This window comes from Magnolia sinica, chromosome 1, assembly GCF_029962835.1.
Source record: "Magnolia sinica isolate HGM2019 chromosome 1, MsV1, whole genome shotgun sequence".
Classification (NCBI taxonomy): Eukaryota; Viridiplantae; Streptophyta; class Magnoliopsida; order Magnoliales; family Magnoliaceae; genus Magnolia; species Magnolia sinica.
In genome coordinates, this window is record NC_080573.1 from 111,784,432 (window position 1) to 111,856,520 (window position 72,089).

Sequence of the window (72,089 nt, forward strand, 5' to 3'; positions counted from 1 at the left end):
ACCTAAGTTGCAGCCCTAACCTTAGACTTTCATATCAAAATGATTTTTGAGAACCAACAATCAGACAATTGTAAAATTCATGGGATGGTAGTTCACCAAACCATGGGTCTCACTTATAGAACATGACATTGAAGCTATGTCCTACTCCATTCTCAAAACAACTCAACCAATTGCATTGCAAATGATCATACCATTATTTTTCGAAAATCCCAACAATCATTTGATTGCAAGTTTACAATCTCATTGACAACCATTCCTCGAAAGCATGCATCATACAACATGAAAATTTTTAACTCGAAGAAGAATGCCAGTGGAAGACACTGATAAAAATTATGAAAATGTTATCGGTGTCTTCCAAAACGTTAGAATGATGAAAAAAAACAAACACAAACACCCGGAGAGAGTGGGAATACAATACATACAATTGCTACCAAAACAAAAGCCATTATCAAACAGGGAATTGATATTTATGCGAATTGTCATTGACATGCATACACTCACTTTCAATTCCAAAAAGAGAAAATTGGTGTAAGTAAATCGAGTAAGGTAGTCGCAACTTGCAGGTACTGTCTCGAACGCATTTTCTTCCATATGATTTTCTTTTTCTTTATTACTTGAGAGAGGGGGAATGAAATTAGAGCCAAGGCGAATTGTGTAGTGGAGTGACGACGGCCTTAGTTTGCAGATACTGCTCAAGGGCTTGCAATCCAGAGTCCCTACCAAACCCACTCATTTTGTACCCTCCATAAGGGCAGTCCCTATCGAATGCAATGTAGCAGTTGATCCAAATCATACCAGCACGGATTGATCTTGACAATGTATTGGCCAAGTTTAGGTCCTTGGTCACGATCCCTGCGGCCAGCCCATACCTTGTATTGTTGGCCTTCTCGATCGCCTCTTCTACAGTCCTGTACATAACAACAGTACAAGAACAGTAAACATATGCACATATACAACATATATGGAATCATTAGGTGTATAAGCTATATATCAATGTAAGGATATAAGAAAATGTACTATCATCATCTCAAGGTGAGGAGAGAGAGAGAGAGAGAGAGAGAGAGAGAGAGAGAGAGAGAGAGAGAGAGAGAGAGAGAGAGATTGGATAAGGCCAGAAAGTTAGACCGGGAGATTTCATGAGGTGACTCATCTAGTGGACCACCCAGATTTTGTGCCCACATTGCTCGTCAAAAAGTTCTTACCAAGTTCCCATGAGAACATATTCCTAGGAGAGCATCTCTCTCTATGTGTGTGTATCTATGTATATGTATACATCTATATATATGTGTGTGTACACACACTGTATGATGCACTTGTAGGAAAAACACAAATCTTACTTGAATTTCATGAGAGACATCACGGGTCCGAAAATTTCATCCTGTACTATCTTCATATCCTCCTGATAGAAAAACAGTTCACAAACTGATCTAAATTAGCTTTTGAAGTCCCCTTTGTTCTACATTCATGAATATTGGTTCATGTACATTTATACAGTGATATATGGATGCATACATGTGATGAACTATGTAAAATCATGGTGCCAAAACACGAAAACCTGACTCACTCAGTCTACAACTAGGTCGAGTCAACTCGAAAACTTGACGAGTCTTCACTTGATTCAGCTTAATATTAAATAATTAAATATCTATTGGAGAATGCTCCATTGCTCTCAAAGCACAGTCTGTTTTGTTGATTTGAGATTCAAGCCATGTTGACTAGTGAGTTTCCTAGCGACTCCTGTTTGATCTTGTCGAGTCGAGTTAACTCAGCCAAATATCGAGTTGAGTCACTGAGTTTTAGAATTACGTGTAAAATCATGGGTTCCATGCAGTATCTGTTTGCAGACATGAATGCATATCTGATCATGCATGAATAGATTGACACATGCATGCGATGAATAATTACCTTAACGTCTGTAAAAATCGTGGGCTCAATGAAGTAACCTTTCTCGCCGCAGGGTTTACCGCCAGTTAAGAGAGTAGCTCCTTCACTCTTGCCATATTCAATATACTTGAGGATTTTTTCGAACTGCTTCTTATCCACCTGCCTCACAAGATAGGAAAATTACCGTCAGGACTGAAAATTAGACAAGGAAAACAATGTCTTGGGTATATATACCCAATCAGGAATTAAAGAAATGGAAATCCCTTGAAAAGAAAGAGGATGGTGCGGTATGAATTGTATACACCATAATTTTGGTGTATGCTCTATTTACAGTGGTGAGGGATGCCTAGATCCCACCTCCTGCTTGATTTATGGGCCAGCTTAGGAGGGCCCTGCACCTTCATCGCAAAGAATAGGTGGTGGGCTTCATTCTCTAAGTAAATTGCACAATTGATCACATGCCAATGTGGCACGTGTGAGATCTGGTGACGCAAGGTTGGACGTGATGAGGTCGATCACCGTCTTCCTCAAGGGAATAACTACTTTGAATCCATGGAGCTTCTCTGGACTCCTCAGAGAGATACCTCGAATCCACGAGGGAAAATGAGAAAATAGTAAAAAATTATAGAAATTCAAAAATTGATTGATAGATGATAAAAAACGAATTTACAACCCTTTAAATAGTGATACCAAACCCTGGAAGAAGTTACAGATTCAAATTCCAACTCTCCCTAAAATTCTTGACTTACTATAAATAGTAAACTTACTATTTATAGACGGTCATGATTCCTACTAGACTTCATGGTTTTTGGCCAAAAATCGTAAGTGTGAAGAGTTATAATCAAACTAAAACTTACTATAAATAGTGAAAATGAAATTACAAAGGATTTTCGACAGTCGATCTGATGGAATCTCGCAAATTCGGTATGGGCAACCAGCAATAGCAGGGTTGGGTGGCTAAAGTAACTTCTCCTATCCAAAATCATATATGGTATGTTGAATCACTGATTCTGGTTCGTGAGATATGCCTGTTTTAAGGTTCTGACAGTCCGGATCACTTCCACCTCCGATCGGGCCTTCTCTGGCCCATCTTGGACATGAAAGTGTCTGTGACCCGCTCTACATCATCTGGGTTGTTCATCTGGTGGGGCGACATATGTTGGGTGGCCTAGAAAGCAGGTTGGTGCAGTCATTAGGTGGCCACACATGTATGGAAGAAATGTACTGCTAGAAAGTATTGGCCAATGGCCCCACCTGATGATCAGATGAGCCAGACTTCTGTGAGCCACTGCACTTACCAAGTGGGATCTGATGAATACCCAGATCATGGTTGGGCAGAACATGATTTGCATGGTTAATGTTATTAAAATGGGCTTGGGCTGCATACATGTGATGAAATGTTTTGACGGCTTATCTGTATATTTATTTCGACAAGCTTCGAATTCACATATAAGATTGAAATTACCTGAGGCCCTTGTTGAACATGGGGATCGAACGGATCTCCGACGACCCAGCTCTTCGCCTTTTCTGCTGCCTTCTTCACAAATTCGTCGTAAATCCCTTCTTGAACAAAAACACGAGACCCCGCTACACAAATTTCTCCCTGAAAATTCAATCAATTGCTGACGTTTTATTCACTTGGATCCAAGAAAGTTCAATAGAATGTGTATAACTTGAAAAAAAAAATACCAATCTTACCTTGTTAAAGAAAATGGCGAAGAGGGCAAGATCAACCGCCGTGTCCACATCGGCATCGTTGAAGATCAAGAGAGGTGATTTCCCGCCCAATTCTAGCGAAACAGGCTTCAAATTGCTTGATGCTGATGCCTGCATTACTAGCCGGCCCACTTCCGTCGATCCCGTGAAACTAACCTGAATTAATGGACACTGGTTAGTGGTCAACGCATTGCATATATATGTGGAATGGGTATTTGTAGACAATGGCTACTAGTCAATCCATGGTGGGCAGGAAACTCCATTGAAATTCAAATGGTACTGCGTGGGAATCGAACTTTGACAGAGATTCTGACCCACCAGGAATGGACAGTTGGGATCCATGTTATTGTCTCATCTACCACTGGCGGGAAACCCACACAGCTTCAAAATGGGATATTTTGTGATTTTATGGAAAAAACAGAAATCTGGGTATGCTTGAGCATGAAAGATGTTATAGAGAACAGAAATGTTCCCATCTAAAAATGGTGCTACTGGTGCATACTGGGAAGTGAACCTGCTTTATCCCGTTTGCTGTTTAATAAGCCTTAAAGAAAGTGGGGCACACTTCACATCACCATTCGACCTGGATCGTTTAGTAATAAGGCCCACCCATCACAAACCTTCACATGGTTGCAATGGGTGCTGATTTATGACTGGACCTGAATGCTCCCATTGGAGGCAATGCAATCCATCCATGTATTGTATGGTCTTCAACTAAATGCAGGTAGTCAGGCTGATATTCCGATCATTGGGAAGACGTGGAGTCACGAAAATTACGTGGGCCATTTTTCAACAGAACACATTTCCAAAGAGTTAATTACCATTTGTCCTTCCTCGATATCTAACATACGCTCATGGAGTGAATCTTAATTGGAGCCATGCATGTTGGGTCCCGTCATTGCTAGGCCACTATGCCAAAGTTGCATTGCTTGGACCATCCAAACCATTAGCCGGGCGGATTATGGGTTAAAACAAATTAGTCCTGTTTCATACCACCCATCCATTTGTACACCACAGGTCGGGACAGTCGTAACCAACCAATCAAAGCAACTCTGCACCATGGCCATCCACATTGGCGCACTTCGGCCATAACCGTACATTGGGGCCAGCTGATTAGTCTTAGATGGGCCCACACAAGTAACACAATGTGCCAGTTTAGCTAGTGATACAATTGTACAATTAAAAAAAAAAACACAGGGGGGGAGAGAGGACTTACTTTGTCTATGTCCATATGAGAGCTAATGGCAGCACCTGCAGTGTGACCGAATCCAGTAATGACATTGAGCACTCCATCCGGGATACCGGCCTAACGACAACCCAATACAAAACCCGTTACAAAATTACATTAAACAATCAAACTCAAAATTAATCTCTAGTCAATAAGAGAATACTTTGTTATTTCTTTCACATGAGGGACAATATGATGCAAGCACTTAAATCCTCGACCACTGAAAACCAATAAGGTATGTGGTCCACAACCCGGTGAGTAGCGATCCTCACAAACGTGACCATCAGACCAACCAATCAGACGGTTATTCAAATTGCTTTCTTCGAACATCTGGCCTAAATTTTTATGTGTGTCCGCCTATCAGTTTTTTTTTTTTTGGTTATAAAACTTGGTGGGTCGACTCGAAATTTGGCCGAGTGAACTCAACTCAGCCAGATTTCAGTTCTTGGAAACTTGCCCACTAGCGTAAGGTCAGGTCTCGACAAGACTCATCAAGTCAGCTCGATACTTGGCCGACTCAGTGCCATTCAACTGAGTCACTTGCTGGTCAGGGTGTTGGTTTAATAAGAAAATTGCTAAAGTGAAGTGGTTTAATGATAGTTGTGTATCTATTTGCTTTGCACATTTTAAAATATTAAATATTATCTTGAATATCACTTAATTAATTTATTAATTATTGAGTCGAGTCAGTCAAACAAAGACTCGGTTGGGTCTTCAGATTACCCAACTCAGCTGGATATCGAGTCAAGTCGAGTTTTTGAGTTTCAAAACTATGGTTTTCGAATACTTTATACGATATTGTAGAAACCTGAGCATTGTCTATGATTACCATCAGAGCATGAGAGATTACACAAGGTGGAGTGTATGCCACTGTGGTTGCCAATGGGCTCAGCTGACTGGCCTATAATTCAGGTGGATCCATCTTGGACTGGGACGCAATAGAGACGCCTGTTTAACCGTCGGGCATTCCAGCCCATGTCCACTGCCAAGATGGGCCAAGCCCAGTTATCCACTTAGAAAAACATCTATATTAAGGTTTTACAACTCAGTGACTCAGATACTTCATCCTTTCCTGAGCCAAGTCACGACTTGGCCTAGTCGGGAGTGACTCAGCTAAGTCGAGTGAGTCAGGCTGAATCGTCATCAATGCATGGTTTGTTTTTATAAACTGTTCGTGATCATGGTCCCAAGCTTCGCGGGTTTAAATGTTTTACAGGCGGTATTATACAGGGAGATTGAACTTACCAGCTTAGCAAGATGCGCATAGTAGAGAGCAGACAATGGCGTTTGTTCGGCAGGCTTAATGATGATGGTGCAACCAGCTGCCAAGGCTGGGCTAACCTTAAGGAAGAACATTGTGGTGGGGAAGTTCCATGGGATGATGACTCCAACGACTCCAATGGGCTCGCGCAATGTATACCCATGTAGTGCCCGTGACATCTTCAACGTCTCGCCATGGATCTTATCGGCCGCGCCGGCATAGTAACGGAGGGTGTTCGCGCCTTCTGGGATCTCTCCATGCTTAGAGAAAGTGAATAGTTTTCCACCATTCATGCAATCTAGTGCAGCCAATTCCTCTGCATTTTGGTCTATCAAGTCTGCAAATTTTATCATGATCCTTCCCCTCTCCTGATCACCATTCATTTAAATGAAGTTGGTTAGCCAAGATGATCAAGTAAGGAGTCCTACCACGAATCAATGGTGATGTTGAGTGGGGCCCACCTCGTGTTTTGTGTTTGGGGGCCCATTTATTTGATAAACTTGAAGTTGGACAAGAAGCCCATGTCATGACATGCATAGACGGGCTTCGACCAAGCTGGTCTATTTTATTTTGTGGTCCTGATAATCAGGGCCCAAGCACAGATACAGCAGCCCAATGGGCCAGTGACGATGTGGGCCCATCTTAGAAGGTATCATCATAAGCAGGTGGTGGGCCCCACTCCATCTTATCACTAGAAAAGTATTATCCGTGTGTGCAGTGATGACAATTTCCTGAGCCGTTCATCATGTGGTTCCCAATGTTTCTAAAAATCAGACCGGCTGAGTTCTAGGTGGGCCACGTATGTATGCTAAAACGGGGCTGTTGGTCAACTCTATACCTCCGTAACCAATTTTTGGCTACTGAATTAGTGGGGGTCCACTAGATGAACAGGCAGGATCTTGCCGCAAGTTGCAGGGGCAGTAGGATTGGATGGCTAAGCATTTCTTAGGATTCAATAATGGTACTTGGACCGACGGAATGATGGTTTGCACAGATCAGAGCTACAGTGAAAATCAGGGTAGATCACTGATGTGGCACACGTGCACGAGATCTGGGGACTGTGGGTTTAGTTTTGGCTGGTCAAAATTTTAGACCAAGACCCTTTTACTAAATAGGCCAGTTTGAGTTGAGTCCGAATCAACCTCATTAGACCCATTTAATCTACTAGAGGGAGATCCATCTGAACCCATTTATAAATGGTTGGGTCAAACCAGACCTTGACGCAGACCCACTTATAACTAGGTCTAACGGGTTTGATCGGGTCTAATGGGTTTGGGTCACCTTGATTTTATATCAAAATTAATAAATGCCAATTAATAATAAAAATGCCAATAGATGGAGGAGGCGGCTTTCTCACAAACATCGCGGTTGGCCCCATTTAACATCTCAATCCAACCATGGATTCTGAGGCCTTTCTTTAACTAGTAGCAACTCCAAAACAATGCTCAGTTGAACCATTCTATCAATATTGTGAAATGTAGTGTATAACTTAAAACTATACCGAGTTATTGCAAACCAAGTGCACACCCCTCAAGGCTCGGTGTCCAGGGATACAAGCATATTGCACGAGGAATTAAAAATGATATAAATATAATTATTAACTTCTCTTCTCAACTTTTTCATGAGATTCGGGTAGGAAGGTTTTAACTATGTGTTCTACTGGATCTGCATAATTTGAGTCTTCATATGCTAATGACCGTATCAATCAAGCACCTAAAATCATTGACCTCTCTTCTCAACTGCTCTCCGAAGTTCAGGTATGGAGGTTTTAGTTATGGATTTCATTGTGTGTGTGTGTGTGTGTGTGTGTGTGTGTGTGTGTGTGTGTTGTAGGACTCATGTATGATGCAACCTGAACATCTAGTGGGCAGCCTGAGGAAAAATTCCTCTGGGCGTTCAAAAATTCCGAAAATGAGTTAAATACAAATTTCAGGTTCAGGTGGACCACATCATAGAAAACAGTGATTATTGATCATTAAAAACCTTTTGCAGGTGCAGAACTTTGGATCAAGCTGATATTTATTTTCTCCTTTCATCCCGGCCTATGTGACCTTATCAAGAGGTTGGATGGTCAATAAAAATCACGGTAAATTTTTAATGGTGGCCAGTCAACGAACAGTGTTTCCTATGGTATAGTACACCTCAAATTTTGTATCTTCTTCATTTTTGAGAGCATGCCTCAAAATAAGCTGGCGAAAAAGATGGGTTGGCCTACTGTCAGGGTCCCACCCACACATGGCTGGTTCAGGTCGCAGCTAAGTCACCCTCATAATCAGATCCACCACAAAGCTTTCGTAGGTTAAGCTTACGTTACAACCACACATATGGCAACCGTGATGCATACATGGTGTCCAATCCATCCATTGTATGCGCCCTTCGTGTTGTCTTCGGCGATGAAAAACTTAGGTGGGCCATGCCATGTAAAACCATGTAGCCTCACGTAACTGAATTTTAGATTGGTGGGAGTTTTCGCTTTGTGGGGCACATGAATCCTCTGAATAGATTGGATGGCATATATAAAACATGGTGGACCCCACACATGACATGCGTGAATCATCCCGGTGAGTCATGCATTTTCTGAATGAATTGGACAGCATATATAAAACACAATCCACCCCTGACATGAACTTGAAGGTGTTTAATGCTGGCCATTCCCCGATGTGGTGTGGCCCACTTGAATTTTGGATTGGCATGATTTTTTGGTACCAATGAATCTGAGGGGATTCTCATAATGGATTGATTGGATATCATGCAAACATCAAGGTATTGCCATTGTAAGTCAAGCTTACAAATATCAAGGTAGGCCCCACACATCGCCATTGGAAGTTAAGCTTAACCTACAAAGATTTGCAGGTGACCCAGATATGTAAAATGAAGGTTGATGCATGGTGGGCAGCTTGGCATATAGCATTTGTCAATTCACTGTTTAAAATCTAAAATGCGCCAGTGTATCAGACAAGTGCAGTACCGAAGCTTTTGCCAGGTGCATCTCACCGAAGGGTCACAATCGCCCTACTAAGGATTGTCAGGCGCTAGGACCGCAAACCTTAGCCCTAGTCTAGTCTAGCTAAGTACCTAATAGGCAAAGAGGCCCAAGTTAGGCAAAGACAACGAACCTTGTAAGTTAAATATAAGTTACATGTATTTATAATATACAATTGCTAAGTATACATTTATGGGCCGTTATGCTCTTTTAATGAATCTTCTTTCTTTCTTTCTTTCTTCTTCTTCTTCCTCTCTTTTTTTTTTTTTTTTTTTTTTTTTTTTTTGTTTTTTTGTGGTATTGTAACGACCTTGGAATTTTCTGTGCTAATCTTTCCTTAAGTAGTTGTTTTGGGGTAATTAGCGCTTTGCTCGATTGCTTGTGAAATCCGCATCAATCACTTTAAATTGTATCTGCATGGCTCTAAACGTGTAGATTAGTGAGCGCTACGTTACTCTGAAATCTGGGATCCATCACTAAATCCAGTTGTTCTGGGGAATTTTTGGAAGATCTGGATCGGACCTGGACCGCGCGTCGAAAGTCCGATGGCGATGATCTTAGGCTGTTGCGGTCACTGAGTTGGGCTTGACTATCACCTCGAAAATCAAGTCCATGTGATGTTCTGGGTCGATTTGTTTAAGCTCGGAGTAAAGAGTGTGAGAACGGTTGGAATTTATTAAGCTTTTTATGAAATCTGAGTCGTGTCGCTTGTGCGACGATTTTAAGCATTCTGACCGTTGGATTCTGACCCAATTTCACCCTCTGATCAGGATAGTTGGCCCAGGCATATCCTAGTGCTTGTGGACCTGATCGAGATTCCGTGACCGTTGAATTGAGTGTGGTCCGCCACGGCTGATCTGAAGAGCCGGTCGGTACGAAAACTCAGCCTGACCTAGATCCATGGTCAGTGAGCTTAAGTCTGACCTTTCGTGGTTATAGGCCCACCAGAAGTGCTTCGTTGGATCGAGAAAGGCTTACTTTGGTTATAACCTAAGTATACCTTGACCCTGGGGTTATTTTCATCAAGAATAGGCCTATTTATAGTCCTTAAACCCTAGCTCTCTTTTCCATACGATTTTCTCTAACCCTAGCTTGGAAAGAGAGTGGAAAAGAGAGAGAGTGAGAGAGATAAGCTGGTGAATCATCTTGGATTCTTCCTTGTTCTTCTTCATCGTTGAACCTTCACTTTGGATCGTTATTCTGACGGTTCTGAGTTCTTTTGGGGTAAGTTAACCTAACCCTAACCTGTGTTAGAGCTTAGATTAGTTTTGGAGTTGTGTCTCATTTCTATCCTTGTTTTAGGGTATTCTAGCGCCGTTGAAGAAGACAACTCGTCTAAATCAGTTCGGTGTTCCTTTCTTTGCTTAAGGTGCGGACTTTAAGTGTATAGGTTATGGTTTTCAAGGCTTTCAACGCCAGCTAGTGATTTATTCTTGTTATGGATGAGATTTCACATGCCAAATGTTGTGTTTACGTTGCTTTCCTGATATGCATGTGCTATATTGAGATTTGTGTATTCTATGTGTATTTATAAAGTACCGTATACGTATAAAATACGCACTTGTGTTTGCCATGATTAATTGTCATGTATGTATGCTAGATGCATGTATGACGACTCCTTGGTAAAAGGAATTGTCTAAATGCATGTATTTCAACATACGTCATGTATGTTGTTCCATGTATGCTAAGTGTTTGTAGAAATGCATGAATAATCTAAAGTGTAACTTATTACACTAATTGTGGGCGTTGAGAGGTGATTCTCAATACTCCTATTGCTGTGCATGATTTCCTTTATGCAGTTACATTCCAAGTTATTTAAAATCAAGCATCTCCTATGCTTACATTTATGTTAAGTTGATATTCTTCAGATGCATATGTACCATGATTTGAGTTATTGTTCCATTACTGTTTTACATTCCATATGAATATCTGTTGAAGTGTAAGATGTTTGGGACTATGCCTTAGTCCAGGAAATCGGTAATTGACCCTATATTCGTGGTTGAGATTGCTTTCGCCACGTAGGACGTATTAGACGAACCCGAGCCGTATTAGAGTTGGCGGCAGTGGTTTGGCCACGCGGAGTGTTTGCGCACTCTATGTCGTTCAATTCAACGTGCGCTCGTGCTAGTCGAGTTCGTCAAGTAACCCGATTGTCCGATGTATGTTCACCATGTATGGACGCTACTGCTTGAATCTAGGGTACCGAACTTACCAGTGAAATCCTAATTAACTATGGTACTTGATCCGCTAAGACTCATGAGCCGGACATGGTGGTATGGGACACCGTGGTCGAGCTGTCGGCCTACGCTGGGGTGACGAGCCTCCCCGTAGTGACCAATGAGCAACTAAACTCGTGAGCCGATTATGGTGGTATGGGACACTATATTCGTGTTGTCGGCCTACATTGATTGGTGACGAGCCCTTTGTAGTGACCTCGAGCATACCTGGATACCGCAAGGAGGTGACGAGCCAAATTGTGGTAGTAAAGGCATGAAAGGCGTGCATTGATTGGTGACGAGCCCTTTGCTACGACCTTAAACATATGATCGTATGAGCTGTCTAGGATTGACGACCCTAGCATGGATCACTGTTTGGATGGTAACATGAGGAAGGTATCTTAGCTTCCCAATCCTGCTGTGTGAAATGGACTAATAACAACTTGGTAATCATATCCATGCACCGCATTTGCATGTGCTTTGTAGATGTGGCGCACTTTGAGGCGATGTCATGCGTAACGTAAGATGAAGACGCTGAGGGTGTACGCGTGAGGGCACGCATCATATTGCATTCATCCTTGCATTAACAAGAGTACTTAGGATTTATTTAATTGTCCTGCTTTATCATTACTGTTTGATTGAACTGATAACATGTTAACCAGTGCCTTATTGTTCCACTGAGTTGATCACTCACTCCCACCGTTTGGCGGTGTTAAACACCCACCGACTCTGTAGGCCCCGATGTTGCAGATGTGGATGTGACGTCGAGGCGAGCGAGGCTGGATGGCACGAGTGCCTTCTCCTTATGCGCGGACGGGTTCTAGTGAGCCTCGGTCTGATGCGCGGGATCTTTGAGATTATTTTTGGGAACTGAAATGATGTAATTTGATACTTATAATTTTGATAATTAACACTTTCATACGATCTGGCTTGTATATGTAATTCAGGGATTTACACTTGTACACATTTTACTATAAGTCTTCCGCTTGCTTTATTCACTTATCCCTGAATCATATCTGTGTTTTGGCTTAATCTATTCCATGTTTTATGCACTAATACAGTCAACATACATCCATCATTAAAAATGTTGCATAAGTGATGTTTTGGAACTCGGGAGCTGAGTTATGCTCGACCCCCGAATTTCAGGGCGTTACAGGTATGCTCCTCTTGAATAAGATCATTCATTCACCACACATATGCCTAACTTAATTATCCATTATATGTATAGACTTAAACAAGTACATTATTTATTATCTAAAGTGAATGGTTTACAAATGTTTATGTATCATCCATCACACGTTACTAGAATATCAAAGTTCTTTATATTACTATAAATACTAAGTATAGGAACTCTACAGTTTATATTACTAATATCCATATATTATGTATTATACACTAGGGAAATAGGCTAGCTTAGGCCAGGACATTAGCCCTAGTCTAATTCAACCCGGGTTGTAGGTCTAGGTGTCAAGCCCAAGCTCTAGCTTTTTAGGTCCGAGTCACCTGGGCTAGGCCAAGCAACCCCACCATGCTTATCTTCTTGCCCAAAATTAAAGTTAGTATACTCACCCGATTAGTCAAAATGCTAAAAATACATGTTATACTTTTTAATTATACATTTATGGGTATTTTTAGGTTCATCACCTGCCTTTATGTTGATAATCCGAAACCCGTTTACTTTTAAATTATTTAAAGTAATTTGCTTAAAGTTTCAAAAGAAGAGCGCTGTTAATGTGTGAAAATGACTATTTTACCTTCAAAGACACTCGTTTCACGAGAAGAATCCCCCGGTTTGGAACAACTGCATAATGTAGATTATGGGGGCCATTGTCATCCTACCAAATTATTGGAACAGTCCATCTATTTTGTACGATCGTTTAAGGCCATTAGTTATAACCAAGAGGTAAATCTGTATTGCACATGGGCTTTAGGAAGGTTTCAATGATAGATAATATTAGAACCATAAAATATATTTTCTTAATGTGGTCCACTTAAGCATTGGATCTACCTCATTCCTAGGGTCATATCCTAAAATGATATGAAAAAATGGATGGATAATGTTAATTTTTCACAAACAACATGGTGGGCATTACTGAACTTACCACCCAAGATGTGGAGAGGATTAGCCAACACAGTGCGGCCTAATAGTGGGGGCCACCTTGATGCAAATAGTGTATATCCATGCCGTGTAACATTTTTATAAGGTCACAAAAAATTAGATGAAAGGAAAAATAAATATAAATTTAATCCAAATTTTTTGTGACTCATGAGAAGACTTTAATGGTCAAACACTACCATTTCTTATGTTTTGGTACATCTAAGATTTGGATGTGCTTAATTTTTGGGTTATGCGTTAATATAGGCCCTAAAATTATATGGTAAAATGGATGGACTGAGTGGATAAAATACATAAATCACGGTGGCCCACATAGTTTACTCAGTACAATTAGCATATTAAGTTACTCACTAAGCAATCTTGGGTCCTTACTCTTGCTCCTGGTGGTAGACTCTCACGAGTTTCAACACCCCGACAAGGGTTTGAGTGCCCATAGGTGGTGAAATCCCACTATGGTGTGAGTGTGTGGGGTGTGTGCATGTGTACCCTAAAAAAACAAAATAAAATAATCTGGTTGATCTTAATGGCACAGTTTCGGTGTATCCCGAGATTCAGGTAGGACGGTAGATCCTTAACTGTGGTTCTAACTTTAATGCAGTTTCCTTACACATGATTTTGCAAAACATGCAAATAGATTGGATTTCTCGCAACACCATGGTGGGCCCCACCTAGCTTGAGAGTCAAGAACATTAACAGTGACTTCCTTTGCTGCATTATAGTGTCTTAAATGAAGGACATTTTAGCCTTTTAACAAATACAGTTTTAAAACAGCATGCGTTAAAAAGTAAGCGGATTACTTTAAATAATTTAAAATAGATGGGTTTTCACAATTTCAAAAACGTATAGGCAGATTTTAGTAAATGACTCTACATTTATTGAAAAAATCATGTGCTCTAGCCACCTCAGTTTTTGCATTAGCCTTGTTTTTGGTGTGCCCATTCATCTTGTTGGTCCCATCTTCTAAATGAATTTAACCGCTAATACATAACAAGGTAGGCCACACACGCAATCTGGAAGGATCTTGATGGTGGACAGTCCCATCTCAACCGTTATTTACAAAGCTTTGTAGTGTATATATCCAGCCTCATGTTTTAATAATCAAGATTATTTTGATTCTATCTAGTATCATACGCTTTTTAAATGGTATAAGACACTCAACATTCGTGATGGTGGGCCCATGCTTGCTAGGGAGATGGGGAACACACCCAAATACGTGTAGTGGCCCACCACCTAATAGCAGACAAGATATGATCTGGAGCGTTGTCATGTATGCAGAGAGATTGAGAGAACGATCGACTTACAAAACCAGACATGCGAGGCCATTTCCCATGGTCGAAAGCTTCTCTAGCGGCTTTTATTGCCAATTCCACGTCTTCTTTATCTCCTGCTGCGATTCTCGCTACAACCTCTCCATTACGTGGATCGATTGTTTCAAAAGTCTTTCCTATTACAACATAAAATAAAAAGTTATTTAAATATCAAGGACCGTTGGATAAGTGGGGTTTATCAGGATTGATCACAACCATACAATTAATTAATGTCATGCAAATGGACGGTATGAGTCCATTTCGCATGGGTGCTTATTCCAGTGGATATGATCATTACCCGATCAATGGAATATTAATGGCATTTGCAATCTACAGTGGATTCATGGACCCCGATTCCTATCCAATGGCCCACCCCTTTTCTTGGGCTATTGTTCCTAACTTTTTTCTTATGAGATCTCTGATTAGTCAGATCGTTCCACGTGGCACACATGGCTGGATGCTTTAGATGAATGGTTTAGATCATCAGCTACTGGGCCAGAAGGGGACAGCCCTAGCATTTGTGGTGGGTTTACTGGAAACGGATTGGCTACTCACCCTGCCACTAGCTAGTGGTCGGTGCTCTGTGGGCCCCACCATGATGTATGTGTTTCATCCATGCCGTCCACCCATTCTTCCAGATCATTTTATGATATGAGCCTAAAAATGAGGTTGATCCAAATGTCAAGGGCACCGCACAATGTTGATTGAACGTGCACCATTAAAAACTTCTTGGGAGTGAAAAAAGTTTTGATCAAGCTGATATATTTTTGTTCCCTTCATCAAAGTCTGTATGATCTAATCAACAGGTTAGATGTCAAATAACCACTACAGTAGGTCCTAGTAGGTTTTTAATGGTGGACATTCAATCACTACTGTTTTTCCATGGTGTGGTCCGCCTGAGATTTAGATCACCTCGTTTTTTTTCATCAAAAACTAAAAATATCTTTCAAAGTGGATGGACGGCGTGGATAAAACACATACATCATGGTGGGGTCCACATAGCACCGACCACTAGCCACCTGGCTGGTGGCAGCGTCACTAGCTAAACCGCGTTCGGGTTTACTAAGCCAACACTCATTGTTCACGTAACCTTCACACGCGCACTTCCGTGCCAACCTGGCACGTTATCTGGACATCTGATCTGCGTATCCGATGGGCCCCACAGCGTAGATCATCTGAACAATTTAATTCCAACTGCTAAACTTCAGCTAGGCCACCATGTACGAAAACAAAGAACAAATTGTTTGGACCGTCTATTACTTCCACTCGGGTTTCACATGCGGTCGAACGGACTTATATTTGGAGCGGGTGATCTAAAAACTGGGGTCCCATCTCATAAATGGCTCTTGTTCCTTGTACACGTACTATCTTTTATGCGTGTTTCTTTCGGCAAATTACAGGACAGCGACTTGGGATTTGCAAAAAATAAAATAAAATCTCAGTTAATGGAGCAGATCCTTTGGATCATATCATTTCTTCGCACGTGGAATTCATGAACTACAACTAAACCGTTGATTCAGGACGTGCATTGGGTACTGCCCCATAAGGACCTAGCTAGAGACGGGAACGGATTGGCTACTCCCCCTGACACCAGCCAATGGCTGGTGGTCGGTGCTATATGGGCCACACCATGATGTATGCTTTTCATCCATGCCATCCATCTGTTTTTACAGATCATTTTACAGTATAAATCCAAAAATGAGATATATCCATATCTCAAGTGGACCACATTACAGGAAACAGTGTTGAATGAGGGCCGACCATTAAAAACATTTTGGGGGCATAAAAGTTTTGGATCAAGCTGATATTTGTGTTTTCTCTTCATCTGGGCCTGTATGACCTAATCAATAGATTGGATGTCAAATAAACAGTATAGTGGGCCAGAGGAGGATTTTAATGGTTGATATCCAATCACTATTGTTTTCATGTGGTGTGGTCCAAATGAGATTTATATCCCTCTCATTTTTATGATCAAGTAATAAAATGATCTTTAAAAATGGATGAAACACATGCATCATGGTGGGGCCCAAAGAGCATCGAACACCAGCCACGGAGCTGGCGTCAGGGGGAGTAGCCAATCCGTTTCCGCTAGAGACGGACGTTCCTGTCAGGCGATTTGTGGGCCCTATGATGTATATGTTTCATTCACACCATTTATCGATTTTGACATATCATTTTAAGGCCTGAACTTAAAAAGAAGCAGATCAAAGGCTTTAAGTATACCGCATCATTGAAAACAAGGGGGTTCGTACTCTTATACGGTGAAAACCTTCTGGAGCTCACTTTGATATTTTTATTATCCCACCTTGCTGGTGAGGTCACATGGAACTCGATGAAAGGAAAACATAAATATCGGCTTGTCCAATGCTCCTGAAGCCTCAAATAAATACGTTGACTCGCTAATGAAGTCACGTCACCAAGTTTTGTAGGCCCTATTATGATGTATGTGTTGTATCCATATGATCCATCCATATGGAGAGATCATTTTAGGTCGTGCATCAAAGAATGAGTCAGATCCAAATCTTGAATGGATCCCACCACATAAAACAATGGGGAGATTGACACCCACCATTAGAAACTTTTGGGGCTACATAATTTTTTGACCATCAAAGAATGAGTCAGATCCAAATCTTGAATGTTTTCCCTTCTTTCATATCTGTGTTAAGTTATAAACAGGTTGAATCTCCAGTAAACATCATGATGGACCTGGGAAGATTTCAAGGGTAAGCATCACTCTTCCCATTGTTTTCTGTAGTGGGGTCCACTCGACCTTTGAAATGACACATTCTTTAGTTGATGCTCTAAAATGATCTCTCCAAATGGATGGGCAGTGTGGATACAATACACACATCATGGTGGGTCCCATAAAACTTGGTGACATCACTTCACTAGAGAGTCTCTCCCTACTCATCCAGTTAGTAGCTAATCTACATCCCGAACAACTTAAGCCTCGAATAAGTTTTCAACAGGAATGACGTAGGGAGGACACGAGGTTGAGCACCGTCTTCCTCAGGGGGATAACTATTCCGAATCCTTTTGAATCCACTGAATTTATTTGGACTCCTCACAGAGACTTCTCAAACCCGTGAGGAAAAAAAGCAAGAAAATAAAAATAAATTCTAATAAAATCAAAATTGATTGATGAATGAAAAAAAAACGAGTTCACAATCCTTTAAATAAAGATATTAAGCAATGAGAAAGAAATTAAAATCAAACTATAACTAAAACTCTTAGAATTTATGACTTACTATAAATAGTAAACTTAGTATTTATAGATGGCCGTGATGTTTCTAAGCTCTTTTGGCGTTGGGCACAACTCCTAGAGCCCAATAGATAACTAGTTATAATCAAACTCAAACTTACTATTTACAGTAAAAACGGAATTAAAATAGAGAAATGATCGTCGATCTGACAGTATTTCATAAATCCGGCTTGGGTAACTCCCGCGTAGCGGGGTTGGGTGGCAAAAGTAGCTCGTTTTATGCCAAAATTATATATTTTAGGTCCGATAATTCATTTTAGATTGCGAGATATGCCTGATTTAAAATTTGACAGTCCATATCACACTTCCTTGTTTTTGGTGTGCCCATTCATCTTGTTGGTCCCATCTTCTAAATGAATTTAACCGCTAATACATAACAAGGTAGGCCACACACGCAATCTGGAAGGATCTTGATGGTGGACAGTCCCATCTCAACCGTTATTTACAAGGCTTTGTAGTGTATATATCCAGCCTCATGTTTTAATAATCAAGATTATTGTAAGTCTATCTAGTATCATACGCTTTTTAAATGGTATAGGACACTCAACATTCGTGATGGTGGGCCCATGCTTACTAGGGAGATGGGAACACACCCAAATACGTGTGGTGGCCCACCATTTAATAGCAGACAAGATATGATCTGGAGCGTTGTCATGTATGCAGAGAGATGGAGAGAACGACTTACAAAACCAGACATGCGAGGCCATTTCCCATGGTCGAAAGCTTCTCTGGCGGCTTTTATTGCCAATTCCACGTCTTCTTTATCTCCTGCTGCGATTCTCGCTACAACCTCTCCATTACGTGGATCGATTGTTTCAAAAGTCTTTCCTATTACAACATAAAATACAAAGTTATTTAAATATCAAGGACCGTTGGATAAGTGGGGTTTATCAGGATTGATCACAACCATACAATTAATTAATGTCATGCAAATGGACGGTATGAGTCCATTTCGCATGGGTGCTTATTCCAGTGGATATGATCATTACCCGATCAATGGAATATTAATGGCATTTGCAATCTACAGTGGATTCATGGACCCCGATTCCTATCCAATGGCCCACCCCTTTTCTTGGGCTATTGTTCCTAACTTTTTTCTTATGAGATCTCTGATCAGTCAGATCGTTCCACGTGGCACACATGGCTGGATGCTTTAGATGAATGGTTTAGATCATCAGCTACTGGGCCAGAAGGGGACAGCCCTAGCATTTGTGGTGGGTTTACTGGAAACGGATTGGCTACTCACCCTGCCACTAGCCAATGGCTAGTGGTCGGTGCTCTGTGGGCCCCACCATGATGTACGTGTTTCATCCATGCCGTCCACCCATTCTTCCAGATCATTTTATGATATGAGCCCAAAAATGAGGTTGATCCAAATGTCAAGGGCACCGCACAATGTTGATTGAACGTCCACCATTAAAAACTTCTTGGGAGTGAAAAAAGTTTTGATCAAGCTGATATATTTTTGTTCCCTTCATCAAAGTCTGTATGATCTAAATGAGTCGGGATCCTCTGTTATCGGGTCAACAGAGAATTCCTGTTACCCTAATGGTTTGGCGTCCGAAGCTGTTTTTTATTTATTTTTATTTTTTCAGTAAGTGGTGACGTGGACCAATGAGAATTGGGGTATCAGGAATTCTCTATTGACCTGATAACAGAGGATCCGGACTCCTAATCAACAGGTTAGATGTCAAATAACCACTACAGTAGGTCCTAGTAGGTTTTTAATGGTGGACATTCAATCACTACTGTTTTTCCATGGTGTGGTCCGCCTGAGATTTAGATCTACCTCGTTTTTTTTCATTAAGAACTAAAAATATCTTTCAAAGTGGATGGACGGCGTGGATAAAACACATATATCATGGTGGGGTCCACATAGCACCGACCACTAGCCACCTGACTGGTGGCAGCGTCACTAGCCAAACCGCGTTCAGGTTTACTAAGCCAACACTCATTGTTCACGTAACCTTCACACGCGCACTTCCGTGCCAACCTGGCACGTTATCTGGACATCTGATCTGCGTATCCGATGGGCCCCACAGCGTAGATCATCTGAACAATTTAATTCCAACTGCTAAACTTCAGCTAGGCCACCATGTACGAAAACAAAGAACAAATTGTTTGGACCGTCTATTACTTCCACTCGGGTTTCACATGCGGTCGAACGGACTTATATTTGGAGCGGGTGATCTAAAAACTGGGGTCCCATCTCATAAATGGCTCTTGTTCCTTGTACACGTGCTATCTTTTATGCGTGTTTCTTTCGGCAAATTACAGGACAGCGACTTGGGATTTGCAAAAAATAAAATTCACTTTGATATTTTTATTATCCCACCTTGCTGGTGAGGTCACATGGAACTCGATGAAAGGAAAACATAAATATCGGCTTGTCCAATGCTCCTGAAGCCTCAAATAAATACGTTGACTCGCTAATGAAGTCACGTCACCAAGTTTTGTAGGCCCTATTATGATGTATGTGTTGTATCCATATGATCCATCCATATGGAGAGATCATTTTAGGTCGTGCATCAAAGAATGAGTCAGATCCAAATCTTGAATGGATCCCACCACATGAAACAATGGGGAGATTGACACCCACCATTAGAAACTTTTGGGGCTACATAATTTTTTGACCATCAAAGAATGAGTCAGATCCAAATCTTGAATGTTTTCCCTTCTTTCATATCTGTGTTAAGTTATAAACAGGTTGAATCTCCAATAAACATCATGATGGACCTGGGAAGATTTCAAGGGTAAGCATCACTCTTCCCATTGTTTTCTGTAGTGGGGTCCACTCGACCTTTGAAATGACACATTCTTTAGTTGATGCTCTAAAATGATCTCTCCAAATGGATGGGCAGTGTGGATACAATACACACATCATGGTGGGTCCCATAAAACTTGGTGACATCACTTCACTAGAGAGTCTCTCCCTACTCATCCAGTTAGTAGCTAATCTACATCCCGAACAACTTAAGCCTCGAATAAGTTTTCAACAGGAATGACGTAGGGAGGACACGAGGTTGAGCACCGTCTTCCTCAGGGGGATAACTATTCCGAATCCTTTTGAATCCACTGAATTTATTTGGACTCCTCACAAAGACTTCTCAAACCCGTAAGGAAAAAAAGCAAGAAAATAAAAATAAATTCTAATAAAATCAAAATTGATTGATGAATGAAAAAAAAACGAGTTCACAATCCTTTAAATAAAGATATTAAGCAATGAGAAAGAAATTAAAATCAAACTATAACTAAAACTCTTAGAATTTATGACTTACTATAAATAGTAAACTTAGTATTTATAGATGGCCGTGATGTTTCTAAGCTCTTTTGGCGTTGGGCACAACTCCTAGAGCCCAATAGATAACTAGTTATAATCAAACTCAAACTTACTATTTACAGTAAAAACGGAATTAAAATAGAGAAATGATCGTCGATCTGACAGTATTTCATAAATCCGGCTTGGGTAACTCCCGCGTAGCGGGGTTGGGTGGCAAAAGTAGCTCGTTTTATGCCAAAATTATATATTTTAGGTCCGATAATTCATTTTAGATTGCGAGATATGCCTGATTTAAAATTTGACAGTCCATATCACACTTCTGTTGTCGACTAGGCTTTTTCTGATCCACCTTAGCCCTGCAACTGCCCATGAACCTTTCTACATTAAGTAAGCTTCTATTTCAATCGCAACTAGGCTATCAATCTCAACTGCTTCCATGATGTTATCTAGTTGAGCCTTCAACCGGTATCTTTAATGAGTTAATGCCCTAAAATGATTCCTCAAAATTTATAAAACATATACATCATGGTGGGCCCCACCAGAGCACCTAATAGGACCGTATTCACGTCCGATTAATTTTTTAAACAATCCTAACCCTTAAATTGGTGGTGTGAAAAGGGATACCCTAAAAGTAATAAGTGCATGAAGGATCTTAGGTACCAATCACCAAACACGTGCTAAACGTGCCGACCCAACAGATCCGTACATCTGTTCCAAGGATCAATGCACTCCATTTTCTTATTTGACCTTTTTACCCTTGACGCCAGCTCTAAAGTGGGGTCGGCTTCTGTTGGCCGCTAGCAAAAAGCAGAAGGACGAGTACACGTGGGCTAGTTTGAGTTACTACGATGGAGGTAATATCTGAATTACACGTGGCATATAGTGAGAAGACACGAGTTATACCATACTCGGGTTACGTGTGACGCACGATACGCGGTCACTCAAAAATTATACACTTAGCATATATGAATTCAAATATAACCGACTATATTGTTAAACTCACTTTTTCCAAATCACAATCCAAAATTCGTGTAATTCACTTGAAGTATCTGATTCACGGACAGTTGTTTGTGAGAACACGACCGTTGGGCATTCCTCATTTTCAACCATCCGATAAATGTCCAACAATCCCATATTCAATAACAAAATAAGATTAATTTACCCTCTTTCTTCGATCTGTAATAGGTAACATAATTTGGACGGTTTAATTTAATTACTTATAGGACACTTCGGTAATTTCTAATTAATTTTTAAGTGCCTGTGTATCATCCGCCACACTTTGCACGAGTATAAAAGAAATTTCTAATATAGGCAACGAGTTTTTGTCTTCGCACGCAGGCAGAGATGCCAGAACCGGCTACTGTCGAGCGAGGACGCGATTGCCTCCAGAGGCCGGCCCCATGAATATTCCTGCAACCCTATTTCTGTGAGTCTCTCTGTTATATCTACACCGTCCATATGTTTCGCCAGCTCACCTTTTAGGCATGAAACCCAATACGTGGCAGATCCAAATCTAAACTGCACCACACCACAGGAAATAGTGGGAAAATAACGCCCACCGTTGAAATCTTCTTGGGACCTATCGTTATGTTTATTTTCCATCCAAAACGTTCATAAGGTGACTCGAACTTGGATGAAGGGGAAACAAAAATATCAGCTTCATCCAAAACTTATCTGGCCGGCTGAATAGTTTTCAACGGTGGCCGTTCATTCCCCATTGTTCCCAATTATGTAGTCCACTTGAGCTTTGGATCTGTCTCATGTTTTACCTCATGCCTTAAACTGAGCCGGAGAAACGGATTAACGGAGTTGATATAAAAGATACATTGCAGTGGGCCCCACTTCACCTGAGGCTGCAGGCAATCCGTATCTCTTGGAGCCATCTCTGGACGGCATGCGTATCAATGTGCTGTATCAATCAGGAACGTCCATCTACTTACCTCTACGTGTACGGAAAATCAATCAAAATAGACATGATGTGGTCATCTGCTCGGTCGCTTTTAAGGCGACGGAAGAAAACAAATATATTATGGTCCACAGAGAAGGAAGCGACAAAATCGACGGACATGACATTCTGCCACGTGTGATTGGAAAAATTGATGACTTAAACAAGATGGACGGTCCAGATTTATAAATCAACTTGGCACCTTTAATGGGGAGATACGGTCCTAAGAGATTCTAGTCCTACCGACTCTGCCTTATCTTCCTCCATTATTAACACCTGCAAAGCAGTAGAGCCACATGCTTGACTCAGTAATCTTACGTACGTCATAAGTGTACCTTATCCAACCGTTGAAATAACTGCCCCACTTCAGATGGGGCAGAGCTCAAGATCGTAGTCTCTGATAACTGGGCGTATGTTTCTTGAATCAAGACCCTTAAAATTTGTTACTCTATCTATCCGTTGGAGGCCCAAAAATAGGAAGGGTAGGTTGGTCATTTTCAGTGCTTTTATTGGCATATTACCCAACTGAAGTGGGGGCCACGATGTGGACAGTTTAGATAGAGATGTGCTCTTATTTTATTATTATTATTTTAATGAGAGACGTGGGCCATATTTCGGAGTGACTCCATCACATGAACATGAAGCGGTTAATCGCCGCATCGCGTAATGATTGGTGCACGTGTTAGAGATCTGGGCCAATCAATAGGTGGGGCTAACCGTGACACATCCAGACCCATAAATCAGGAGCCAATCAAGTTATCATACGGGCCAACGGCCTATATTAAGTACGTACTTGTGGCCCATCTAGTGATTTTGGCCCAACTGGATTTTGGGAAAGACCATGTTTACGTAAAGCTCTATACCGAAGTGGGCGGGATCTCACACGCGTGGCACTTGGGCACGTCCCCACGCGTTCGTTGCTATGGTGGGTCTTAGGGCTGAAAGTTGGGCGGGTTCAACCCGACTGACCCGACATTGGGTTGGGCTCCGGCAGGGTGCATTGAGTCTGATCTCAAGCTTGGGCTATACAAACACCAACCCGATAAAACTTGGGTCGGACTTGGATTGAGGTCTCGGGTTGCCCAACCCAACCCGAACCCGATCAATATGTAAGTTACTCATAAATTATAATTGAGTGTGGATCATTGGTGTTGACAGCATGAGAAATTTTAGTGCCGTCGAGTTTCATTGTTACATATAAATTACGTGTCACACTTTTAAAGGGGTAATTGTCTTATATTTTAGCTTATTTGATTAGAAAACAATAGAAATCCTTTACAATAAATAATTACATATAAAATTAATAAAATCATATATACAAAAAATAAGTGTGTATTCAAATAACCTGACGGAGCCCGCTTGGGTTGGGCTTGGGTTGAGAATTTCCAACCCGGTTAGGTTGGGTTGGGTTGGGTTGGGTTGGGTTGTGTTAGGGTTGAGGTACAGGAACCTTGGGTTGGGCTAGGGTTGAGTACCATCCCGACCCAACCCGCCTGACTTGCTCCAGTGGGTCTTTCATACCCTCAAACTATCCTCACAGGTCGACCGTTGAAAATGAAAAATGAAAAGCATGGCTCAGATTGAAGAATAGGCAACGGTCCGAATTCAATGAAGAAATGGCCATCGATAAACAACCAGTGGTTTGCTGATCAACCTGATTTGGGGAATATGCTTCACCTAAAGTGGGATCCACGATTTGCACGGTCTAGATTAAGGTACGCCCATGACACGTGTACAGTTGTTATGTGATCGTAAAAAATAAATAAATAAATAAAAATAAAAATCCTTGATTAGACTTCAACCAGGTCTCGAGATCTGAGAAGTACCCAACGGCCAACATGGTATACGCCGAATAATACGTAGACCAGAGAATGGTCCGTGCTGTTAGAGCACTATATGAGTTAAAATGCTCCTAGTTGCATTGGGACGTTTAGAGAGTCCAATATATTGATCTAGACCGTTAGTTAGGTCCAATGCATATTTTATTTATTATAATACAAATATCACATATACTGAGAAAGTGAAACATCTAATATATATATCCTTCATATGAACGGTCAAGATGTTTTTACAAAAAAAGAGTCCAATCTATAATCCAACCCATTTATTTGTTAGGATCCGTCGTGGATTGTGTATGATTCTGAAGAACCACTTTCATCAGGCAATATTAGCCATCCCAACCATGACTTGAAACAAGGATGTTAGAAAAATAAGACTCTATCAAAGAAGATAGCGTGAATTTTATAATTCTATCCATTAGATTATTTTTTGACTTAATGAACGGTTCAGATCACTCGATTAAACCACTCAAGTGGCCTAATTCAACTAGGAGCACTATAGCTTATGCTGTTCGACGAGCACTGGATCATTTCTCATTTTCCAAAAAAAAAGAAAGAGAATGGATAATAAGCAGGAAGTTGTAATGAGGTTTGCAGAATACACGTACACGTAGGTCTAATCCAAACCGTTTATACGACTGGCCTAATCGTGGATGGGAATATGTAAAAAAGACATCTCATATTAAGGAGACCGTTCATATTCGAAGAAAATGAGACAAACGTTCATCGGATTAGAATTATTCGAATCTAAGATGTTTTAATACTGCTTTTTTCTATACCCTGTAAAAGGTGAGGCCCATCATTTAGACGGTTTGGATCATTGAAAGATGAACCCATATCCAAAAGCTAAAGTCCGGACGTATACCACAACTATACATCGAGATTTATCTAACAAACTCTGGTTACTAAACTCAATCGAATCCACATATATCTATAAAAATTAGAAAAAAGCAATGAGGCACGATCATGATAGTCTGCGGACTACTAAAGTGAATGGTAGCCCGCAATCCGGGCCATGATGCGTATGGACGACGGAACAGTTAAATTGGTGGGTCACACCATGAATGGGCCATTGGCAAGGTCTGAGCTGCCATCAAGAACACTAAAAAAAAAAAAAAAAAGCCTCTTGAAATGGGTTTTACAATGATGAATATGGCCACCATCCAGCGTACTACGATTTTCACTTCAGTAGTCCCGAGAACTACCTAAGGAATTCAAGACGAAGCCTGAAAAAAAGGAAGAACCTGAGATAGAATCGACGAATTCGCCATTGATGAAGAGCTTGGTGAACTTGATTTCAGGGAGCTTGAAATGATCTGCAGCGTTTCCGTTGCACTGACCAGCCATTTCAGCCAAATTACCAAAATACCCTCTCCCTCCCTCTCTCTATTCGTGTTTTGTGTCTTTTGCCTCTCTCACGGGGAACGGGCGTTTTATAGAGCGGGGAAGTTATTTGATACTCTGGCTGGGTGCGCTTGATACGCAGGCACTTAGAAACGGTATACGTAGTATATAGAAACTCAAATCAAACCGACTAAATCATGTAAACCACTATAGGTAAGTTACGTTCTAAAAATCAGATTGGTTGAACAATCCTACTCTCTGATTCGTGGACACTTGTTTTTTAAATAAGATTAGTGCTATTTTTCATTTTTAACCGTCCATTAGCGTCCAGCAATCTTATATTTGGACAAAGAAATAAATTTTTTTTTCTGTTTATGATAAATCTAAACTGGTAACTATAATTTCAACGGTATAATTTGAATTAATTGTATGCCACGTAAGCAATTTTTTTACTGCCTGCGTATCGTCGTCACAATCAGCCAAGTAACAAAGTATTTCTCGATTGCGTCCGCGTGCCCCCGTCATTTTGGCCTGCACCACGTGGCACTGCCGAAGGCTTTTCGGAGTGGTATAAACTAAAAACCGACGAATTATACGGCACTTAACCCGATGCTGCTTTGAACTGTACACCTGGGCCTTTTATATTACTAGTGGGTCCCATATTTCGGAAATCCAGACCGTTGAATACTCGTATCCTACAATGGATGGACTATGTACCTAAAATTTACTCCGTAGAATAATCTCAACCTCTAGATTTATTGATTGAAAATAGACGGTTGAATGAAAAGAAATCCCGATTCTTGCAGACTTAGAGCGCATGTCCATCTACGGTAGGGAATCAACGGACGAAGGCAATCACCAAAAAGCATATTCCCCTCTCAGAATTGAAAACCGTGCCGAAGGGCGGCCCCCGGTATCACTCAAGGCAGTGCGGGCCTTACCGTGGGGCCTACCTTGATGAAGGAATCCTATATCCACACCGTCCATCCATTTTTTGAGATTATTTCAGGATATGACCCAAAAAAAAGAGGCAAATGTAGCTCTCAATTGGACCGTACCATAGGAAACAGTGGTGATTGTTCATTAATGGGCCACGAATTTTTAAATCAAGTTGTTCCTTTCATACGTGACCTCGTTAACGGGTTGGATGGGAAATAAACATTATTGAAACATTACCGGGGACCTAGTGAGTTTTTAATGATAGGGTATTCAATCACCTCTGTTTCTTTGATATAGTTCACTTGGGTTCTGTATCTGTTTCATTTTTTGTCTATTGTACCCGAAGACTTGATCGGGCTAATTTGACTTACTCATTATGATCCAACTTGATTTGAACTGGATGCGTATGTTGGTTCAAACTGAGTAGGCCTCGCCTAATTCAGATTCAAATCGAGTTGAGTTTGAGTTACCTAATAACTTGACCTATTCTGACCCAAAACTCGATTCGGTTAGACCTGACTCGATTCGAAACCCGACTCTTTAACCTTACCTGCCGCGCCCTAGCTTGATCCGTTCCCAAAATCTGTCCCTCCCTCCCTGATCCTCATCTTTCAAGCCCAACCTCTCTCTCTCTCTCCCTCCCTAATCTTCCTCATCTTTCAAGCCCGGCGACCGCCCACCACCTTCACCCTCCTCCTCTGTCTCCTCTGCACTCTCTTGGTCTCTCCCTCCCTCCATCTCTCGATCCGACTCGGTGCTAACTCAGCCTAACTTGGTACTTCTGACCGGATTGGATTCGGTCCAAAGCACTTCAGGGCAAATTGGACTCGAATCGAGTCAGGCATACTAGACTCGGTATCGAGTTCGGGTCAAGCTTATTTCAAAACCGAATCAAGTCAAGTTAGCCCTAACTCGGTCCGACTGGACTCGATGCCCAGCTCTTTGCCTTAAAATGATACGAATTAATATATGGACTGTGTTTAAAAATCAAATAGATTCAAAACTCAAGTGGCTCATACCACATAAACAGTGGGATTTGTACCTCTGGAATGATAGAATTTCTGCATCAGGGTGATATTTGTGCCATCAGTTTATCTAAGTGGTAATAACCCTGTGAACGATTTGGATGGTATATAAACATCATGGCCAGTTCCAGAAAGGTTTCAATGTTGGAAGTTTCCATTCCTACTTATTTCGTGTGGTGTGGCCCCCATGAATTTTGGATCCGCTTTATTTTTAGGCTACCGTCCTATTGTAGTCTTTTAAAGCAGATGAACGGAGTAGATTTGTGACAAATATCTCTGTGGACACCATACACCCCGGGCACAGTGTGCCCGCAATTCGCTCCAGCAGAAGCGGATTGGCTGGTGCACCATACACCATACACTAGCGATATAGCTGACGTGGGTAGGTGTCGTGGGAAGACGAGCGTTGACGCTCCTCTCCGAGTTGTACGAACGGTTAGAAGGAGATCAAAGTTACATGGGCTCCAAAATGATATATTTATTATATCCACACCGTTCATCCATTTTTCAAGATCATTTTATAGCATGAACCCAAAAATGAATCATATCAAAAGCTCAACCGGACCACACCACAAATAGCAGCGGGGATAATAAATTTCACCATTTGTAGGGCTCAACATAACGTTTATTTTCCATCCAATCTGTTCATAAGGTCATAAAATACCTGAATTAGGAGGAAAAACAAATATCATATTGATCTGAAACTCCTTTGACCCCCAAAATAGCTTCAATGGTAGACGTTCAATCCCCCACTGCTTTTTGCAGTGTGGTCCATTTCATATTTAGATCTGTCTTATTTTTCTCCTCAAGCCTTAAGACGAGCTCGTCAAATGGATTGACGGTTTGGATATAAAACATACTTCATGATGGGACTCACAGGACTTGGTGACGTCAACATATCAGCTACATAGCTGGTGTGTGGTACACGAGCCAATACACTTCCCGCTCCCGCAGAAGACGACGGGGGTTGCGTGTTACACATTTCCTCAGTCACGTGCGTTTCTAAACGGGCGCATGCAAAGCGTCTCCTCCAGCCTCTATTCCACTGTTTTTTGGTTGAATGAGTAGCGGGTTTTGATTCGTGCTTTGTGCTTTTGCAAAGTGGGTTGTTAGAGAATAGGTACGAGGTTTGCTTTTTATTTTATTTATTATTATTTTTATTTGAAAATTTGACCGCTATAACCCTGCGATGTAGCCCAAAGCTCCAACAGTGGTGCCTCCCAAGTATATTTCTTGGTTGGCCTTTTAATTATTTTCGAAGAATTAATGGATGAAAATGCTTCGTCTTTGGAACTTCATGTCCATATAGAACTTCTTTTTCTTTTTTCTTTGCTGTTTTCTCGGTAATTTTTCTTTATTTTTAAACATGTTTTCCAGGGACCCACTTTGAATGTATTTTCCAGCGTATATTTACCGCCATCAACTTCTCTAACGTATAAGCACCATCAGCAAATTCTAAAGCCCTAAAAAAGTGTTATTTTTTTGCTTCGACGATTACATTTTTTAGATATATAAGCCACTGATATATGAAAGATATTTTAAATGTGTGTGTGTGTGCGCATGCGCGTGTGTGTATATATAATATCATTTTTTCAGAAATGGAAACCACTTTTGGTTGTAGATAGAGAGGGATAACCGTGGTTGTTGTTATCAAAGTAAGAAGTAATTGTCGGAAGGGATTTGAGGTAGATAAGGATGATTGTGGTTATGAAAGACAATGAAGGAGTCAAGGAGATATAATTTGGCTTTTGTTATGTATTGTCTTGGTTGAAGTGGTTGTCATGTGTCAAGGTTCTGGGTTATTTGTGTTAAGGGTAGGTTCTTATGTGTTAATAATTTGAATATCGGTTGTCATGTATTAAGATTCTCAGTTGTCATGTGTTAAGGGTTTAAGTTATCATGTGTTAAAGGTTTCAGTCGTGGTTGTCATTATTGGTGCTTGGTTTTCGACTCTTGAATGTGGGCGTATAACGTCCTGAATTTTCACTGTTTTGGATTAAAAAAAACCCTTGAAAAATTTTAATATAATTAACCTACATTGTCACTTAGTGACCCTCGATGCTCAAGGTGAACCTATATGCGGGTGGTACCGGTAAAGAACCGCACAAATCCGATTAATCAGCCGTAGGAAGCCAAAGAATCCACCAAATCACTTAAACATTGAGTTTAGCCTTGTAATTTATTTATCTAGGGCCCAAATCTATCTGACCTACCATTAACTAATCAAGACATTCACAACTAAATAAAGATCTACTAAAATCTGAGATAACTAGTGGTCAGATCTTAATTAATAAGCCAAACTGAATCGGTTATCCGTTTAGCCTAAGAACCAATGGTTTGTGGTGATTATAATTGAATCATCATTTTTGCTAGTCACGAATAGGCCACACTATGAACATAGCTAATCTAACCCATAATCATTTCACACAACAAATCTCGTTACCCAATTCATTCCAGAAATGCCCTAATTATCTGAACGAACTCTAAACTGCGCGTTAGTGGGCCACTAAACTTGATGTTATAGAAATATGTTCGTCGTAGTGGGCTTGACATCCATCACGGGACATCGAGCCAAGATCACATCTCAAATCGTTCAACTTGGACTTGCAAGCCAAGTGCATGAAATGTGTGAATGCCTTAAGTGAAAACCAAAAATTTAAGTGAAACTAACCCGTTACTCTTTCGCGAAGTTGTAACTTTCGGACTGTCGGTTCATTGCCAAATTCGGAGTACCGATCTAAGATATTTCTCCACACATATCCGTATGGTCAATACCCCAATTGATCATCGGTGACCATCAATCTAAGTTAGGGCCTTCCCGGTTGATCGGTATGCCCGTTCATCGTATATTTATGTCCAAACAAAGATCACATTTTTGGACACCTATTCCATGACTTAGATTGACATGTACGCCTCCTAATGGGTCTCATTGATTGGAAATAACCCCTCCAGGGTTAGTATAATGAATAAAGGGCCATTGAGGCCATTTGCACCACTTCTGCTACTATATAAGGCTCTTATTTGGGCACCCCCTCTTCCTATATAAATTTCAACAAGAGAAAAAGGGAAAAAAGGGAGAAGAGAAAGAGGAGAAAGGAGAAGAGAGAAAGAGCTTGAGGTGTGAGTGATGGTGCGCCTCTACCCTCTCAACCACTCTCTAGTCGCCTCGCCGTAATAAGAGTCATCGTCGAAACTTTCTTAGCGACAATTGGAGGTAAGAAATAGATTCCATTATCTAATTTAGTATTTTGGGTTAGGTTTTCTAGCCTTTACAATTGCTTGTATAAGTGTTTAGGCTTTGGTGAATTTTTCCCATAACTCTAATCCTTGGAGCGCTTCGAGTCGGGTGAATCATTACAAATGTGCGAACCATTATCCCTAGGTTTCCATTTATTGACCCTGTGGATACTGAATATTAGCGCCCACGCTGATTTAAATGTTTTTGATTTGAAAGGTGGGAGTTAGTAGGCTGATTTGTGAATGTTGGAGTCATCATTAGCCAATTAATCTTAGAATTTCACAGTCGGCTAGAACCTGCGAAACATATAAGGTTGGAGAAATCTGAAGACTTTCCTACCTTAGATTGACTCCTGGTCTACGATCTGAGATTCCGGGTAAAGGACCTCGGTTACAAAGAGGGAAGGTGTTAGGCACCCTCTTTACCTGTACAAATGTATGGTCTCTACTTGGTGTGGTACGGAAATCTCAAGGGGTGAATGATGTGGTCGAGATAGGACTAGGCATACGTGGATTTCTGATGCGGCAAGATCCGAGATTTCGACAAGCCACAGAGTATACGTCCAACAATGTGTCTAGAAGGCGGACGTGATGATGCTTATGCAAAAAAGGTAAAGAAAAGTGGACTAGATCACAAAGAATTTCTGATGTGACAGGATTCGATGTACAGCAAGTCACAGAGTATACGTTCATTAGAGATCTAGAGAAGTAGGGGGGTTGAGAAGAGAATAGATGTCATGATGAATGCTTGTATATAAAATGAAAAGATCTTTGGCTTGAACTTAAGTGAGCTAAGACATAAGTTGCACCATGATCAATCCAGGCTAGACTTGGGATTGAGAAGGTTAAGAGGAGGCTAAGAGATGGCTAGAAAAGTCTGATCTTAGAAGCTTGGGAGCTCTCTCTCACCCTTACTCTCACTCTCTTCTTCTCTCCCTCTCTCTCTCTCTCACTTGGAAAGTGGAAGTTGTCTAAAATTTAAAGAGGAGAAGGCTATTTATAGCCTTCTCTAATGACAATGCTGTAATTACTGGGTTTGAGAGGGGTAAAAGCTGACATGGTAGCTTATGGTTGGTTGATGAGAGAGGAATGCCACGTGCCATGCTCTCATTGGCTCTTGGGGTTAGTAAAATGGTAAATAGTGAAGGCTGGAGGGTTAAATCCATATGAAAGTTGACTTTCGGCCACAGAGACAGTTGTTGCTCGAAGGACACATGCGTCCGACGAGCGGAGGTAATCAGATTACCGCCGACAGTGGTCCAACTACCGCCGGGGCTGGGTTTGGTTCGAAACTCATGTGGCTAGCTCCGCGCACGTTTTTTGAGAGGAAGTGGTAGTTTGACTACCGCCGGAGGTAGTCAAACTACCGCTGGGGTACAGTTTCTCCCAAAATTTGGTCGGTTGGTCCTTTTTTGGGTCTTAAGAGTTGAATAAAGTCCATTTTGGATATTTGACTTGAAAATGGCTCAAAATTGGCTCGATTGTGACCTGAAAATGGCTCGAGAAATGGGTTGATTGTGGGTGAAGGTTTGGGTATGCTTTGACTTGAATGATGGCTTGTGATGGCTTAGGTTTGATTGAGGTTTGGATCATGGTTCCTGGATTGTCCTAGCTTTCTCAAGATATTAGCTTGGGTGGGGTGTCTACAGATGCCTCTTTTTGGCAGAGGTTGCGAGCAACCGAGCGCTAAAGCGAGTGGACACCCCACCCTTTTGGTCAGAAAAGATAGTGGTTCGAATCTGTTGCCTACCATTGTATCATTGTCAGTCGACTGTTTGAAAAAGAGATGACTCGCACATATTATGATGGTTTGAGAAAAATGTTGTGATTGTCCCCGCGTGTTCTGCAGCAATATGGGTCACCAATCATAACACTTTTACGTCAGATTGTTAATAGCATTGGAGGGTAAGTCAGAAAGTAGTGCAACTTTACGATGATTCCCGTACTGTTTGGTCTGTCGTTCCTTTGCTATGTAATCATCCTAGGAGTATTGGATCTATTTGATCGTTAAAGTGGTTAGCTGCCTTGCGCGTTGGTGTGACTTTATGGGGAACTCACTACGCCGACTTGGACTCGATCAAATTTTACGAACATCTCGGATTAGGTATGTGCAGGTAATCTTTTTCCATGTGGTCCGCTGATTCTGATACTCTGGTTACAATGGATTGTTATCACTTTGAGTTTTATTATTCTTTCCAGAGATAGATCCAATCATTTCTACTAACATTCGTACGACTGTCCAAATATAGAGATCGGACCAACCGTACTTGTATCATGTACAAATTCAATCATCCCCCGGAGAAAACGGAAGAGATCGAATCTTATTTAGATTTTGCACTAACCGCAACTGGAGAATATGGAAGATTCCTCAGTGTACTGTGCGCCGTGTACGTTTTTTTTTAAAATTCGTTTTGTTTGAAAACTAATCTCCTTGAAACTAGACTCCTTGGGGATTTTATTTGAAAAATATTTTTGAATTTTTTAGAAAATATCCATTCAATCTCACGGGTGGGCGTCGTCGTTCAGTTTTTTTATTTGCAAAAATTAACAGTTGCATTGCCTCCACAGAAAAACTGATGTGGCTGATGGTTTGAAATATTTTTGGACTTTTTGAAAGATCCGTCCGATCTTGCCAGTGAGCGCAGTCGTCCGGTTTTTATCGTGCAGTGATCTAGATTGAATAGCCAGATGACCTCCACTAATGAATTAATGAGGCTTATCATGATTTTTTTTTAGAATAAGTCCAGATAGTTATGTTGACTCCACTAGTGGACTCATGAGACTGTCGACTGATCTGGTTTTTATTGGAACTATATTAAAGATATATTTTTGTGATTTTTTTTTAAAGGATCCAATTTGTCGTTTCGCACTCTAATGGTTGCGATCAAGATTGCATTCACTGGGGATGCATTTTTTATAATTTTTTTTGAAAGGATGAGATTATATATGAAAAATGAAAAATGAAAATGAAATGAAAATTTTTATGTCATGTATGTTTGTGTGTGCTTGTGTCTGAACTTGTACCTGGATGGTGGAATCGGAATATTTAACTTAGCCCATGTCAGATCCGGTATTCTGAGTTGTTTACTAGGGATCCCGGTTCCATGAGAGTAGCGCATATTAGGATCATGCGCCTTGGATTTGGGTATAGTCTGACAGAATTCTGATTTGGGACCTATCTTTTACTTGTGTTTCTTCTCTTTGCTCGTTGTCTTGGCTTCCTTTGTACTTACACTTTTTGTTTTCCTTTTGTTTTCTAGTCATTTTTACTTGTAGACCTTTTCAGGTTTTTACCATTACCAGCTTTCTTGTCATTTTTGCCTGTGGCGCCCTTTCGGATTTTCACTATGTCCCGAGTTTTTGTTCTTGACCGCCCCTTGGCAGCTGTGCTCTTTTTACCCTTGGTGCCTTTTCAGGTTTTCACAAAGTTTGCTACATGCCTGCTGTTTTTACTCGAGGCGCCCTTTCAGGTTTTCACCTTAGCCGTTTTACTTAAGCATGCTACTTTTCTTTTGATTTTTCTTTTTCTTGTACAGAGGCGGGAGGCTAGACTCCATTCATTGCCGGCGGACTGGTGAGATGCCTGACTTTATCTTCAATCACGACTGTAAATCTGTTGACATTGGTTTAAACTATCCTGAGGGGAAACGGGCTAGTGACTTGTGTTCTCAGCATTGAGTTTGACTTCTTCTCTTTTTTTTTTCTTAAAATTTTTTTTGGACTACACGCTTTATTTGTCCTTTTTTTAAATCTTTTTTTTAACCATTTATTTTTTTAGAACACTTATTGGAGGGAAGGATGATGATGGAACGTACCTCAGGATGCTAGCTGTCGTTTGACTTTAGCTTTACGATTGTAATTGTTGACATAGTCAGGTAGGATTACCCAAGATAGGTATTAACGTTGTTGGCGTTGATGGGCTTTGGAAGATCTTTGCCCCTAATAATGGTGAGATGAAGGGAACCTCCCGGAAGAATCTTTGTAAATGATCAGTGAATCATCCCAGGATGACTTGGACTTGCCCCCTGGATCTAGTAGGCGCAATGATAAAATGTGCATTGTTACTATGTTGCTAACCTTTCTTTCAGATTTGTTTACCGTTGGTCCTAGTGATTGTTGTGTGCTTTATGTCTGCGAGATGCAGTTGGTTACATCGAACTTTTCACTAATCATTTTCCATGACTTCTTTCTTCATTTGTACTAATGATGTAGGATGTTGTCGCTGCCCGCTTTTGTCTGACACGAGAATGCGTTCATGACCATTGGATGCCTTTGGGTTCATTCTTTCGATGATGTCTGCACCTCGTAATAAAGAGGGGTTAGGGTGTTGCCAGGTCATAAAGACTCGAAGCATGCACATGGATCCGTTATGCAAGCTTTGAATACTTGAAGCACTTCCTAACATGCTACAATAACATATCTCCATCGTTCATCACAAGTTCTTCTTGGACTTGCACGTTCCTTTACGCACAAGTTGTGGACTCCATTGTAGACTTCAGATATGATCTTGACAGCTTTGTTGGGCTTGACTTCAGGCTTCATAACAGATGGTGTATGACTAGCTATTCATTTGATCTGGGTAAGGCTTCATAGGAGAATCCAAAGTTAGATAGCCCCGGGTCTTGGGAAATCTGTCATTGTCTGCTTGTATTCAGGAGGCAATGATCTCTTGATGCGTACTATTTTAAAGAGCTTAAGGGATCCCCAGTTCACAATTTCAAAATCATTCGTGACGACATTGGCCTTTGTTTCGAGTTTTCTGAGGAAATCCTCTAGCTTGAGAGTTGGATCATCATTTTCCCCATCTTAGGCTTCGTTCAAACCCATGAGTTTGAAGTCTAACTCCAGATCGAAATCATATGAGTTAATTTCAAACTCAAGTGTTTTGACAGACATACTTGACACATTATTGCTTGTGATTTTTTGAAAGATTTTCTATTGTTTTTGTGTTTTGAGAATTTTTTTTTTGGCAAATATATGATTTTTGGTATTTTTGAAATATCTAGTATTTTTAGCTTTTGGGAATTTTCTTATTTTTTTGACAAGTATCTGAATTTTTTTAGGATTTCGGAAATATCTAATGTTTTTGGCTTTTTGAAATTTTTTGAATTTTTTTTTGAATTTTTTTTGGAGAAAGATGGCGATGTGAACCAGAGATTGCCTAATTCGGCTCGAAGAGCCAAACACTATTTTCTTTTATTGTGCTGTCTTGGGGATCGTGAACCAACTATTGCCCTGCACTCCCTCCCCATAGGAGGCAGGGCCAAAAGGATCAGTGGGTGGGCCCTTATTGTTGTGCCTAAATGTCGTGATGAGCTTGGGATTGGGCTCTGAGTTGGTGTTGGATCTCACTTTCCTAAGCTCATCCTCGATGCCATTGTGAGTCTTTGGACTCTTCCTACTCAGGTGGGATCCAGACTGTGGTCCAGTTAATCAGAGGCAATTCTTGCCCCTTGCCCGAGTCATTTTCAAACAGCTTAGTTAGGTTCATTCCACTCATTTGATCCCTCATGGTGGAACTTAGCCTGCTAATCGGATGGATGATCCATTCTCTGAAGGATCTAATTGATGTGTAGATGAAGGGATCGTCCTCCTCTTGCCGACTTTGCCCTCATTCGATCCATTTGTGCTTTGGTACCTCACCCATAGGAGGCTGATATCCCAGTCCTGTCATGCCTGCATTTTCTTGATATTCAAGCTGATAATAAAAAGGTTGGTGTTCGACTGAAGGAAAGACATATTTTGATCTGATGGGACATGCAAGAGGCATGCAATTCACAGTCTCGAACTCGAGACTATGGTATGGGATATCCTCATCGGAGCATTGTATATCTATGATCAGGATATCTAGCTCTTGACGGTTGGCTGCTTTTATCAGAAAGGTTTATTTGGGATCATCCAGAATGGCGAGTGCCTTATCTCTTAACATGTACTTGGCCTTTTGGTAAAGAGTTGAAGAGAAAGCCTTGACTCTATGGATCCAAGACCGATCAGGGAGGAGATAAAATGAAGCTGTGATGTCAAAGACCTGAAAAGTGATGGTTGATGCTTTGACGCTAATCAAGATCTCGACGTTAATCTCTTCCTCGACCTTTCTCTTAGAGGCGGGAACCACTCACCCTAGACTTTTCTCTTGAAGGATTGAAGACTGAGTAGAGCTAGGCAAATCTCTTTGAGTAGCAGAATGTCCTTCCTGAAAAGTCATCGTATGATTAAAACTGGGCCTTGATTTTGTTAAGGCATGTGGTATGTTGATCGAGGAAGGGGCATTTTCTTGGAGCGTGACACTTGAAGCAAGGGTCGAATAGGCAGATGGAGGCCCTTGCGAGACAGAGGATGTATGGATTAGATTGATTGGGGGTGGCTCTGAGGGCATAGAGATTGGACCGGCTGGAGATGCCCCTTGCATACTTAAGGGCGAATAGATTGGACTGGCTGCGTGTGCCCCTTGCATATTTGGAAGTATTGGTGTTGAGTTGGTGGCGATTGCATGAACGGATTAAATTGGATGGCAAGGTGATTCTCCCTGAATGATATCGTTGGTAGGGGTTCCTGATGAGCTGGGGCATACTTGATATGGTGGCAGAAAATTTTGGAGGATGTAGCTGGTGGTGGCAACAGCAGGAGAGGTAACCACAATTCTTTGGTTATCGATCAGATCTTGGATCGCATGTTTCAGGGTGAAACAATGGTCCGTTGTGTGGCTTTGAGATTGGTGGTATGCATAGTACTCATTCTCATTATAGTTTGACGGCAGAGGATTTGGTGGGGACCTAGTCAGTAGCGGAGTAAGTATTTGCATTTGAACTAGCATGGCTAGTATCTCGCTGTAAGTTTGGGCTATCGGTGTAAACTGCCTAGGTTCCCGGCTCATCCTCATCTGCTGATCATGATTGGGGTACTGAGGAATTTTCCTTTATTGTTGTTGTTGCCATTGTCCCTCTTGAAGAGCGAATTGAGCACCTTGGGTAGAGGCGACAAGATTGTCTTCTTCTATTGGATGGAGGTCAGGAACACTTCTGTTACCATTCTCGTATCCAGTAAGCATTCCTTCTACTATCCGTTGTACTAGGGAGTCCTGATGAGGCCACCAGGGGGAGATTGTCTCAGCCCTTATTCCGGCTTTGACTTGTTCCCCGGCGCGGATGAGTTGGGTAAAGTTGGTATATAGATACGAGACAAGGTATCTAGAGATACTCGGGTTTGCCGAGTGGATGATCATAGAGCTGGGCATCGGTCCTAGTCGGATCGGATTAGGTTCAACTCGACCTGATCCGAAATTCTACAGGCTTGACCCGAATCCGATTCGATCTGATTCGTGGCCGGATCTGGGTCACATGATTTTGACAGATCTGATGCATGGTTTTCGTGACTCGAACAGTGTCCGACTCGGTTAGGAAAACGAAGTCGGATCGGGTTGGGTAAAATTAGGATATATAAATTTAATTAAATTATTTCATGTGGTGCGGTCTACTTTAACCTTTAATATAACTACTTTTTGTACTCAATGGCTAAAATAATATGTAACAATCGATGAACGACTTAGATAAAACATACACATCAAGCTGGGCCCCACATGGGTATGAAAGAACTTCCAATCTAACGTACAGAGCGTTTTTATTAAAGCTTTGACGTGTAGTGCACGAAAAACAAACAACTTGCCTTCCACGCAAGCTGCTTGTTGTACAGGGTGATTTTTTTAATCTAAGTGAGCAAGGTCGGTAGATCTAATCATAGGGTATGTGTTATATCAAAACCGTTCATCCATTTTCCAATCTCGTCTTAAGGCTTGAGACGAAAAATAAGACGGATCTAACTATCGAGTGGATCACACGAATGGTTTAACAGTGAAAATCATTCTCTGCTGTTATTTGTGGTGTGGGCTACATGATCTTTGGATATTATTTATTTTTTGCATAATACTCTATAATTATCTCTACAAGTATATGAACGGTGTATATATGATAAATACATCACTGCGGGGCCCATAACTTTGATCTCCTTTGAACCGTTCGTACAGCACGGAGCTCGAGGAGGCCAGACGTGTTACAGCTGTACGCTGGAAACGGACTGGCTACTCCCCAAGCCATCGGACGCCTGTGCTCTGTGGGCCCCACCATGATGTATGTGTTTCATCCATGCCCTCCATTTATTTTTATAGATCATTTTAAGTCATTAGAAAAAAAATGAGGTATATTGAAATCTCAAGTGGACCACATTATATAAAACAGTGTTGAATGAATTTTGACCATTAAAAACGTTATGTAGGCTATAAAAGTATTCGATCAAGCTGATATTTATTTTTTCCCTTCATCTAGGTCCTCATGACTTGATCAACATATTTTATACAATCTATATGTTTTATCCACATCGTCCATCCATTTTTAGGAAAATTAGGGTAAAAAATAAAAAATATATTTTATACTACCCGCTCGCCTACGGGTTCGGGTCTATTCGGTGCGGTTCGGGTCCCATCAGTTCGGGTATCCGAGTCGAGTCGGTCCGGACAGAGGTCTATCTGGACCCGAGCCGAAAAAAATCGGATTTGGAAACCATAACCCTATCAGGCCCAATCTTGGCCGTCGATTTTGTTCGGAATGGGCCGGATCGGGTCGGATGCGCCGGATCGGGTTACAAATGCACACCTCTAGATGATCATGTAGATTTACTCCTCGTTATCAATGAGTGTTTTCATTATGGTGGCCATGGCCCGCTACTGTCTAACATAAGTTGATAATGACTCATCATTTCCTTGCTTTAAGGCAGTAAGATCCGCCCTTTTGAGTGCTATATTAAGATTGTACACAAAATGATTAGTGAAAGCTTGGGAAAGTTGTTCTTAAGTTTTAATTCGATGGTAGTTTAATGATGTGTACCAATCTAACGCATCGCCTTTCAAGGATTTTTGAAACAAATGGATCAATGCTCCGTCATTACCTTCCATAATATTAAGCTCTCCACAGAATGCTCTTAAATGGTCCATAGGACACCCCGTACCATCATACCTTTTGAATTTTGGTATTTTAAAGTTTTGAGGTACCATTACATCAGGAAAGGGACAAAGATCCCTGAACTTGGTGGATGGGAGATCCACCCCTTGCTTCTTCCGTAGCTTCCTCTACATATCTTGCAATTGCTCTTGGAGCTCTTCAATTTCGGAGGGACCGGTCGAGAGGGGTTTTGCCCCTTGGAATTGATTGAATCTCCTATTAGGAGGAAGATGTGCAGGAGGGTTGCTCATGTTTGTATGTTGGGCTGATTCTGCAGGAAGAGGGAAAATAGGATTTACTAGAGGAATGAGGGAGAAAGTAAGAGGAGTTTGTGGAATTGAGCTGTTTGGCACACTAGACTGTGTTGCTTGCATGTTTGGTATGGCACCTGGTACCAGGCGAAGCAATAGCTCTTGCAATGCTTTGAGATTTTTGGGCCATCTCATTCATGGCTACAATAATTGGTGAGTCTGTTGGAGCTATCGGAGGTGTCGGCGTCAGTGCTGGTGCCGATGCTAATGCTTTAAGAGTTGGGGGAGCTGTCGGCTCTTCTTCATGGGTAGCCATAGCTGCATGGGATCAAGTAGTTGTGGTTAGGATTGATGCGTAAACAAGTGTAAGCCAAAGATTGATGTTTTTTAGTTAGTTAGTTTGTTCGTGTTATGACTGTTATATATATATATTGTTTTATATGAATGCAATGATGAATGTTCCTTGAGATTGGAATAGTACACACTTTCGAGTCGGGTCTTAGCTAGTGCGCTCTAGCATGTCCCCAGTGGAGTCGTTATTCTGTGGACACTGAATATTAGCGCCCATGCTGATTTAAATATTTTTAGTTTGAAAGGTGGGAGTTAGTAGGCTGATTTGTGAATGTTGGAGTCGCCACTAGCTAATTAATCTTAGAATTCCACAGTCAGGTAGAACCCGCGAAATATGTAAGTTTGGAGAAATCCAAAGACTCTCCTACATTAGATTGACTCTTGGTCTACGATCTGAGATTCTGGGTAAGGGACCTCAGTAACAAAGAGGGAAGGTGTTAGGTACCCTCTTTGCTCGTACAAATGTACGGTCTCTACTAGGTGTGGTATGAAAATCTCAAGGGATGAATGATGTGGTTGAGATAGGATTAGGCACACGTGGATTTCTGATGTGGTAAGATCCGAGATTTCGGCAAGCCACATAGCATTCGTTCAACAACGTGTCTAGAAGGCAGATGTGATGATGCTAATGCAAAAAAGTAAAGAAAAGTGGACTAAATCACTAAAAATTTCTGATGTGACAGGATCTGATGTATGACAAGTCATATAACATATGTTCACTAAAGATCTAGAGAAGCAGGGGGGTTGAGAAGGGAATAGATGTCATGATGAATGCTTGTATATAAAATGAAAAGATCTTTGGCTTGAACTTGAGTGGGCTAAGACATGAGTTGCACCATGATCAATCCGGGCTAAACTTGGGATTGAGAAGGTTAGGAGGAGGCTAAGAGATGGTTAGAAAAGTCTGATCTTAGAAGCTTGGGAGCTCCCTCTCACCCTCACTGTCACTCCTTCTCTCCCTCCCTCTCTCTCTCACTTGAAAAGTGTAAGTTGTCTCAAATGTGAAGAGGAGAGGGCTATTTATAGCCTTCTCCAATGACATTATTGTAATTACTGGGTTTGAGAGGGGTAAAAGCTGACATGATAGCTTATGGTTGGTTGAGGAGAGAGGAATGCCACATGGCATGCTCTCATTGGCTCTTGGGGTTGGTAAAATGGTAAATAGTAAAGGTTGGAGGGGTAAATTCATATGAAAGTTGACTTTCGGGCACAGAGACAGTTGTTGCTCGAAGGACACATGCGTCCGGCGAGTGGAGGTAATCGGATTATCGTCGGCGGTAGTCCAACTACCGCCCAGGCCGGGTTTGGTCTGAAACTCATGTGGCTAGCTCGCACATGTTTTTTGAGAGGAAGTGGTAGTTTGACTACCTCCTGAGAGCGGAACAAAATCCGTTTTGGATATTTGGCTTGAAAATGGCTCAAAATTAGCTCGATTGTGACCTGAAAATGGCTCGAGAAATGGGTTGATTGTGGGTGAAGGTTTGGGTATGCTTTGACTTGAATGATGGCTTGTGATGTCTCAGTTTGGTTGGGGTTTGGATCACGATTCCCGGATTGTCCTAGTTTTCTCAAGATATTAGCCTGGGTGGGGTGTCTATAGACCCTTGAGGGTTTCAGTTAATGATTTCTTGTGATGAATGATTTGTAAATAACTATGATGTTCATATTTCGTGTTTAATTGTAATATGTGTCCTTGCTTGTCTATGCATGCTCACATGTTTGATAAAATGCCTAAGTAATTAAATATGTTATTCTAATGATGCTCAAATGTTTGATTGAACTCTAGATTGAATGCATTGATTTGTTGATGATCACATGTTTGATTAAATGCTCCAATGAATGTATTGCTCTATTAAGGCTTACATGTTTGATGAAATGCCCAAGTGCTTGCGTTGTTAAATTTATGATTCCTATGAAACCTTGCAAAGATCGCATAATGAGTTTTTAGGTCCATAGTGATATTAGAATTGCTTATGATGTTGGGTCAGTCGGTAAATTGCCCTAACTAAGGGGTGACCCGAGTTAGGTTGGCCACCCTAGGCTTGTTTGATCGACCCGAGTTGAACATGGACAACCGACAGTAGCTGGATTACACGAGATGCTTGCACCCAATGTTGGTTGCGCCGGGATTCTCTTAGATCAATCAAATTAGTCCACTAGCCAATTGATTATGTATGTTCAAAATGTGTGACACGACCAAATAAAATCTACGATACCTTATTCCTAGTGAATGAGTCCATTCATAACCGTTAGTGCAATACAATCCTATTAAGACTCATGAGCCAGACATGGTGTTATGAGACAACATGTTTGAGTTGTCGGCTTATGTTGGGGTGACGAGCCTCCCCGTAGTAACCAAATGAACACTAAGGAGGTGATAGATCATTGTCAGAACGACCCTTGTCAAATTACCTGGCTGATGGTTTTATGACAGAGTATTGTACGACCCAGGCATAAAGGGAATTAGGTGACGAGCCATTTCCTTTATGTGTTTTGGTTTTATGTGATAAGCCTACACCTCGGAATTGAGTGATCATACCAGGTATTGGGTGACGACTCATATCGGGTTAATCCTCACACATTTGAGTATCATGTCGTACCTTTAAAATTGTTGATTAGTGAGATAAACGGGTGATACTTAAAGTTAGATCAATGGATACTAGTAAGGAGTCGCTACGTGCAACAACGAGTCATGTGATTCGGATAAGGACTCGTGATATAACGTTGGTATCCTAGCTTCACTAATATGTTGGATGAATGGAACTTAACAATTACTCGGCTAACTACGTATCAATCACATTGCATTAGATAGGATGTGACGAATTTGGCGTTGGAGTCGCGTGATGAGGGAGTGTTGGCATTTGCGAAATAGGCATTGAACTCACATGTGAGGGAGTGTTGGATTGAAAGGTTTATGCATAATTACATAATCTCATTTGTGCATTTAAAAAGAGTATCTATGAAATGTTTGTTTTCTTATTTTATCATTACCTGCGCTAATTGGGTTGATAACATATGTAACTTAGAATTAATGAAACCATTGACTTAGCTACTCACTCCCACCTGGGACGGTATTTCAAAACACCAACCAGACATTGTTATTGATGCAGGTTCTATCCAGGTCTCTAGCGAGTAGGCTTGCATCGGCTTGCACTTTCGTCACGATGCCTTGGGAGCGTCGGGGGAAACTGAAAGACCTTGCTTCTATTTTACTTTTGTGCATGTATATGTTAAAGTCCCCGATTGGGTATGCTTTATGTGTAAACTTTGTTGTATGTTCATTGTGCCTTATATAATCATCATTTTAGGCAATCACCACTATTGGAATTGTATTTTTGATTGTTAGCCATATATTTCTGAATCTTTCGTTATCTGTACTCCGCTTTAGATCCGCTAAGTGAATTGCGTTACTCTGATTATCCGTGTGTGGAATGAATGTTAATCTGAATGAGGTCACATGTGCATTCTCATTGGGTTAACACCCAAGAACTCGGGATCATGGTCTCTATACTGGGTGCCGATTTTTAGGGCGTTACAGGGCGTGCAAGAATCGAATTTGCAACTTAATTCAACCGAATAACTATGACCTCAATCACTGAGATAGGTAGATACAATGTATATGACCAAGATCTGATGAGATCGGTCACCTATTCAGCCACTCGCTCAATGTGTAAACAGGAACGGGCGGTAGTCAGAGGGTATGGTTCTTCCTCTGATGATGGGTTACACCTTTACCTTCCAAATGGACTTTTTAGTATAGATAAAGAGAAATGAGAAAGGCTTTTTACAGTCGATCGCGGAGAATGGCTATAGAACACCTTTCTGAGTGAAGAACTAAATCCAACTTATGAGCATAGACTTAAATTACCACTAAGATTACTAGCTACTCGATTAACGCTACAGATTATACTATGGAATGTAAAACAACATGCGAAAAGTAAAGGATTACACTAAGAAATGTAACTTACTTGGCAGAAAAGTAGAATGATTAAACTAAGGAATGAAATTGATTGGTAATTGAAAATTAGTGTTTGGATTTTATTGGGTTGGTGTGAGACAATTTGCTTTGCTGAATTTCTTTACTATTTATAGTTTTAATCTGGTCATCTAAATCTTTCCCACATTTTGACGGTTGCTATAACCATTCGACACTTCGTGGCCTCTTTACGATTGCAACTTCACCGACCACTTAAATAATGACATGGCATTATTTGGTGCGCTCCAGCTGTATTTTCACAAAATCTTCTTCGTATATCTCAACATATCTTCAAATACACCATGTGGATCCATTCATATCACATGTAACTTGCCCTAATTGGTTACACGAGAAATGGCGATAATAGGGATAAACAATCATGTATTAAGGGTCTAGGTTATCATGGGTTCAAGGCTTGGGTCATGGTTGTCATGTGTTAAAGATATAGGTTGTCATGTGTTACGGATCGAGGTTAACACACAGTAACCTAGACCCTTAACACATGATAACCTCGACCTTGACAGGCTCGACCCTCAACATATGAAAACCTCAACCCTTAACACATGACAACCTTAACCCTAACAACCTCAACCCTTAATGCATGATGACCTCAACCTTGACCCTTAATACTACAAGGATGCTTTTGTGGGGCCCGCTATCGAGTATGTGTTAAGGGTCAAGATTGTCATGTGTTCGGGGTATAGGTTGTCATGTGTTAAAGGTTGTGGGGCCCACCATAGGATATGTGTTGAAGATTTACTTCGTCTATTGGATTTGGAATTTAAGTTAATGCTATGGGCCAAATAATAAGTTACATCCAAAAATTTTATGGCCCCCAATAAGTTTTCAATGGTAGGTTTTCTATCTTATTGGTTTCTATCGCTAAAGAATGAGTTGCATGTATATATAAAGTGGACCCCACCACAAGAAAATAGTTAGGAATGAATGGCCACCAACCAATATTATTAGTTGTTATGGGTCATCGTGATGTATATAATTTATTCGTGTCGTGTGTGCGTGTATCTTAATAGAGCAATTTAGAGCATGAGGCTCAAAAGGAGGCGGGCTAAAGGCTTAAATGGACTACACCACAAGAAATAATGGTGATTGAACTACTACCGTAAAAAAACTTTTTAAATGGACTATACCATAAGAAAATTTCCAAGGGCATTCGTACACTGTTTATGGAGTCCACCATCACATATGCGTGGAATCCACTCCATTCATTTACTTCAGAATTTCGTGAAAAGCTATGGTTGAAAATATGATCAACACCCGCTAGTAACATGGACCACGTCATAAGAAAATAGTTCATATTGAATGGTTACCATTATAGGTTATCAGATTTTGTGGGCCACACAAAGATTGTATTAGCAAGAAGTTAGTATCTTTCTATATAAATAAATGGCTACGAAGAAAATGAATAGATTGAATTTTGGGTTCCAGTAGGCCAATAACAAATCTCATCTACATCACTTCATTATGATTGAATACTATGTAACTTCTTATTCACTCAAAATCCGTACAGTTGCTGATTCAATGACAAGGTTAATTTGGTTTGAAAAACTTTTAAAAACATGTCAGTGGACTACCCTCAAAATATTTTAAATTTTACTTATTTTTCAGGATTTTGATTGTAACACAAGGCCAATATAGTTAAAATCCCTAAGAGATATGGAATGATAGGATGTAGCATCCAGACAAAGATTTTCTTCCCATCCTAAGAGATATGGTACCTGGCAGAGGTTATTACAACCGATTGACCATATGTGGTTTATGCCCTTGCATAACTTACAAAAAATACTTCTAATGTCTAAAAAAATAACAAAAGAAATTCTATTTCATTTTTCTATTTGATGTATTCTCAAGAGCTACAATGCTAGGAAAGGCATAATAATTTTTAGAGAAAAGCCATAAAAGCATGGATCAAAGTAAAAAATGATATGAATCCTAAACACTAGCAAATAAATTTAAAGTGTTAAAAATAGTAGATACCAAAAAAAAGTTACTAATTATTTTGATGAAGTTATTTTCGTTGCAAATTAAATATATTTAGATGAAAAATATTTGATGATACAGAAGTTATAGAGAAAATTCTACAAACATTCGTATAAAAATTCGAACACGCTATGTGTTCTATCAAAGAAGTGAAAGGCATTCCATGTCCATTGAAGAACTTATTGGTTCATTGAAAGTCCATAAATAATGAATGAATTAGAGAATCTCGTTGATGCTTAGTATGCATGAAGAAAGCATGGGTTTGTTGAAAGTCCATAAATATTAAATGAATTAATTAAAAAACCTCTTCAACACGTAACATGCACTTGAAACTCAATTACCAATGTGTGACCATTCAAACTGCCGATGGGAAAGAGGCAAATATAGCCATGATCGTAGCAATAGTTACTGCAAATAATCATCTGGCAATAAAGAAATGGAAAGTTAAGTTCTAACTCATCAAGAGATCATGAAAGTGGTAATTCCAAGGCAATACTCATAAGGTATAATGAATCTAACATTTAATGTTATAACCACAACAAATATGGGTGTCGACAATGTAAGTCAAGAGATTTTTAAAAAATAAAATCAAAAATACTAATTTTACTAAAAAAAGATAAAGATTTATTGTTCCTTCATTGTTAGTGTATAATACTACAAATGAAAGTGAAAGTGACATTTAATACTTAAAAGATATAGTAATCACATCCATGGAAAGAAGAAGATATATTTTTATAAAATTGGATGAATTAGCCGGTTCATTTTTATAAAATTGGATGAATTAGCTTGTTCCATCATCAAATTTAGTGAAAATAGGAAGATGCCAAAGAAAAGAAACGAAAGATTCTACTTCATACAAGGACCAATATAATCATCAATATATATCTTATGTGTTTTATATTGCTGAATTAAAATGCAATTTATTAAGTATCCGATAACAGTAAGAAAAGAGACATCTGCATATTAAAAACAATGTGGCCCTGTATTAAAAAATAATAGTTAATTGCTAGAGGACCTAATAAAAATCACTTGTTTTCCTTAAAGAATTAAAATTACAACATATTACATTATAAAATAATTATGTAACATCATTCATTTCTTTATCACTTTCATTTGTCACTCAAGTTTTAAGGATTTAAGAATGCTAGTCGGGAGAAACCTTGTGACAGGACTACTTCTCATAAATCACCCAAATCAAATTTATAAGAATTGCATCTATGGAAAGCAACATAGAGATCTATTTGCAGCCACAAAGTCATAGAGAACCATGTAGCTGTTTCAACTTGTGCATTCAGATCAATGCAAAAATGACTAATCATTCAAATGATAATAACAAGTATTTCGTTGCTTTCATTAATAACTTCGTTGCTAAGATATAAAGATATTAAATAAAAAACTTTTAACTATCTTTCAAAAGTTCAAATTATTTTTTTAAAAATAAAGTGGCTAGTTGAAAATTATTAAAATTAATAAAGGTGGTGACCGAAAGTAAAAGTCAAACATTCGCGAAGACATTGAAAAGCATAAAGCAGCCATACACTGTACCTGTTAAATATACTTTCTACAAGAAAAAAAAGTCTACATACCATGGAATTAGAGAAAGTAAAACATTTCTAAGTCGTATTAATATTTTTAGATATTTAGGGCCTGTTTGGCTAGGCGGATCAGAAGGGATTGGATGGTATTGGAAGGGATTGGAAGTTAAATCCCGGGATTGGCCGTAGGCACCAAACAGATTGGGTGATCTGATCCCGGGATATAGCAATCCCATGGATCTTAAGACAATCCACTGACAACACCATCATTACCCTTAAATCCCATCCACTCCACCCTAATCCGTTCAAATTTGCCTGGGAGGTGTTTGGTTTGAGCGATTGGATGGGATGGGAAGGTTTAATTCTGGGATTGGCTGGGCGTGCCAAACAGACTCGATATAACAATCCGGGATATAGCAATCCCATGGATTTTAAGACAATTCACGGACAAGACCACCATTACCTTGAAATCCATGCCATCCACCCTAATACCATTCTTCCAATCCACCCGGCCAAACACGCCCTTAGTGCCATTGCTTAAAGTTTGGTCTTTTTCCATTCTCTTTATTCTATGATTTTGGTGGAATAAGCTTTGGGTTTGGTTTTATATTTGTTGGTATTTCAAAGACCGATATTGAGTAGACGTAAGCATCGGGTCAGGAGGACCCGGTCAGGACGGGCCGTCCCTAATAATATTCTCAGATTATGACAGTCAATCATAACTTCTTTCTCACGATTGCTTACCTGGCACCTTCTTTCCTGAGCACCCGTGAGCACCTTTATACACGTGTCATAGGCATAGAATCTGAACGGTCCACGTGATACGTCACCCCTTAAAACCTCAAGTGCCCAACTTTCTGCTTGATAGAAAACTATGGTGGGCTATTGAAAAAGGAAATAATTTCCTCCATTGATTTGCATTTCTCTTTGCTAAGGCCCACTAGAGTTTTGAATTAGGCTGACAGTTGGGATTTTGAGGTTTCAAGGGGTGCTACATCACGTGGACCGTTCAGATTTTATGATCATGACACGTGTGAAAAGGTGCGCACAGGTGCTAACGTAAGAAAGTGCACGGATGAGCATTCCTCGCTTCTTTCTAGTCTCACGGATTGACGGTCAAGGTGACAAACACGTTAGCGGGTCCATTCAACGTGGAAGCACCCAGACTTGGCTAGACTCTTCCAGTCAGGGAGAATTTTGGGTCAACGGTCCATACAGTGACCCAGCATTTCAATGGTCAAGATCACTGAGTACTGGGACCCACAAGTACAATCGAGCACCCCAGCATGCTGGTCCATATGGAGAGGGGATTGGCTACTCCCCCTCCCACCATCCAATGGCTGATGGTCGGTGCTCTGTGGGACCCGTCATGATGTATGTGTTTCATCCATGCCGTCCATCTATTTTTCTAGATCATTTTAGGATATTAGACCAAAAATAAGATATATCCAAATCTCAAGTGGACCACATTACAGGAAACAATGTTGAATGAACGTCGACCATTAAAAACTCTCCGGTGCCCATAAAAGTTTTGGATCAAGCTGATATATTTTTTTTTCCCTTCATCTAGGTTTGTATGACCTAATCAACGGATTGGATTTCAAATAAACAGTACAATGGGCCTTAGGTGGATTTTAATGGTGGATTTCCAATCACTATTGTTTTCCTATGGTGTGGTCCACCTGAGATTTATATCCCTCTCAATTTTTGGATCAAACCCTAAAATGATATGTACAACGGCATGCATGAAACACAGACATCATGGTGGGGCCCACAAAGCACCGACCACCAGCCACCGGGCTAGTGGCAGGGGGAGTAGCCAATCCGTTTCCGTCCGTCCATATGCTCCGGCTATATGATGTTGGACCCAAGGATATTCACTGTACTTAGTTTTTACGATATATAGAAGACGGGACTAACTACCATGGTTCAATGACATACGCCGTTGGTGTTTTGGGCCCACTCGAAATGAGAGGTTAGGATGGCTTCTCGAGGATAGTTTCAGGGATGTTCGTTCTATAGTGGGGCCCAGTAGACCAATGGTACAGATCAGTGAACTGACATCGACGGATAACGGAGAATTATCCACGACATCTCAGGATATGTACTAACCTAACCGGACGAGAAAAGGAGGAATTTCACGCCTTTTTGGACGCGGATTGCCTGTTCCCACGGGCACAGAAAGTTCCACTAGTCGGAAGATTTGTGGGGCCCACAGATATTCCGTGATAAATTCACTCCGTCCACCTGTTTTCAAGACGAAAATAGGAGAGGATTATATAATTCAGATATATCCAAAAACTCATGTGGCACACACCACACGAAAAAAGTGGGAACCATGACTTCTACCGTTGAAGCTTCCTGGATCCGACCATGATGTTTATATGCCATCCAAACCGTTCATACGGTTACTACCAGATAAACTGTATGTACAAACATCATCCTGATACAAAACTTCTGTGGCCCTATAAAGTTTCAAATGGTGGGCGTTATCCATGCTGTTTCGTGTGGTGTGGCCCACTTAAGTTTTGGATATTCCTTATTTTTATATTCCCACCCTATTGTGGTCTTGATAATACATGGACGGAGTGGATTTGTCATGCGGATTTATGTAGGCCCCACACAGCTTCCTACTACAAGGACTTACTGTAAGCGGATTGGCTGGTATACAACACACCAGCTATATAGCTGCTGTATTGACGTGAGCAAATTTTGTGGGTCTCATCATAAGGTATATGATATATCGAAACTACCCATACTCTTAGTGAGCTCATCTTAATGCTTGAAATAACAAATAAGACATATTTAGCGATAAGCGGACCCCACAGCAAAATTAAGTGTGGGATTGAATGTTTACCATTGGAACCCTTTTGGTAGTCACATGAGTTTTGGATGAATATAAAATTTATTTTTCTTATTCATCCAGGTCTCCATGACCTTATGAATATATTGGATGAATAATAAACATTAACGTGGCCCTATGAATTTTTTAACTGTTATGTGGTGTGGTCAAATTAATCTTTGAATATGCTCATTTTCCTGGATAATGCTTTAAAATGATATCTAAAAATAGATACACAGTATATACTAAATATATCATTATAGAGCCCATGTAACTTTGATTTCCTTTGAACCGTTCGCATAACTCGTGCGTCAACGCTCGTCTTCGCACGACACGTACCTACACCAACTATATATCTAGTGAGGTACTCTAGCCAATCCGCTTCCGAACTTCCTCTGCCACCGGGCACAGGCAGTCACGTCGATATTTTGCCGTACAAAATAAGGAAATGATTCGTACCGTGCCGGAGCATCAGAAGATTAATAGTCTGCCCGTGGCTCCACATAATACGTAGGTGGGCCATGCTCGAGAATATCCGAATCAATCGACTCGAGCAATTCAATCAATCCATGCCTGCCAGTTGAATGCAAGGTTTAGAAAATGGGGTTCTTAAGCTGCACCATCCAACGGCTGTTATGTAATATATAAATTGGAAAAGTGGGCCACGAAGCTTCCACACGTTATCCATGGATTATATATATATATATATATATATATATATATATATACGGTAAAGCCGGAAGAAGAAAAATAACGTGTAGAGTAATCTCTCAATACTCCACAGTACACGTGGCAGTGATGTCGTCTGCCGTCCGACGCGGCTTCATCTAGTGGGATCTATCATTAACCGTGTTTACTTAAAAATATATCTTTCAGACCATTCCAGCCATTAATGTTCTTCAATTTCCTGTATTGAGTGTTTTTCCACCATCTTTAGAGGTCACTAATCCAACGGATAGGATCATCGGATCTATGTGTATTTTGGACCATGCATTTTGTACTTCGTATCGTGTACTTTGTGAAAGATGTACCGTATTCGTGTTCTCCGGCTTTACGGTATCATTTCCCGTCTTTTCGGAGAGCGGATTGCTGTGACACCGGGCAAAGCGATATCTCTGTTCCTGGGGCTGTGTGGAGACCACAGAGATGTCCGTGACAAATCCACTCCGTCCATCTGTTTTAAAAGACCACAATAAAATGGGATTCTGACAATCATGCAGATCCACCTGAAGTCAGTGGTTTTAGCCGTTATTTTACATTTTTTCACGTGGTGTGGCCCACCTTAGTTTGGAGAGGGATTTGATGATCTGATGGACGGAGCGGATGTTACACGCAAAACACGATGGACACCACGAAGCCAGGATGTTTCTACCTGCTGCGTGCAACCGCGTCGCACAGGTTTGTCCAACGGTACTCTCGGAACATGATTCGACTTCTGTTACGCGTACACGCGCATGTACAAATAATTCTTTGTACGTGTCACCATATGTTACCACGTGGCCCATATGTACAAAATCCAAGTCGTCCATCATGTGGGTCTGAGCTTATTGATGTTCTAGTCGAAGAATAAATCCGATCCATTGAAAAGGTCGGCCACGATGTTAAAGAATTTCGACGGGTGACCTTATTTAAACCAGTTTACCCATGTTGGATGGGTGAGATTTTCTTATCCGTACTGTTGTTTGCTAGACTGGCCAACAAGCGGATGGACCTGATTCGTTGGCAAGAGCATCTCCAGAATGATACGTAATGGCAATGCCCATGTCTTTTGAACTTGTCTTTACGTTCATTTAAAGAAAATAGCAGCCGCACATTGATACTCCGGAAGAGTGTGAATGATGATACACAGATCGTTGAAAATTGTACATGTGGCGGTCGGTAATACAAGTTAAACGATCCAAATGAGTGGTCATCTGAGCGATCCTAACCTCTGATTAGTGGTCATTTATTTGTTGATTTCAGCCGTTGAATAGTTTTCACTTCGACCGTCAATTAAATTCCAGCTGCTATTTAGTTGGAATTCAAATCGGTGTAATATTTGCCAACCATCTATGGTGGGTCCCACGATCTGCACGGTTTAGTTTAAGTTGTCTACTCGAGAAGTATGCTGTTTCTTAGTGCATGTGTATCAAGCATCACGCAGTGCGAGAGTATCAATGTTTTTCTCTTTTGAATATGACATATGCGACTGCTCAGTCAACTCACGTGTGGAGTGTTAGTACATCTATCCAGACCATCTGAATTGTTGGGCACATTGTGGATGGAGCATATGTCTAAAATCTTGCTGATGAAGAAATCCTAGCCATCCAAATAGATGAATATGAAACGAACGGTCGAAATAAAAATGGCGAACGGTACGGGATCCAAGGAAATATCAAATGGGTAGTCTCATCTTTTCAGTATTACTGTTGGGCCATAGTGAGAGATTCGGAGAGTCAGGATATCGATAGCTATACGACGTATTTTGTTGGAGAGTCACCACCATTTTAAAATGATGCTGAACTATCATACGAAAGAAAGAACTCTACCGCTGCGGAAAATTATACGGTACTCTCACAGGTAGTTACAATCATACAAATACAAATTCCCACAGCGCATGGAGAGAATTTCTTCCTCAATCCAAACCGTCTAAATAGTGGGCCCAATGGTGGAACATGATATCCATTAATGGAGCTACCCCAGATTTTGGAATTTGAGACCAAAAAAAACCAGTCAAACATGGGTCTGGATGTAGCTTGTTTATTTCAAAGGCCTAGAATTTAGGGACTGGTGTGATCAATTGGCCAAACGCGGGAATGATCCAGATCCATGGTGGGTTAGGCTCAGAAGCAGGACGGGCCGTTTCAGGCCATTGCGGGACCCACCGGCTCTGTACTTAAAATGGGTGCTTGAAGCTTGATAGTTCCTAAGCAGTCCATTTTTTTAACTCTAGAGTCTTATTGATAGCCAACTTCAGTAGCGCACAGCCAACTTAGCTGAAAACGATTTATCTATTTTATATTTACCTTTACATTTATTTTAACCAGATGTACATCACTATAGTTGTATAAGATTAAATTAAACATTTGTAACCTTAAGTTGATGAATCTTGATCAACCGAATCCTTATTTTTTTTTATTTTTGTTTTTTTTTACACACGCACCCTACACACACCCACACCCGCGCTCACGCCCCACCTATGGGTACCGAACCCTATACCTTGTGTTGAAATTCATGGGACTCTACCTCCGAGGCAAGGATAAGAACCCAACGGATCAAATCTTTATCTCTCGGTCTTGTTTATTTTTTTTAATTAATTTAATACTTTATCAATTGTAAAGAGCTTAATTCAAACATTAATAAAATTTACACTATTTTTTTTTAAAAAAAAAAAATTTGTTTGTTCATCTTTATTTATTTGAAAAATACATTGGCAATACACCCCAAACACACAGTCCGTAGTAGGATTTCACCATTCATGGGTACTGGAACACTTGGCCAGGTGTTGAAACTCTTGTGAGTATATACCAACGGGGCAAGAGTGAGAACCCATTGTTTCCTGTCTTGAATCCCATTTGTGTATTGGACTGCCTCATTTTTTGGTGTAAGGCAAACATGAGACGGAGAAATGGATGTACTAGGTGGATTTCTCACAAACATGACAGTAGGCCCCACCTAGCTTCCAACATGCAATCCACGTCCGAGTCAGGCCACCGTCTTCACACGATTTCAATTTCAGTTTGCCTGATGAATGGACCATCCTGATTTTTTCCAGGAGATATTTTTGTTGTGGCCCACCTTTTGCATGGCTTGGATGTTATACACGAGTGACAAATTAGCGTTTTCAGATCAGTTCTCGTTGTGAGATAAGTCAAATGATGTTCTTCATTAACAACTTAACAACTTAACGTATTGCTTTTGACCTTTGAATTTTATATTAGCTCTTTGTCCAGTTGCATTGGGGCACATAGAAAATTCAGTAGATTGATCTAAACTATTCATTAGGTCTATCATTGCTCTCATGTGCCACGGTTAAAAAATTACACCAATCTGACAACTTTAACGCTAGGATCACTCACCTTTAATATGGATGGTCAATATTGTTTACTGGAAAAGTGGATCCAATTAACAATTTAATCAATTTATTTGTTGTAGCTCACCATAGATATCTTAGGATACGAGAGAGTACTTTTTCGAGTCCATCCTAACCATTCAATCCATGGCTCAGAAAAAGGACGGTCACAAAACTAAGGACAAACCAATGATGGAATGGATCGTCCTTTCAATTTGATTTTTAAATGGTAGCTAATAAAATATGTTATGGACTGAATACAGTTCGGATCAATTGATCGGACTCTCCAAGTGACCAATGCACCAAATGTAACTAGGAACACTATAACTAGTAGTTAGTTAGGGCTGTACATTGAGCTGGTTGAGTTGAAGTGGGCCAAGATTAGCTTGACACGTCCGGGCCCTCAAGTTCGAGCTTGGCTTGTTTGCCAAACCTTTCAAGTCGAGCTCGAGGCGAGCTAGTGGATTGAGTCGAGGTAAGCTTACCTCGAGTCGAGTCGAGCTTACTCTCAACCTAACCCAACCTGTACCCGACTCAACCCAACAGCTCGACCCAACTCACATCTGATTTAACCCAACCAATTGATCCAACCTAGCCACTCGACCCAACTCCCAAATCAAATATTCAATTAATAATATATAATATTAGATAAAGCCATAGAGATACCTTGTTGTTGATGCACAGAGAGAGAGAGAGAGAGAGAGAGAGAGAGAGAGGGCACGGTGAGTTGGGTAAGGAAGAGAAATGATAAGAAAGGGACGGACGGGTAAAGTAGGGTTAAGTTTTAACATTTTTTTTTTATAAAAATTATATATATATATATATATATATTGAGTTGAGTCGAGTCAAGATCAACTATGATCGAACTCAGCTTGTTTTCAAAACGAGTTGGGTTATATGAAACTTGACTCGTCTCGAGTTGTCATTCAAGCCGAGCCCAACGAGCTTTTTAAGCTAGATTACCTCGTCTTCAGCCATACTCATAGTTCTTTATGAGTAGTGGACCATCTCTTTAAGGTCTCTCTGTTTTTTTTTTTTGTTAAATATAAATAAAATCTTTCCATCCGTATTTTTTAATGATAGCTAACTCTATCAGTATTTTAGCAGCTGTTGATGTAAGAATTAAAAACCATCTGTCAATGGAGTTTGGATGGTATTTGCATTAGAACATGTGAAAGGGGAGGAATTATAGGATCATGGTTCCCTTCATGTGGGGCCCATGTTTCAGATTGATCCAGCCCAACATTGATGGGGCCATGCACTTGAAGTCTTCTAGATTGGAAGAGCCAAATTCTTCAATACAGTGGCCCCTAGATATAGGGTTCAATCCAAGTTGGTGCTGATCAAATGAACCGTTTGGATGTTCAAACCATATGACCTGCATTTGGGGAGTCCGGCACGATGATAATCTATTGTTTAAGCGGCCTCAAATTACTCCAAGATTCACGTACCAGCTCAATCCCTATTGACTTTCACATTTTAAGGAGATCACATCAAATCCATGACGAGTTCGTTTTCATTTCAATTAGCATATTTCTCCATGAAAGCTCCAAATTCTTGATGCCTAGCAACTTGTCTTTGTCAATGGCTAATCTATTATTTTAAGGCCCGTTTGGACAGCCCAAGAAAAGGAAAATTGTATCTATCTTTTAAGTCTATGTTTGTTGGCCCAAACTTGCCATGTTGGGATATCACTACAAGAAATTGGCCTTTCACCGACAAAGTTATTGCCGACGAAATCAATTTCGTACATGACTTTCCCCGACGAAATATGATTTCGTAGGCAAAAAATTCCCGCCACGACCGAATTTGTTCCCGCTACCATTTACAACGACGGCCTGGAAACTTTTACCGACGAAATTATTTATTGTCGGTGAAAAATCTTTTACCGACGATTAATTCGTCAGTAAATGTAATTTTTCCTGACGAACCAAATAGTTCATCGGCAAAAGATCGAAGAGGCTATTTTTCCGATGTTATACAATATCGTCGGTAAATGAACTTTTTATCGACGAAAACAATCGTCGGTAAATGATTTTTTACCGACGAAATACATACATCGTCGGCAAAAATCGGCATTTTGAATTTTTTAATAATAAAAAAAAATCTAATAAAAGTTTTACCGATGAAAACATTCGTCGGTAAATGATTTTTTACCAACGAAATACATACATCGTCGGCAAAAATCGAAAAAATAAAATTCGATAAAATTTTTAAGATTTTGACAAAAAAAATTTAGAATTTGTATTTTTTTTAAAAAAAATATTTGATAATAAATATAATATTTTGTTAAAAATTTTGAAAGAAAAATTAAGAGTAAAAAAATATACATTTTGAAAAAAAACGTGATTTTTAAATGGAAATTGAGATTTATCTCTGAAAAAAATAACATTTTTTCCTAAATTATTAGGCACATCTACTAATTGAACCTTTAACCGTTTTTTGACAATTCTAATCAGTCCAAATTGAAGAGTAAATAACTTCAAATGTTTAAATCAATTTTCATTGAAATTGTTGATCAATCTTATATGCCTAATATATTTCTCATATGTAACCTGATCGGGACGAGTAATTAGTCAAATTGAGGGTATTGATCAGTAAAATAGAGTGAATGGACCAGATCACATGTAAAATGGGCCAAATATTTTGGTTAAAATTGTGACCCAACTTATTGATCTCGTGAGAACCTAAGAATTGATGTTAATAAGTTTTGTGGGCCCCATCATGATGTGTGTTGAACATTAACACCGTGCATTTGATATGTCCCCTTTAGGTTATGAGATATCTCAAAACTCATCCGTATACAAAACTCAAGTGGGCCATATCATCTAAAATTATGTGAAGACATCCTAAAAAATATAAAAGCACTTGGTGGGGCCCACATAAGTTTTGGATGCGGTTGAAACTTGGTCTAACCCCTCATCCAAGTGGGACACATAATGAGTAGGTTGGATATGTGAATCACATCTAGGTGGGCCTAATGTATGATTATGAATGAGACAGGTTCAAGGTTTAAGTATTGGAGCGCAAAGTGGGGATTGAGCGTCCACCATAAAAAACTTCTTGGGAGTTGGAGAAGTTTCAGATCAAGCTAATATTTGTGTTTTCACTTCATCCATGTCTACATGACATTCTGAATAGGTTGGATGGTAAAAAAACATCACGATGCCCTTGGAAAGGTTTTAATGGTGGGTGTCATTATCACTGCAGCTTCCTTTGGTGTGGTCCACAGGAGCTATGAACCTGCTTCATTTTTAGGAGCATATCTTAAAATGATCTAAGAAAAGTGATGAACGGAGTGGATAAAACAATTACATCACGGTTGGCCCCACAGAGCCCTGCTCAGACCTACTGAACTTATTACCAAAGAAATTTATTTCGTCGGTAAAAATGACTTTTACTGATGAAATAATATTTCATCGAAATAAGATTCCCACCCATATCAAATAAATTCCCGCTGAGAGGCTATTTTTACTAACGATATACAATATCATTGATAAAGGAGATTTTTACCGATGAAAAATATCGTCGGTAAAGGCGGACAAAATGAATGGTAGACATATAATTTCACTTTGTGTGGTTGATCATAGTTGTTGATTTGTAATTTTTATTTTTGGTGTAGTTAATAAGTATATTTAAAAACATATGTACAGAGTGGATGGGGCTGATAGAGCACGGATGGGCCCAAATATTTTTACGGCCTTTTACCGACTAATTGTGATAAGTATTACCGACGAAAATGTTCGTCGACAATAAGGTTATGTTTTAACCCAAGAAAACTCCATCGCCCATCCATCTCTCTCAGTCGCTCTCTTTCTCTCTCTCTCCACCCACGCTCTTGTTGCCGAAGCCGTACCCACGCACACCCTCTCTCTCTTTCTCTGAAGCTCGATTGAGGTATTTCTCTCTCTCTCTCTCTCAATCTCTCTCAATCTCAATGACGATTTAGGGATTTTAGGGTGGATTGTCCAAAATTGAAATTTGGGAATTTTTTGGTGGATTTGTCAATGCACATGGTAGGGCCCACCATTACGTATTTGTTTCAACCACACCATCCATCTATATTTTCAGATCATTTTATGTTGCGAGACTGAAAAAAGAGATTGATCTAAATCTCAAGTGGACCCATCACAGAAAACTGTGTTGGTTGAATGACCACCATTAAAAAATTCTCAGGGGCTACCAAAGCTTTGGATCAAGATAATATTTATTTTTTTCCCCTTCATCCAGGTCAGTTTGACCTAATCAATAGGTTGGATGTCAAAAAAAAATTACAGTGGGCCCTAGGAGGTTTTTAATGGTGGACATTCAATTACTAATGTTTTCCTGTGGTGTGGTCTACCTGAGATTTATATCTCGAAAAAATGGATAAACAATGTTGATATAATAAATACATTATCAAAATATTTATAGGGGTTTGGATTTAATTACTAAATCAACTTTAATATCTCTAATTAGAAAACATATGTAATGTTTGTTACAATGGTTGTGATAAGCCTGCTAAAATATATACTTTGCTTGAAAAGGATGAAATTTCAAGTCTCAGATGGGCTACAAGCACAAGATCATGTCTGAGTGACTAATCAACGATTTTTAACTGTTGATTTACATGGACAATGTTTGGACGTCGCTGATCATTGTATTAAAGTAATTATAGTGATGCAATCGATAATCTAATTATTTTGAGTTATCATTAGTGGGCCATGTGTCCAATAGATTAATAGTCTAATGGCACACATGTTATACATGCAACTCTTAGAAGGTTTTTAGATGTAATCCAAGCTTTCACAGTGGATTTCAAACCCCTGGTTGAGGGGATTTGAAACCCTCAGTTTCTTTATGGTGCCAAACAACTTAGAGATTTGAAACCTCTTAAATCCCCTCAAATCCCCCTAAATCCATGGTGTCAAACAACCCAGGGATTTGAAACCTCTTAAATTCCCAAACTTATTGTGACTGGCATGTTGGCTGTAACAATGTCGAGTGCTTCACACAGCTTGACATATACTTCTACAGTGTACGATAACTTACGCAGGGAGTACTTCAGATAGTTGATCCGAAGTTGTAGATTATTACAATGAAATACATGTATATAATATAGAATGACAATGTGTAATGAAAATTTTAAATTTTACTAGAGTGTTTACGGTTTTATTATATTCTGATTGCATTATAGTGTAATAGTCTAATCATATTTTGATCATCTCTCTAAACATAAGCACAAATTCATTCTACCATCAACACTACTTGTATAATGTTTTAGTATATTCCATTTGCACTGTAAAGTTTAATGTCTTTATTATATTGCTATTCATACACTTGTACTGACATTGTTTAAATTTATAAGTTCTTAGTTCACACAGCTTAGTCATGGCACCAAGTGGGAGATCAGGTCGTTCGCGCACTGGATCTACCCCTTCCACTCGTGATGTGACGGAGACAGCATCGACGTCACATGTTGCATCACAAGCATCTGAGCCCTCAGTTGAGCATACATCGGACACTGTATGTAAGTGTAGACATATATTTCTTTTAGTGACTTCTATTTATGTTTAGACTTATATATTTCTTTTGCGACAGTATCGTTGAGCAGCCGACGAGGACGTGCACCCATGCGTGTGTAGTTTTAGAGCGACTTATACGTAAGGGTAGGGTGACGGTAGAGTTCCCACAGGATTGCCTTAGACCTGTTGGGGACAATGCTAGATTGTTTACGTCAGAGGTCAGTGTCCTATGCCGATCTCTGATCCCCACCACTACCCCCATTGGGCAGACGTGATAGATGATGTGCGGCAGCTTATCTGTCAGCGCCTTCAGGTAAATTTTAATAAATTAAATTTTCTTTTATGAAAGTTCATTTACGGTTAAGTTGTTTTCTTAATAAGTTTATTGTCTTAATCTATTATTTACGAAACTGTACGATAAATTTGTCTTGGATCTAAGTGTTCCTTACATTTTCAATGCCGTCGACGACATGGTCAGGGAGCGGTTTAAGGAGTACCGCAGGGAGTTACACAGTGGTACAGCAGTACAGGACCCACGAGGAGGTCGTACTGTCCGCATCACCGCAAGTGACTACAGACGATTGATAGATACTCTGCGACCGTTTTCGTCTAAGGCTTTTTAGGTAATATTTACATATTTATGATATCTTAAGTTAACAATTAATTTCATAATTAATAATAGTGTATTATGAATAATGTCTTCAGAAGAGGAGCAGAATATATTCTGCGAACAGGGAAAAGTTAGAAGTGAACCACGTAGGTGGTTCAAAGTCATTTCTACAATATCGTCATGACATAGTAAGAAATTTCTGGTGATTATTAAGTTGATATATTTAAAGTCATTTATATTAATTCTATTGTCTTTTCAATTGCGTAGCGAGATTCCGTCACCGGCCAGGAGCCTGGACTAGTAGACATCTACAAAGGGACTCACTGTCGGCAGGCGACGAGATCTTGGGTTCATCTTAGAACCAGCGAGAATTGGGTAAAAATTCTTACATTGTAAAATTTAATTGCATTGAATTATAATAATGTCATTCGTTATGAAAATTCATATGTTTTCATTACAGGTGGCGATGGACACCATATGCAGTCAGCCTACTCCCAATGGTAGTCAGCGGAGTGAGTCAGATATCCTAAGCGAGGTGCTTGACACCTGTTCTGGATATGTGCGTGGGCTTGGCCATGGTGCTAAGCTCATGACACCCGCTAGACCTGCCTCCAGTCGATCCGTCGCTGGCGAGAGCATCTTACGCCGAGCTGATATCGCAGAGAGAGAGGTTCAGTAGCTACGGGTCGTCGTCGATGAGATCAGAGAGCAGCTAGAGAGGCAGAGGGAGGAGGAGGTGATGGGAGGAGCAGGAGAGGAAGATCAAAGAGATGCGGGTGGAGCATGAGCGACGGATGCAGGAGATGTTTCAGGCTTTCGCTGCACGCTTAGCCACCGATGCCCCACCACCTCCGCTTTCATCTTTGTGATTTATTATTATTTTTTAAATAATTTATTTTATATACGAATGTTAAACTTATATGTATTTGTGCGTGGATGAATGTGATGTGGATAAGATTGTTTGTGTATGTATGGGTGTGGTTTGTTTTTGGATGGATGTAGTTTGTGTTTGGATGGATGTGGATGTGAATATGATGAAAATGTATTGTAACAGGTGTATATCAGAAATTTTTTCCTGAATTTTGAAGGAAAAAAAAGAAGACTATTACCGACGAAATATTTTGTAGGTAAAAATTAATACAAAAATTTAAACTTATACCGACGAAACATTTCGTAGCTAGAAATTAGTTTATACCGACGAAATATTTTATAGGTAAATATTTATACCGACGACATAATTCGTAGGAAAAAGTTTAATCCACAGTTTATACCGACGAAATATTTCGTAGGTAAAAGTTTAATCAACAGTTTTTATCTATGTAATATTTTGTAGGTAAAAGTTTAATTCACATTTTTTACCTACGAAATATTTCTTAGGTAAAAGTTTAATCTACAGTTTTTACTTACGAAATATTTCGTATGTAAAAGTCAGTTTGACCAACGAAATATTTCATCGATATAAGTTGTGTTTACCGACGAAATATACTATTTTCTTCTACCTAAAGTAACATGTTTTGCCGACGATTTTTTTCGTTGGTAATTGTTTTACCATTGCCGACGAAGTAATATTTCGTCGGTAAAAGCCTTTAGCCACGGTGTTATCACGACGATCTTTCCGGCGACATATTTCGTCAATAATAATTATTACCGATGAAAAATGATGAAATAACAACGAATCATATTGTCAGTAAAAGTGCAATTTCCTTTAGTGTATGAGACGAATTAGTGAAATTCAAAAGGTAGATTTAAAAGAAAAATGTAATGTTTAAGAAAATATTTGGGAAAATAATATAAGTATAAATGTTTATTTTAACTTATAATTTTCATGAAAATATAAAAACATTGGTTAAAAATGAAATTAGTCATTTTTTAAAGAAAAAAAAGTGAAAATAGAAATTAATTTACATAGAATGACATAGAAAATGGGAAAAATGATTTCCCAACCCAAACATGCTATTATTACCTGATGTTGACAATTGCATGGGTTTCTTCACAAAACGACACTTCTTTTAGTGAAGCTAGACAACCCATTTCAGTATCGTACTGAGCATATTGATGATATCACTTAAATTATCTTGTCTTGTTGTCAATGTCCACCAAATCATGGATGCTTCCTTTGTCTTTTTATTTTTAACTAGGATGTGTATCCCCTACTCGCTTTGATCCGAGCTATTCAATGCATATTTTCCATGGGCTTGTCGGAAATTTCGAGCTCTTAATTTGTCCGAGTAGGTTTAAACTCAAATTCTATTATCTTTCTCATAAAATGCAAATTGTGTCCAACAGGCATTGAATGGTTGGGGGTGGATTTGCTTGTTGCAAGCTGGGCATAGGCGTTCTTAGGGGCCATAATGACGTATGGGTTTTCCATTCATTTCTGTTTTTTTTTTTTTTTTTTTAAAGGATTATTTTAGGGTATTTGCCTAAAAATGAGGTAGCTTCAAGGCTAAAGTGGAGCACATGTTGGGGATTCAATTTTATCATTGAAAACTTCTTAAGGGCTAAAGAAGCTTTGGAACAAGCTGATGTATATTTTTTCCCATCATCAATATCCATGTCGCCTTATGAATAGTTCTGATGTCAAATAAACATCAGCATCTGCTCTAGGAAGGACCGTATAATTATTGTTGCTTCTTGTGGCATGGTTCACTAGGGCCTTCAATCTCCGCAATTTTGGGCTTATATCCTGAAATGATACGAAAAAGAAATATAGAGGAATGGTGTCAATAGAACTCTTAGATCATAGTGGGCCCCTTAGAGTTGTAGCCTATACTTAGAGTGGGATAGGCACGTAGTACACAATCCATGTTCCACCTATTATGGCGTATGACTCACAGTGAAAAGGCTAAAACAGTCATTTCATGTAGAGAATTTTTACTACTTTTCATCATAAGTCCCACGCCGTACATGCATCCCTTGCACTCTCCGTTGGTGTAAGCCCTGGTGTGGCGGATGCACGGATCCTTACTCTTGCTCGGGTGGTAGACTCTCAGGAGTTTCAACACCCAGTCAAGGGTTCGAGTATCCATAGGTGGTGAAATCCCACTACAGCTTGAGTGTGTGCGGGTGTGTGTAAAATATATAAAAATCAACCGTTTGAATCAATCCAAGTTGGTGCCAATCAAATCAACCGTTTGAATAGTCAATCAATAAGGCCTGTGTGTGCCGAGTCCCGCACAATAATCAATTATTATTTAAGCAGCCTCAAATTATTCATAGATTACGTACCAGCTCATTCTCTACTGACTTTCACATTTTAAGCCCATCACACCGAATCCATGGCCAAGTCTTTTACATGACCACATCTAATTAGCATATTTCTCCATACAAGCTCCAAATGCTCAATGCCTAGCTACTTGTCTTTGTCAATAGCTAATCTATTATTTTAAGGTGTGTTTGGACAGCCCAAGAAAAGAGAACTATATTTATATTTAGGTTGGACTGCCCAAAATTGCCAGGTTAGAACAAGGGACCACTGTATTGGAAGTTGTTCACTTGTTTGGATTTGTGAAATTCAAAAAGTAAATTTGAAAAGGAAAACTTAACATTTTAGGAAATGCATGAAAAAGAATCCAATTAAATCGGTTAAACGCGAGAATAGCCATTTTATAAGTAAAAAGATGAAAATGAAATTAATTTACATAGACGAACATAAAAAATGAGAAAAATGATGATTTTCCCAACCCAAACATACTATTTCCTGATGTTGACAATTGCAAGGATTTCTTTTCAAAATGATACATCTTTATAGTGAAGTTAGACAACCCATTTTAGTATCTTTCTGAGCATTTATATTGATGATATCACTTAAATGATTTTGTCTACTTGTCCATGTCCTGATTCAAATCATGGACTCTTCCCCTTTTGTATCTACCATGTGTATGTACGTTCTTACTATTATTGGAGCTGCTTATAAGATTCTTCCTTGGAGCTGCTCAATAAGATTCTTTCTTGAGTCGAGCGCTCGACCGGCCAGAGTAGGCATCTTGATTAGGTACTGCCCAACTAATCTCGAGCTCAGCATAGGCTGAGGTTTGAGGGACCACCATGATGTATGAGTTTTATCTAGGCCGTCCATTCTTTTCTTCTTCTTTTTTTTTTTTTCACATTATTTTAGGTTATAAGCCAAAAAATAGGCAGATTCACACTCAAGTAAACCATGCATTGGGGATTAAAATTTTACTATTGAAAATATCTTGTGACCTTATAAATAGTTTTGATAGTAAATAAACATCACAATGGGCAAGAGAAACTTTCAGCGGTGGGCGTCATTATTACCATTGATTTCTGTGGTGTGATTCACTTGATCCTTGGATTTGTCTATTTTTTGGGCTTATGTCCTAAAATGATATGGAAAAATGGATGGACGGTGTGGATAAAACCCATACATTACAGCAGACGTGTAGTGAAGAGCACAAAACAGTCCTTAATTTTGTGCAGGGAATTTTTATTTTTCACCTTTTTTACATTGTCGATACTCCTTATACATTTACTATTAATGGTGAAAGATAGAGAATTTCTGACGTTTGCAAATACTACCGCTTGTACGGAAAGATGAGTTAGAATAACAGGACGGTCCACTCATGGGGTCCATTATGATGTATATGTTATATCCATTCCGTCCATCTATTTTTTCAGCTTATTCTAGGCCATTTACCCAAATCTGAGATAGATTCAAATCTCAGGTGGGCCACACCGTAGTGAGAAGCAGTCATAATGATGACTACCGTTGGAACCTTCCGAGGGCCCACCTTGATGTTCAATTGCCATCCAACCTGTGGCACTAGGCCACGTGGACCTGGTTGAGGGGAATACACTAATATCAGCTTGATCCGATGCTACGTGTCTGAGCACTCTGACCAACAGGCCCCCACTCGTGGGATCCACCTTGATCTTTGTATCATATCCACACCGTCCATCTATTCCTCTAGGTTTGTTTTTAGGGTTGTAACTCAAGTTTGAGAAAGATCCATGTCCCAGATAGACCACAACGTAGGGAATAGTTGGGGAAGGGGCACCCAACACTAGTGCGCTAGCTACTTTTTTTTTTTTTTTTTTAAATCGTAGGCAGAGGTCCCACTCATGGGACCCACCTTGATAGATGTCTTTCATCCAAGCCGTCCATCCAACTTTCTGGTTCATTTTAGGCCAGGAGCCTACGAATGAGATAGATTTAGATCTCAAGTGGACCATACCACAGAAAGCAGTGAGACAATGCACATCCACCATTGAATCCTTCCCAGGCCCACCATGGGGTTTTATTTGCCATCCATCCTGTGGATCATGCCACCATGGGTGGGAGGCTGGGAAACCTGGCCCCTGGAATGGTTTTGGGGCGAATACGTTGTTTTAGAGCCAATACGACAGTGGCAGGACGGTTTTTGAGCAAAGCCGGCACTTAAAAGCTTAATCTGGACCGATTGCCTTCCTATCCACACCGTCCGTCCATTTTTCCGGATCATTTTAGGGCCGGGGCCCAAAAATTAGACCAATCTAGATCTCAGGTGAACCCCATCATAAGAAACGGTGAGGTGGAGCGTCCATTGTTGAAACCTTCCCGAGCTCACCATGATTGGGTACTTGTGGGACCCATTGTGATGTATTTGTTTTATCTGCACCGATCATCCACCATGCCAAATTATTTCAGGCCAAGGGCCTAAAAATGAGGTGGGTCCGATGCCCAGATGGGCCATACCATAGGAAACAATGGTCATTAATACTCACCATTGAAACTTTTATTAAGACCCATGTTAATATTTATTTTCCAGCCTACCAGGGGTTGTGGGGCCTGCCATGGAGTCCCCATTTGATGTGTTGGTTTTATCTACGTTGTCCGTCCATGGGGCAACTCATTTGAGCATCTAGAGCCCAATTTTGGGTGGGCCCCACCAAGGAAATAATGGTGATTGGGTGCTTTCCATTGAGTACTGTTTGTATGACATCCAGCTTTTTAGGGTTCGCTGTAGATTCCACTATATTTATTTGTGTATTCAGGCATTCCAAGTATTAACTGCCTCTTGTAATTGCTACAATGGTTACACTCATGATTGTTATAGTACTTTCTTATATTGATATAGTGATCTCTTTATATTAGATCATTTAATGTGTTGTGCACCTACATGGTAAGTGAGAATGAGAATACGTATATATGTGCCATGATTGGTAATACGCTAGTATACTTGGGTTGATAAGGTTGACATTGATACTATGATTAGTGTAATGCATATCATGCATGTTCATATGGCCGTATGAGCAATTTATGCCTGATTATTGATACCATAAAGTACACCACATAATTGTGTTCGGTACTCGAGACATGGGTGTTAGCTTGCCCGTGTGTGGCAGAGCTGTATTGATTACCCTACAATTTTAAGTTTTTTAGGAGACCTGTATGAGATGGGGTTGCCTTGGATGCATGCACGACTTACATAGTATGGTTGTATGACTCTAATCATGGACTCTTGTATTCACGTATTTTCATAGTGCATTTACATGCACACCTTAGAGATATCAGGATTGTAGCCACCTTGTGATTATTATGGTTGACAATGGACATCGAAAATTCTGTTATAACATATTAGGCGCTAAGGATGTCCATGTTTGAAAGGTCCTAAACCTCGAGATCACGGGATGCTCCAAGATCTAAGCTGAGTAGAAATCAGGAGTGCATGAGGGTTGATTATCTAAAGACCGTGTCTCCTACTATATCGGGGTCGGTTGAAAAGGGGTGTGACCTTACCCACCTAGGTGAAGATGGCTATATGTTAGGTTGAGTCTGAAAAACTTCAAAATGGGTTTGCTATCGACGAGCTTAGTGGATTTTGGCATACCATTGATGGGGGATAGTGACATCTCTTCCACTCACTTGGTGATGCGTGCGATGGTGCGACAACTAGTGTCGAAAGTGTATAAGACCTTAGTGATGTCCAAATGAAAACCGTACCGAGATATGGATTGGACATTAGGATTGGCCTGTTGCATCACATATGATATTCATGCATTTGTCGTATTTCGCATTTATATACTCGGGATTGTGGATGCGCAAATACAATCTAAGTGGCATACATATCGTGAATTACGATCCCCAATAGGTATGGGACTATTCAAGATCAAGAGTTTATTATCTTAGAATTACTTCACATGTTAGGTATTGGACTAAAATTCGTTGTAGTCCTGGATGTGAGACCCCTACCGATGCATGGTACTACGCACCATGACTCGATCATTCAATATACACTCTTGTTTTCTTGTATCATATCTACTGTGATAACATGTCTTGTTCATGCTATTTCATAGCATATATTGTATAACATTGGTATAACTAGTTGAATGATTGACCTCCATCATTTTCGCTTACTTTGATATTGATAACAATCAATATATTTATCATACACATTGTGTACACATACACGAGCTCTACTAAACTTAATAAAAACTTATCATGTTGTTTAACATGTAGGTTACTGTAGAAGGCAGTTGTTTGCGATGCTGGAGAATGCTCCTTGTTTATGTTTTGAAAATTTTTGTATCAACATTATACCTTGAACTATTGATTAATGAATATGTATGTTATTTGTGAAGTTTTTTGAATTATGTTTGGATTCATAATTTCTCCTAAATCCTCATTGTAAGATTTCGTTTTCAGAACTTGACATAAGGTAGGATCCAAAATCGGGTACTATGGAGTTTGTTAACATTGAATTCTGTTTACAATGCATGGGCACCAGAAATTGGATTTTGGGTGTGATAGATGACCTATGAATTTAGACTGGAACAAGTCATCCTGGGCAAACCGACCGCACGGGTCACATTGCTCCATTTCATGAGAAAACGACTCATTCTTATTCAAAATTGTTGTTTTTCGAAAAACTTAATATTTATAGTAAGTTTCAGATTGGACGTATCTTTTCATCTTAGCGTTTAAGTATGTGATGTCTTCTTAGGATTTGCATATTATTATGCCAGAAATCAGCTGTGTAATTGGATTGGGACTTTTTATTTTTAATAAATTCTAATATTTTTGGAAAAGTTTTAATTTATTCGCATTAGGACTCTTTATTAGGGTTGCATTTTATTATTTAAGGCATTGTAATCTCGTTTTAGATACAGACTTCAATAAAATATTTTAAAATTTCTTAATATTTATAGATTTAAGAGCCACCATACCTTGTGGATTCAAAGTTTGTATCATATAGAGGAGACAATGTTCTTCCTCCTCTCTTTCAACGCCCTTCCCCGTGTTAGGAATAATCACATGGATTGTCTACTAGGTCCACATGTACATTTTATGGGCTCCTATGTATGAAAACACTACAACAATTCAAACTTTGTGCGACAAGTCAACTCGTCGCCAATGACTCAATTATTAATAAAGTGTTGCTCATTGCCCATTTGGTTGCAAATACGGCAACACGTCGCCAATGACTCAATTATTTGTAATGACTTAATAACTTGTCGCAAAATATAACTAATTAAAGACGAGTTGACACGTCGCCATTGCATATCGTAAAATGTCGCTAAATATGAAACTCGTCGCGAATAAAGACATTTTGTGACGAGTCCTTGTTGTCGCTTATAACCCCAAACTTGTTGCAACAGTTTTTTTACAACGAGTGTTAATTGTCACCAATTTTATCGCAAATATTAATTATTTACAACAACTTATAAATTTTCATTAAATATATCTTATTTACGATGAGTTTACACATTGCCACTACATATCGTAAAATATCGCTAAACATGAAACTCGTCATGAATAAAGATGTTTTACGATGAGTCCACTTATTGCTAAAAAGACATAAAGTCATCGTCGAAGCCTTTGTGGCGACGAGTGTTGATCACTGCTAATTTCATTGCAAATATGATGTCACAAATTCCATTTAGTGACAAAAATAACAAGTTATCACCAATAAATTAATTAATTATCACTACCTAACATTTTGTCGCAAAATATTAGCGATGAGTTGACACGTTGCCATTACATATCACAAAATGTCTTTAAATTTGAAACTCGTCGCTAATAAAGACTTTGTGCTATGAATCTACTCGTCACTAAAAATTCCAAACATGTCGCTAAAGTTTTTTGTCAACGAGTGTTGGTCATAAAAGTTGTCCTTAATATAAATATTTTTTTCCTATTTGAACCAACTAATTAAATAAAATAACCTATATTAATCAATATTCATCATAATTCATTGAAATATAAAAATAATTTAATTAAATTAAAACAAAATTTATAATTATCCATAACACAAAATAAGTACATATTTTCAAATTGTTTAATACAAATCAATTAAATAAAAAAGGATATACGCGTCCTTGATAATGCGGTGGGGAGGATAACACCTGTCTGTAGAAAAATCTGTAAAATAATTAAAATAAAATATAATTAGTGACTATTCTACACTACTTGTATAATTTAAATATGACATTCAACTTACCACTGAGGATGTGATCGGGGTTACTATGACATGAGAGTATGCACCATCTCATCCAACTGAGCCTGTCGTGTCTGTATATCATTTATCATCTCCTACATGACCTACACCTCAATCATAAGGTTAGTCGTTGTTGCCTATACCTGCTCTGTCCTCCTCGTAGCCTCATCCACATCAGCGTGGTTAAGATGGGTCTCAAATAAACATCATGGTGGAACTTCGGAAGGTTTTAACGGTGGGCGTCACTCTCTCCACTGTTTCTGTGGTGGGGTCCACTCCAACCTTGGATCTACCTTATTCTTTGTATCATGCCCTAAAATGATCTCTCAAAATGTATAGATGGTGTGGATACAAAACATACATCATGGTGGGCCCCACATAAGTTGGTGACGTCACTTCAGTAGCGAGTTTCACTACTCAACCTATCAGTAGCTAATCCGCGTTCGATCAAATGTACTTGGGTGATATCGTGGTGGGTGTTTTCCTGATCATGGGACCTACCTTGATATATTTGTCGTAATCAATCACTTTTTTCAGCTCACATATTAACTTATGATAAAAAAATAATAATGCAGATTCAAATTTCAAGTGGACCTCACCATAGAAAAGAGTGGTGATTGACTAATAAAAACTTATTGGGGCCACAAAAGTTTTAGATCAACCTGATATTTGACTTTTCCCTTCATCCAGTGACCTTATCAACATGTTTGGATGGAATATAAGCATTACGATGGGCCCTAGGAAGGTTTTAATAGTAGGCATTTAATTTTCACTATTTCTTGTGGTGGGGCTCACTTAATACCTAGATCTGCTTAATTTTTGGGACCATCCATTAAAATGATTTGTAAAAACTGATAGATTGCGTGGATATGCAACAAATATATCAAAGAACCAACCATCCCATCCCATCCATCCATCCCATCTAACCATCCATCGAACCAACCTATCCATTCATTCATTCCA

General features: G+C 39.8%; 1 protein-coding gene across 2 annotated transcripts; it reads right to left on the reverse strand.

Moving 5' to 3' along the window:
- Positions 1-505: 505 nt before the first annotated feature.
- On the reverse strand, positions 506-26,444 carry LOC131254175 (aldehyde dehydrogenase family 2 member C4-like). Of its 2 annotated transcripts, XM_058255186.1 has the most exons (9): positions 26,281-26,440; positions 18,659-18,801; positions 6,074-6,457; positions 4,817-4,906; positions 3,583-3,756; positions 3,350-3,487; positions 1,906-2,043; positions 1,338-1,399; positions 506-908 (listed from the first exon to the last, which is right to left on the reverse strand). In XM_058255186.1, exons 1-9 carry the CDS (start codon positions 26,381-26,383, stop codon positions 635-637), a joined length of 1,506 nt encoding a protein of 501 aa, XP_058111169.1. In that variant the 5' UTR covers positions 26,384-26,440; the 3' UTR covers positions 506-634. The 2 variants fall into 2 exon arrangements, with proteins under 2 accessions (XP_058111169.1, XP_058111163.1); XM_058255180.1 differs by lacking the exon at positions 18,659-18,801 and having other exon boundaries at positions 26,281-26,444.
- Positions 26,445-72,089: the final 45,645 nt, after the last annotated feature.

Bases quoted from the DNA above. Each gene is read 5' to 3' on its own strand.
- LOC131254175 (XM_058255186.1), bottom strand. From the start codon at position 26,383: ATGGCTGGTCAGTGCAACGGAAACGCTGCAGATCATTTCAAGCTCCCT. The intron at 6,458-18,658 runs GTAAGTCGTTCT...AATGGTGATCAG, and splicing joins GGCCTCGCATGTCTGGTTTT to GAGAGGGGAAGGATCATGAT. The intron at 4,907-6,073 runs GTAAGTTCAATC...GGTTGTCGTTAG, and splicing joins ATGCGCATCTTGCTAAGCTG to GCCGGTATCCCGGATGGAGT.